The sequence below is a fragment of the Hibiscus syriacus genome, unplaced genomic scaffold, assembly GCF_006381635.1.
Source record: "Hibiscus syriacus cultivar Baekdansim isolate YM2019G1 unplaced genomic scaffold, ASM638163v2 tig00111504_pilon, whole genome shotgun sequence".
Classification (NCBI taxonomy): Eukaryota; Viridiplantae; Streptophyta; class Magnoliopsida; order Malvales; family Malvaceae; genus Hibiscus; species Hibiscus syriacus.
Window position 1 is genome coordinate 119,520 of NW_024063107.1, and position 56,714 is coordinate 176,233.

At 34.6% G+C, this 56,714-nt stretch overlaps 9 protein-coding genes and 1 pseudogene across 9 annotated transcripts; 6 read left to right on the forward strand and 4 right to left on the reverse strand.

Moving 5' to 3' along the window:
* The first annotated feature begins 943 nt into the window (after positions 1-943).
* On the forward strand, positions 944-2,747 carry LOC120163979 (probable pectinesterase/pectinesterase inhibitor 21). The gene is given in 3 exon segments (XM_039173761.1): positions 944-1,342; positions 1,344-1,932; positions 2,008-2,747. Coding segments are annotated over 3 exon segments (1,674 nt in total). The 5' UTR covers positions 944-958; the 3' UTR covers positions 2,709-2,747.
* Positions 2,748-8,733: 5,986 nt separating this feature from the next.
* On the forward strand, positions 8,734-12,128 carry LOC120163981 (condensin-2 complex subunit H2-like). The gene is made up of 11 exons (XM_039173762.1): positions 8,734-9,182; positions 9,291-9,390; positions 9,504-9,610; positions 9,697-9,839; positions 9,937-10,375; positions 10,466-10,635; positions 10,710-10,883; positions 10,974-11,069; positions 11,243-11,344; positions 11,458-11,616; positions 11,729-12,128. Exons 1-11 carry the CDS (start codon positions 8,972-8,974, stop codon positions 12,092-12,094), a joined length of 2,067 nt encoding a protein of 688 aa, XP_039029693.1. The 5' UTR covers positions 8,734-8,971; the 3' UTR covers positions 12,095-12,128.
* Positions 12,129-13,296: 1,168 nt separating this feature from the next.
* LOC120163980 lies at positions 13,297-15,634 on the reverse strand (annotated as a pseudogene).
* Positions 15,635-20,379: 4,745 nt separating this feature from the next.
* LOC120164028 (translationally-controlled tumor protein homolog) lies at positions 20,380-22,085 on the forward strand. Its single transcript, XM_039173797.1, has 5 exons — positions 20,380-20,505; positions 21,179-21,252; positions 21,342-21,470; positions 21,556-21,713; positions 21,799-22,085. Exons 1-5 carry the CDS (start codon positions 20,478-20,480, stop codon positions 21,914-21,916), a joined length of 507 nt encoding a protein of 168 aa, XP_039029728.1. The 5' UTR covers positions 20,380-20,477; the 3' UTR covers positions 21,917-22,085.
* A 3,243-nt stretch (positions 22,086-25,328) lies between these two features.
* Positions 25,329-25,997, reverse strand: LOC120163993. The gene has a single exon (XM_039173771.1). The coding sequence runs from the start codon at positions 25,995-25,997 to the stop codon at positions 25,329-25,331; it is 669 nt and encodes a 222-aa protein (XP_039029702.1).
* Positions 25,998-28,805: 2,808 nt separating this feature from the next.
* LOC120164060 (TOG array regulator of axonemal microtubules protein 1-like) lies at positions 28,806-30,262 on the forward strand. The gene is made up of 5 exons (XM_039173827.1): positions 28,806-29,177; positions 29,265-29,371; positions 29,448-29,586; positions 29,683-29,877; positions 29,944-30,262. The coding sequence occupies exons 1-5, from the start codon at positions 28,959-28,961 to the stop codon at positions 30,184-30,186; spliced, it is 903 nt and encodes a 300-aa protein (XP_039029758.1). The 5' UTR covers positions 28,806-28,958; the 3' UTR covers positions 30,187-30,262.
* Positions 30,263-35,784: 5,522 nt separating this feature from the next.
* Positions 35,785-39,396, forward strand: LOC120164061 (mitochondrial thiamine diphosphate carrier 2-like). Its single transcript, XM_039173828.1, has 7 exons — positions 35,785-36,190; positions 37,255-37,371; positions 37,581-37,692; positions 37,895-38,022; positions 38,299-38,451; positions 38,608-38,754; positions 38,928-39,396. Exons 1-7 carry the CDS (start codon positions 36,074-36,076, stop codon positions 39,144-39,146), a joined length of 993 nt encoding a protein of 330 aa, XP_039029759.1. The 5' UTR covers positions 35,785-36,073; the 3' UTR covers positions 39,147-39,396.
* Positions 39,397-39,574: 178 nt separating this feature from the next.
* Positions 39,575-41,635, reverse strand: LOC120163994 (the record flags this gene model as incomplete). Its single annotated transcript, XM_039173772.1, has 3 exons — positions 39,575-39,964; positions 41,325-41,449; positions 41,554-41,635. Coding segments are annotated over 3 exons (537 nt in total), but the record flags the coding sequence as incomplete, so codon positions are not given.
* A 4,070-nt stretch (positions 41,636-45,705) lies between these two features.
* On the forward strand, positions 45,706-46,663 carry LOC120164072 (cullin-like protein 3). Its single transcript, XM_039173837.1, has 2 exons — positions 45,706-45,912; positions 46,351-46,663. The coding sequence occupies exons 1-2, from the start codon at positions 45,862-45,864 to the stop codon at positions 46,558-46,560; spliced, it is 261 nt and encodes an 86-aa protein (XP_039029768.1). The 5' UTR covers positions 45,706-45,861; the 3' UTR covers positions 46,561-46,663.
* Positions 46,664-47,411: 748 nt separating this feature from the next.
* Positions 47,412-55,707, reverse strand: LOC120164024 (cysteine-tryptophan domain-containing zinc finger protein 7-like). Its single transcript, XM_039173793.1, has 11 exons — positions 55,503-55,707; positions 54,394-54,466; positions 54,171-54,298; positions 53,687-54,055; positions 52,304-53,607; positions 51,742-52,136; positions 49,949-51,648; positions 49,683-49,840; positions 49,384-49,544; positions 48,798-48,958; positions 47,412-48,075 (listed from the first exon to the last, which is right to left on the reverse strand). The coding sequence occupies exons 1-11, from the start codon at positions 55,593-55,595 to the stop codon at positions 47,875-47,877; spliced, it is 4,743 nt and encodes a 1,580-aa protein (XP_039029724.1). The 5' UTR covers positions 55,596-55,707; the 3' UTR covers positions 47,412-47,874.
* Positions 55,708-56,714: the final 1,007 nt, after the last annotated feature.

Sequence of the window (56,714 nt, forward strand, 5' to 3'; positions counted from 1 at the left end):
TGTTGTTAATCCAATCAAGGGATGTATTCCATGGATTGACTTCGGAATAATAGTTCACCAGAGATAAGAGTAAGTTACTAGGGATAGAACTTGTAGACTGTAACAGATAAATATCTAAGGTAAAATCTATTTCAGATCAAGACAAGATTGAGGCAAGGCAAAGATGGAGGCTATATTTCATTAATCATCTTTTCTACAATTTATTGTTATCACTTTAGTTATTTAATTTTAGTTTAATTGATTATTTCAAAAACCCCTTTCTTTTTAATTATTTGTTTTTACAGGTTTCTTGGTTAGAATCAAAATCAAATTAGAAACATATACTTCCAGAGTCCACGTGGATCGACCTTCTTTTCACTATTCTACCTGTATTATTTCTTGAGATTAAAGATACTTTATTTGACAGAAAAACGACGGTTGTCAAATTAACACCGTTTTCAGAGACTTTGACAATAGTTACTGATTAAATTTGTTTTTAATTTATGACCAGGTAGAACCCAAACAAATTAATAGATTTTGAACCTGAGATCAAAACACTAGTTAAGAAAATACGTGGACTAACACTTCGGGAAAAAGGAACTCTATATTCAACTAAATAAACCTGATAATTGATTATTTATTTATTTATTATATTAATATATTTAATTTTTTTTTCCTTTCTAAAAAATGCATGGTTAGGCTGTTAAGTAAATCTGAGGTTAGGCTGTTAAGTAAATCTGACCAATCAAAATCCAACATTTTAGATTCAAATCAACGTAAAGTTGAATGTTTTCAACCACAAATCACCATTTTTGTTTTGGTTTTTAATGGTTCATGTTCTCAATTTTCTTCTATAGAAGAAAGAGTTTCATCAATTGTTTCAAATACCCAATTCAAATAAAAAGAAAATCTTACATGCTTTCTCAATAAGGTCTTTGTTCTTCTGAAAGTATATTAGTGCGAAAGCAAAGAGAAAAAAATGGGAAAAGCACCGGCAATTATCGGTGTTTGTTCGGTCATACTGGTGGCCATGGTGGTGGCGGTGGCGGTTGGTGTTTCACGCAGCAAAACTGGAGGCGGAAGTGACGAGCCGATGACTTCCACGAAGGCGGTGCAATCCATTTGTCAGCCGACCGATTACAAACATGCATGCGAAAACAGCCTCGCGGGAGCCAACACAACCGACCCCAGGGCGCTCATTCAGGCGAGTTTCCACGCGGCAATCCGCGAGATAGAGAAGGTTCTCAACAACTCCGGCACCATTCAAGACGCGGTGAAAGACCCGATGTCTCGTCAAGCTCTCGACGACTGCAAAGAGCTGATGGGTTACTCCATCGACGACCTCAAAAACTCGTTCGACCAAACTCGGTGCATTCGACGTTAGCAAGCTAGACGAATACGTCGAGAACCTCAAGATTTGGATGAGCGGTTCCATCACGTATCAACAAACATGCTTGGACGGGTTCGTGAACGTATCGACCGAGGCCGGTGAGAAAATGAGAAAACTATTGAACACTTCACAGATGCTCACTAGCAACAGCTTAGCCATGGTTACTGAAATTCCTAAACTCGTAAGTGATCTTAACATTACGGGGTTCGCAATCGGCGGGGCTAAACGTCGGCTAATGGCTAAAGATGGGTTCCCTTCGTGGGTTAGTTTTAGGCAACGGATGTTATTGCAACGAAATCCGTCGCAGATTAGACCTAATGTCATCGTCGCTAAAGATGGTAGTGGCAAATATAATAGCATCAATCAAGCGTTGAAAGAAGTCCCTAAGAACAACGCTTCCCCATTTGTGATACACATTAAGGCTGGTGTTTACAATGAACAAGTTATTGTTGATAAGCATATGTCAAATGTCGTGTTCATCGGAGATGGACCGACTCGGACCACCATCACCGGTCGTTTGAACTTTGCCGATGGCACTTCCACGTTCAGGACTGCGACCGTTGGTTAGTATTTACAGTTAAATTCGAATATGATAGAACTCACACTTAAATTAGAATAACATGAAATAATATTTGCAGCTGTTATCGGTCCAAAATTCATGGCCAAGAACATTGGATTCGAGAACTCTGCGGGAGCCATCAAGCATCAAGCTGTGGCCATTAAGGTCCAAAGTGATCAATCCATTTTCCATAATTGTCAAATGGATGGATACCAAGACACCCTTTACTCCCACAGTCATCGTCAATACTACAGGGACTGCACTGTCTCCGGTACCATTGATTTCGTCTTCGGCAACGCGGCTTCAGTCTACCAGAACTGCAAACTCATCGTACGGAAGCCGCTCGACAATCAACAATGCATAGTCACCGCACAAGGACGGTCAGAGCGTCGCGAGGCCACGGGCTTCGTCCTCCAGAACTGCTCCTTCACTGGGGCCCCCAACTACCTTCCGGTGAAGGAGAGAAGCAAGACGTACCTCGGCCGACCATGGAAACAGTACTCGAGGACCATCATCATGCAATCTCAGCTAGACGACATCGTCACGGGCGACGGATGGATGCCGTGGATGGGCAACTTTGCCCTCGACACCCTATGGTACGCAGAGTTCAACAATCGAGGACCGGGCGCCGTCCAGACCAACAGAGTTAAATGGAAAGGTATCCAGAAGATCAACGCAGTTCAAGCCCAGCAATTCACCGCCGGTGTGTTCTTACGTGGTGCGGACTGGATCCAGAACTCCGGGATACCTTACATTGCTGGCATGATCCCCGGTCTATAGAGATTCCGAACATACTACATATGAAAACTATGAATAATTATGCATCTACGTACTTGCAACGTTTGTGGATATTAAGATCGAACGTTGATTAGAAGAATGAGAATAAAAGGAGGAGAGTAAGGTTATCGTGTATAGACTAGAAAATGGATCAAGCGTTAGGGTCTGGCTAAGTTCATAGGCTAAGAAGAATAAATGTGGAAGATAGACAAGAATTTTATGCGCCTTTGGTAATTTTCATTGATCCAAAGTGTCGGATTCTTAAAAAATTTACTGTTCTTTTCTATAAAAATTAAATTATGATTTTATTTGATATTTTCATAAATGAATACAAAATTTTAAAAAAAAATTGGGAGCTTGTGGAGAAAGTGGATTTGGTCGTGCATCTCTTCTGCACATGTGTCAGTACTAGTTAACAAGTCTCCTACGAAGGAGCCTCGGACGAGGAGAGGGCTCCGCCAAGGAGACCCGCTCTCCCTGTTTTTTATTCATCATCGTAACAGAGGCCCTTCATCTCTTATTCAACCAGGCAAAAATTCTGGGTGAAATTGAAGGAATTGGCAATATAATCCCTCATCAGTCCTTCACGACTTACAGTTCGCGGACGACATAGTAATTTTTATCAAGCCGAAAATGGAGTTCATTCCGAATGTTAAAAGGATTTTGAGGTGTTTTGAGGCTTGTTCTTGGTTAAGTATCAATTTTAGCAAATCCTGTATTAGGTAGAGGTGACAAACGGGTCATTCGAACCGGGTCTGGGTTAGGTTATTTTGAGTTGAGTAATTTCGGGTCTAGATTAAATTAGGTTTAATTTTGTTCGGATCGAATTGGATTTGGTTTGAATCTAGTTTCGGTGTACGGTGAATCGGATCAGGTCGGGTATCGGGTTGGGTAAATTTTGGGGTCACGTGATTATTGGATCGGTTGCTTTCCGACTCAGATCAATATCAGATCGGTTGAATTTTGGAGGGGGTTAATATCGGGTCAGGTCAATACCAGATTTGTTGATTTTTGGGTCGGATTAATACCAGATCGGTTAGATTTTGGGTCAGGTCAATATCGGATCGATTCATTTTCGATTTAGGTCAACCTTTAGATCAGGTCAATTCGAGTTGAATTGATTATGAGTCTAATCAAAATCAAGTATATATAAAGTAATTAATATATATTTGTAAAAATATGTTTTCTTATTTGTTAATTTTATTATTTAGGTTTAATTTCATTTCACAATCGTTCAATAATTTGAATTAAACCATCATTTAGAGACTATAAATCGATAATTTGACACAAATATGATCCTATAATAGGTGTTAGAATTTGTTATCAAAATTTTATATTGATATCGTATGAAAAATTTATAATGAGAACTATTAGGTAAAGAAATAAAAATTTTTTATTAAAATTTTTATTTCCAATTATAAATTTAATATTTTTATTAAATTTTAAAAAATAATACATAACTTTATTTGTTAAGTTTTAGTCGTAACACAAGTAAATTTTATATTATTTTTATTATAAATCTAATATTATTTCCTTTGTTTTAGTTGTTTTATACTATTTTTATTATAAATCTAATATTTTTATAACAAGTAAGATAAGTCAACTTTATTTATTCATGTTTTCAATCTTACAATTAGATTCTTACTTTTATATTCTTCTTAAACATTCTATTATTTTTATTATAAATCTAATATTTTTATAACAAGTAAGATAAGTAAACTTTATTTATTAATATTTTCAATCTTACAATTAGATTCTTACTTTTATATTCCTCTTAAACTTTTTATTATTTTATTATAAATCTAATATTTTTTAATAAATTATCAATTTTATTTAAATTAATTTATTATTGAAAATAACTTTTATCGTTTAATAACTTTTATCAATTTCAATCTGTTCGAGTTGGTTTCGGGTCGGGTTAAATTCAATTTGGGTTGCTTTCAGATTGGGTTAAAATTCGGTTTGGGTTTCTTTCAGTACGGGTTAATTTCGGTTTGGGTTGCTTTCGGTTCGGGTTGCTTTTGTTCGGGTAAATTTCAGTTTCAGTTTTGGTTGATATAGGTTTCACTAATTTTTGGATCAGGTCGGGTATCAGATCAAATTTGATTATCATGTTCGGGGTTAGTATCGGGTATTGGGTCAAGTAAATGGGTTCAAGTAATCGGGTTCGAGTCAAGTTTGCCAAGTCTAGTATTAGGGATGTAAAAATCAGGTAATCGTTTAGGTTTCAGTCAGATCCCGTCAGGTCAGGTACAATCGGATACAGGTCGTGTCAGCTCAATTTGATGTTCGACTCGGATCAGGTCGAGTTCACGTCAAATTAGTTTGGGTCATTTTTAAGTTGATTTGACATCAGATTCATTTCAAGTTCGGGTATGGTTAATTTCAGTTTAGATCGATGTCAGTTCAGGTAAAAAAGGATCAGGTCTGGAGCAGTTAAACACCATGTTAATTTAGGTTCGGATGGACTTCAGTCGGATCTCATTCAAATCGGGTCACTCCATTGACATATAAAATTCAGGTTTGATCTTTATCGAATACGGATTAACTTCAGGTCGTGTCATTTTTTATTTTTGGATTAATTATTTTTCGCCTTTCGTAAACGTTGAATTGCAATTTGTAATTGTATATGATTTAGAATATATTACTACAAATATAAATAATTATGGATCAATTTTGATAAAAATATAATTTTAAAGACTAAATTGAACAAACATGAAATTACAAATAAAAATTTAAATAAATTAAACAACATGCATTAATGAGGGACCAAATCAAAATAATTTTAAAATATGAGGTTGAAATTAATATAAAAAGGACTAATTTATACCCATTTAAAAAGTTATGGGTCAATTACAAAAATATGAATAAGTATGGGGTCAATTTCAGATGCAAATATAATTTTAAGGACTAAATTAAACAAATACAAAATTACAAATAAAAATTTAAATAAATTAAACAAAACAAATGGATCAAATTGAAATAATTGTAAAATATGAAGAAAACTTTGTAAAATAAACTAAATTGCATTCATTTCAAAAGTTGAGAAAAAATTAAAACAATTATAATATATTAATATATATATATATATATATATATATATATATATATATATATTATATACTATATATAAACTATATAATATGTAAACTATATACTATATAAACTATGTAATTTATATTTATGAACTATATATAAATTATATATGAACAATATATAAACTATATAAATAAATTATATAGTTTATATATATATACTATTTATGAATTATATATAGACTATATAGTTTATTAATAGAAACTATATAATTTTTATATTTATACTATATATATATATATATATATAAAAACTATACAATTTATTAATGAATTATATATAAATTATATATAAACTATTTATATATATATATATTACATAGTTTACATATATGAACTATATATATAAACTATATAAATAAATTCAAAGTATATACTATATACTTTAGTTTATGGTTTATACTATAGTTTATATTTATATAATATATACTATAGTTTATATATATATGTGTGTGTTTGTGTGTGTGTGTATATGAATACATTCATGTATATTAAATTCAAAGTATATACTATAGTTTATATTTATATATTATATATTATAGTTTATATTTATATAGTTTATACTATACGAATTCAAAGTATATACTATATGTATGAATATTATATAGTTGAATACATTCATGTATATATATACATATAATATTAATTGAAAGAATTGAAAAATATATAGGGATCAAATTGAAAAAATTTAAAATATAAAGCTTAAATTACGTTATACATTTTGACTAAATTGAACAATATAAAATATGGGGATGACACTACAATGCCAATTAAACTTCAGAAATACACGGCCAAGAGGCCCAGATTTAAACTAATATATAAACCCAATTTTTTCTAATTTCAGAAATAATTCTTTTTTTTTCTCATTTTATGATTTTCCTCTCTCTCTCTAAACTTCGATTTTCTCAAAATCCTCTGACTTATCTCTAGAATTCTGAGCTGTCAGATTGCATATTGATGGCGTTGAGATACCATGAGTTGGCAGATCAGCGCAAAGGCGGGAATTGATTGTGATATGTTCCTCATTGGGGCCGTTTTGAGTGTGCTTCAGTCTTTTGATCATAACTTTGGCCCTTTTTTCGACCTCAAATTATGTCGTTTCTCCCTCCAAATCACTAGATTTATATATTTTTTTATTATTTATGGTAATATTTCGATTGTCAATTAAAAAGTCATTTTAAATCCGATTTCGGCCGGATTTTTTACAGATTGCTTATTTTATTTTGAATTTCAATTTAGAGTGATTTTCGGGATTTTGCTATTTTTGATAAAATTCCGATAAACAAGATTTTTTGCTATAACAGTCCGACTTGTGGACTGATTTTGGATAGTTTTGATTTTATAATATTTTATTAAACCCTAGAGACTTTTTTCTCTGGTTTTTGGGCGAATTTTCTCTTGTGAATCATCTGTTGGAACTAGCCTACAGGATAATCGTTATTCTGTCTGACGTCAGTAGGGATCTCCTGAATAGAGAATGGGCGATGGTGGATGAATTAAAATTGGTGATTAAAGACTTGAAGATTGTTCATGGTAAGAGTGAGGATTTTATGGTTACAGGATAAAGATGAGGTTTAATCCGGTTGTCTGCCTCTTGGTCCCCTTCGAATGGTGAGGATAGTTTCTCTCTGAGTGGGTCTGATTGGTGTTTCACGGTGTCCAGCGTTTTCAAATAGGAGAAGGGAGGTTGTGGTGGTGTTCTTAGGACTCATTCGGGGGAGTTAAGGGCATTGTTCTCGGGGCCTTCCTCTTTGTGTAGTGATGGAGATTTAGACATGCTTGCCATTAACCTAGTCTTGGAGGTCCTTGTGGAAGCAGGTTTTACAAGGGTGAATAGGTTGATTGTAGTATCTGCTTCGAAAGTGGCTTTGTTTTGGCTCAATAATCCCTTGAGTCGCCCTTCCTCTCTATGGCCGCTATCGAGAGGAATCGGTGGTGTTCTTATGTTCGTGGTTGTAGGGGAATGCATTATCTGGCGCATAGTGATTAATTATTGGATGATTTTTTTAACAATTTTTTTTTAAAACATCGTGATTAATTATGCATTTAAAATGGTAACAAATAAAACGTTAAACACATACGAAAAACTAAAAATACTTTAAATACTTAATATGAACGAATGATATAATTTAAATATTTAATATGAACGAATGATATAATTCACATGGTTATTTCTGAGTTAACTTAATATGATATTATGAATTATAAATCAAATATTAAATTTGATTCAGTTGAATTCATGCTTCCTATATCTTGTCTTCAGGTTTCACCTTCATTTCTTTTATTTTTTATTTCTAATTAAGATTAAGATTAAATTGAAGAAAAATAAATTAAGCGATTAAAATAGAATGGATTGGTAATTTAGGGATCTTAAAAGTAGTTTATCTTTATTTCTATTGTTTTAAATATATTTTTTATGGGTTAAGATCCACTTACACCATGTAAAATTTATGCACTAATTTATAATCATTTGATTTAAATAAATTAATAGTTTAGATTTAATTAAAATCCATAACCTATAAATAAATATTTATTTAACCCATAGTAAAATAATGTTTTTTTTTCTTTTTAGGGTTAAGGTTTAAGATTTAAGCTTTAGAGTTTATGATTTGAGGTAATGATTTTAGGGTTTAAGATTTATGAGTTTTGGGTTTGAGATAAAACGATATTGTTTTATTGTAAAAGATATTTATTTATGAAATATAAATTTTAATTAAATCTAATTTCTATAAATTAATATAAAACTTATCAATTTTACGTAATTTAAGCGGATCTTACCCGTATATATATATATATATAATTAAATTTAAATAAAATTTGTAATATTAAGTTATAACCCAAATCGTCCGGTCCGCCATAGAAACACCGGCCCGACCCAATTCTTACCATCTCTCACGAAACAGCAAAAGCAAACTCCTCGACTAAGCGGGAAAAACAGCCCCTCGAAAGTTTTTGAAATCCCCCTCTCTCTCTCTCTCTCTCTCTGCCATATGCGCTGGTCTTTTGCTGTTCCAAAGTCCCAAACTTTCCCTTTGTTTCTCTCAAAACTTTCTCGGAAAACAAACAGGAAAAACCCCCTAATTTGCCCACCCCAAAACCCTGGGTTTTCTCCGCAAATGATTTCAACTCACGGTCAACGCCGAAACAAACTCTAACTACGGACGAAAGAAGATGACCGGCCAACAGAACAACCCCCAAGGAGGAACTTCCGGCGGTGGCGATTTTGGGAAGTTCCATGGAGTCCAGCCGGAGCGTGATTTGGAAGCTAATTGGGAAGTCGATCTTGCCAAAAAGCTTGAGGACTACCTCTTAAAGATTTGCTCCGGTGAAATTACTGGCTCCCAAGACGATGACGGTCATAGCTCAGTGAATTTCGCCGAAGGTTCTGCCTTAATTTTGGATTCACCCTAAAAATGAATCTTTTTTTTTAATTCTTGCTGGGTTTCTAATTAATATATATTTATGCATCTATTTTTTTTATTTTGTGTAGCTGCATTGCTGCTTCAGGGTTCAGTTCAAGTGTATAGCCGGAAAGTAGAGTATCTATACAACTTGGTTTTGCATGCTTTGGAGTTTCTCTCTCAAAAGAGGTTCCTTTAAGTTCCCAAATTCTTTGTTTTCCGATATTTTTACTTTCCATTTCAGTAAGGGTTACTCCTTAAATGAAGCATTTTTCCCTTTAAAATGCGCTATGTTTGAACAGGCAACAAGATCAACCTGATGGTGCATCCGATCAGGCCGAACAGAGCGCTGCACATGCTGCATCGGACGAGGACCGTGATAAATTTTGGGACTTAGATGACATCCCAGGTGACCTTTAAACCAATGACTTTTTTTCCGTTTTTGATTGAAATTGTACTGATAGTATCAGCTGAAATGAGTGCTTACATTTGCAGTGGAAGTGAAGACTAGCTTAGATAATTCGTCCAACAGAGACACTCTGGTTAACCAATTTGTGAAGCCCCCTGCGAATTTAGTTGTTCTTGAAGGTGATTGCTTAGACACATCTGGTGATGGCAGCGAGTTAGAGTCCTATCTGGTATTTATAGTTGATTGCTTCACTTGATAGTATGATGAAGTTTTACTAACCATGTTGCCTAACTCTTTGTTTGGTATGCACATATTTGTGGTTGTAGTTGTCAACAAATGATCTCTACCAGGATTTCATTCTATTAGATCCATATGATTCGGTGGCAGTCGATGATTATTTGAAGGGTAATGTCGCTGGTAAAGGTGAACATGGCACTAATAAGGGCAGTTCAAGGCGCAAGACCTGTCAGTCTCCCACAAGGCATTCAGGGGGGACTGCACGTAAATCATCTCACAGAAAGAATGCGGATACTAATGTTAATCAAACTCCTAGGGCTGATTGCGATTTTGGTGTTGATGAACGTAATATGGGGCATGATCCATCTGTCGCCGATGACTTTGGAAATGTAGATCATGGATTTGATATGGATGATAGGCATTCAGAACCTAGAGACTTAGATGATTCAGACGACGATAATAATGATCCATGGGAACCTCTGAATCCCCATGAACCCGGAAACTTGAAAGTGAGGCCTTTCAGAAAAGGTAGTAAATTTTGGTTTCTTGCATGCCTTTTTTCTACCTATATAATTTTGATCAGTACCTAATAGTCTTTTCTTTTTCCTTGGCAAGCAGTAAAAGCTTCCAGAAAGCATGCGGTAAATAAGAGTAGTCTCATAACTACTTTGTTTCCACTCGCTAGATTGCATGGGACCATTAGTCCCGAACTTACAGAAATGTGGGAGAAGCAGCAGAATGCCTTTGGAAAACAAAGGGAATCCAAGTCTCCTCCGTTATATGAAAAGGTATATTTACTAAAAGTTTTACTTAGGTGAAGGTGAGGGACAGTTGATTTGTAAAACAAGTTTGCTTGTTTCAGCTTCGTCAATCACTAATTGGGCGAGGAACTGGAGCTGCTAATGCTTTTCCTAGTTTCGAAGAAGATAACGAGGACTATGGATATAATGATGAGAATGTTGATTTTGGTGGACCCGATTTCAGCATGCCAGAGAACATGCCTATGGATGAAGATTTACCTTTCACGAACGAAAAGGTTAGCATATCAGTGATTTGATTCGTTGTTATATTTAGCCACTAGAAAGTGTGAGATTTTCTGTTGCTCATTTATTGATCTTTTTCATAGCATTGGGGTGATGCTGAGTTTGGAAAGAATGAAATGTTTAACAATGGAGATCCGTGTTCTCAAGCAAGCCTGGAAGATCTCTGCCGCTCTCACCTGGTAAGCATACTCTGTCTTATATCCAAGTGCTATTAGGGAAAGTGGTGATCGGCAATTGCTGCCTGTTAGCTCGGGTTTGGCACTATTAAATATGCATTGAACTATGGTTTGATGTCGAATTGTTGCGTGGATATTAATTGCTTGAATAAGTTTGGTGTATTTTTTTCCTGCAGGATGCATTGCTTGCGAGCATAGCTGAAAACGAGAAGCAAACTGAACTGGCTGCTCGAGTTTCATCGTGGAAACAGAATATCGAGCACAACCTGGAAGAGCAGGTAAATAAAGTTAGCTTTCATTCCATTTCTTGATTTTGGTTTTACATCATTATAATCGCTTTGTTCTTTTCTCCTGGCGATTAAGACTAAGGATGCTGTTTTGTTTTTAATAGGATTCACGTCCTCCATTTGATATTCATGAGTATGGTGAACGGATTCTTGACAAATTCTCGCTTGATTCCGGAAAAGGAGATGTCGTGTCGTACGGTGATCTTGTTGAGGGTCAAGAAAAGCATGATGTTGCTCGATCCTTTTCCGCACTTCTCCAATTGGTAATTCTTCATCATTTCTAAGCAGATCTTTGTAGTCATTTCTTTCTAGATAGAAGTTTGTTAGTAAATTGTTGTAGTAACACTTTCACATGAAATTTCTCTCGTCATACAGGTGAACAATGGAGATGTTGATTTAGATCGAAGCGGACTTGACGGAGAGTCTGTTTGTTATACGAACGTAAACCCTTTCCATGTTCGACTCCTCAAGCATGACAAGAGAAGGGTGGAACTTCGAATGCCCAAAAAGAGAGTCAAAATGCCCTTGAGTAGAAAACGTAGAAAAGGCGATAGAAACACATCTTCACCCGAGAAATGTCTACTGGCCAACTCGGATTCAGATTACGGTTCAGCAAAGTTGTCGTCACAGCAGAATCACAAAGCTTCTGCAAAGCTTGGCAGTGTAAGTTGCACTCCAGAAAGCAAGAGGAGACGAAGGTCTCGATTGGTCGAACCTGTGGACTTGCAATCGGCATTGTGACATAAAACATGGTATAGTTGTTGCAACAATTCAACAGTTGAGCTGAATAGCTGTGAAGATTTCTGACCATAGATTTTATAGATTATGTGACAATGTCAGGTATGAGTTTTTGTATTATTGGTGTAACTCAGTCTTAGGATGTTTGTCCCAATGACTTGTATTAACAATACTACTACTATTACAACCTGTTTTCTTTGTAGATTTTGCATTCATTTTATGTAATAATAGTGTCAAATTGTTTACTTTCTATCACTATCATGAAAATTAACGGTTGAATTTTATGTTATATTTATGTAATTAATATATTAAGTAATTTAAAACTTCTAATAAACATATTACGAATTAAGTCACTTTAGTAATAAAGGAATTGTTATCTTTTAAATTTTTGGGTTCATGCACCAAGAATTTTAATGGTGTGAGTCTTCGATGTTAAAACGTTGAGAGTTATCTTTGAACAAATAATATTTTATAATGAGGTCATATTAATTAGAAAATTATAATAATAATCTGATAAATATATGTTAATAAAAAATATTATTTTAGGCAGATTTGATAGAGAGATTAAATTGATTTGAAAATCTATATATATAATAAATACAATGATCTTTTTTAATCTTGAATAAGTACAAGACAATACTTGTTCAAAGATAACTCTTAATTATTTAACATTTAACGTTTATTCCCCTAGCATTCCTGAAACTCAAATTTGAAACCTCAATAGATAACGACATTTCATTTACCACTGAAATCACTCGATTTGTGCAATAATGGTATTAAATTCAAATATCATATTATTAAAATTATCATAAAAAAATTATAAAAGTGTGAAAAAATCGTTAAATTCTATACTAATATAAGTAGATCATTTCCTTAAATATAATGTATCACTGAACTAAAAGTTAAATCCTTTAATCAATTAAGCCTTTGAATTTAAAAAAATTAATCAATCTTTATCGTTAAATCTCAATATTTTTTTCTAAAATATTACTGTCACTTGACTTTATATGAAATTTATAAATTTTAAAAAATAAAATAATTTTGAAAATTCTAAATTTTATTTAAAGATTAATAAACTTTTAAATATCACTTAAAAAACCGTATTATTATGTATTATGACATAATACAGACTGATCCAAAATATGTCGAAACGAAACAACCGTACGGCTCCCTTTGGTCGAATGCACGGTGGCCGAAGTCGCCGAAGTGCCTTAGCAACACCGTACCCCTCCAAAGGGACCCTTGCGAGTAATACTGATACGCCATTGTCACTATCTTAGTAACAAGAAAACTACGGCCGGAAATTATTAAAAGAGCGACACCGAAGATACCGTCAACAGACTGTAATTGGTATCTATGGTTCAAATTCGTGTTCAGGTGTAATGAAATATACAAGTTAGGCACAAGAATTTTAGGATAGAGGATTGACAAACAGACAAACAAACAAGCATGCTTTGGCTTAAAACATACCGTTTCTAACCACAGCTGGGACACTTAAAGCCTCTTGATCTCAAGATCACCGTGATCACCACTCTTCATCATTATAACAAACACGAATACACGATCAACCGGATTTGAAGAGCAAAACCGCTTTCTGATCTAAATAAAAATAGACAAAGTGGTTGTCTCATGAGTTACGTACGAACCTGCATCAAAATAAAAGAAACAAATATTAATGCAACATGGTTTTGCAGCATGGACGGAATTATCATTCTAATTTGTTTTCACCTAAACACGAGATCAAAAACTCTAAGGAGATATTCATCACATAAAGAAACATGAAAGAAAATGTTCTAATCTATGCATATAGTACAATAACTGCAACTCGATTCACCTTATGGATGTAGATACCTAGAACTACTTTATACATACGGTAGCACTATAACTAAGAACTGAGGAAGTGTACCAATATCAGTCCAAGTTTATAAATACGGGTATTTTACATTGGTTGTATACCATGAAACAGCACACGTCAATGATTATAACGTCTAGCATACAATCCATTAATCTGGATGGAACACCAACGAGTATGATTAGGGTAAACTACCAATGCGTTCCCAAAATTATAGCAGATAAAAATCTGTGGTACGTCGGAAAAACTAGAACTGCCTCTTTAAAAACATAGAATTGTTACATGCACCATATTTGGGTAATATACATCTCACTTATATTGGTTACCTATCTTTGTAATGTAGTTAATGAACATCTAACCTAGTAGCGCTCTTCCATCCCATGAATCCCCCAACCCTGGCCCTTCCTCTCCTCTCCTTCCTCGAATCTGAGTTGTGTTTGGGACATTTAAGCCGAAAGTTCCATGTTCCAACCACTTTCTTATTCAACAGAAAAAGATGTCACATATCACATTAATTCCATCAACTAAATGGAAATAGCATAGCAACAAGGCTGTTGGAGGTATCAAATAGATTATTAAGCACATTGATGAACTATTATTAGACCGAGCTTTCCAACTCGTGTCTCGGGCTATATAGAGGTCTTAGCACTTAGAGTGTGCCTTGCGCCCTTGACAACATTGGGAGTAAATCCACACACGGCCAACAGCCATACTCGCACCCCTAATGGAACCAGGCTCTATGAAATCCAGTATAAACTAAAAATAGTGAAATAAAACAACAAGAGATATATCGGGATTGGACGCAGACGGATTAGGCCATACTCTCGAACGAACGCAAAAGTTACTTAATCATTCATTGAAGAACCAGATAAAGTTTGAGACCAATAATCGGAGTATTCCCTTACATCGAAAGGGATAAATCTACTAAATTACTTGTTGATCCTAACCCAGAAATTCCATAGCAACGAAGAAACAATTACAATACAACTCCAGAAACAGATAAAGTAAATGGAATTCTAAATCTCTTTTAAGCCTAGACCTGCTGTGATTTCATCTAAAATAGCAGCATTACTTGAACGAAACCAATTTGCCTAAAATTCAAACTTGTGTATATCCATGTAAATAAAATAAATCTAAATGGGAATTTTGGTTACCAAAATTTCGACCACGATGCAATGCCAAATGGGTCCGTGTTTCTTATCGAATTCCTTCTTTATGTGCTCCGCCACATCTTTCTCTACGTTGTTCTTCTCAAATGCCTAATCAAAAACCCAGAAGAAGAAAAAACAGTCAAGAGTTATCAAATTTATAAAAAGTTAATAATAAACCAAGATCAAATGAACAAAACCCAGAAACCAAATCGAATAAAGAACAACTAAAATCGAGTAGAAAAATGAAAGTTCGAGAGAGGGAGCTAACGGAGATGGCAATATTAACAGCTTCTTTTTGCATGTCGTCTTTCATGTCGGCGCTTTTGATGACGATTTTTCTGGCTGGTGAAGTAGTGGATTCCGCAGTAAGTGCCGGAGAATGTTTCCGTTCATCGGTTGTCGGTTTCACCGTCAGAGCTCCGGTGATGCTTCTCTTTGATTCTTCACTGCTCATTTTCGGAGTTTTTTTTTTTCAAAAAAAATCTCAGAGCCAATATACGACAGGAAAGAGCAGAGAGGATGGGGATTCAATTTCTCTCTATTCTTTTAATATGTTTTGTTTGCAATCGTGAGCGGTATGTCGCTATGTAATTGTACACTGAGCTGATTTTTTTGGGTAAACCTATTCTGCAGCCCCCAAAACTTATAATTTATATCTAATTGGTACCTTTTCTTTTACCTAATTAGTACTTGAAGTACCAATTTCGTCATTAAATTTGTTTATTAATTATTATTATTATAAAATATATATTACTGATGGTGTAGCAATCTAAAATATATAACCCAAAATAGAATGTTGTTCTCCTTTAAAGACATGTGTTCGAATAGTTACGTCTATAGGATTTGTGCATTGTTAATGACAAAAAAAAATCTAAACAAATATTATCTAAATCATCCTATATTATTTTAAAAATAGGGTAAATATGCATTTAGTACCTAACATGTTAAATTTTAGTACTCTACAGTTAAAAACTTAACGAATGGACTCGTCGATCATCATATCCGTCGGCTGATGAAGCTCAAACTTTCCAGCATGCACCTTTTCAACCCCATGAACGTGAAACGCCTCAAACTCCCCAAATAAAAAATGGACTTTATGATTTCATCATCATACAGTCTCCATGGTCCACGGTATGATGCCTTAGAATTGGACTATATCGGTCGACTCGTCATTCTCTCGTGATCCACCTTTCAGATTGGTCGTCCATCTACCAAAATTATGTCATGTCAACCCGTCTGTTAAGTTTTTAACGGCATGGTACTAAAATGAAATAAAAATCTAAATGTTGGGTATGGTTTTTGAAAAATGAAAGTTTAAGTACTGAAATTAAATAAATTGATAATTTAAGTACTAAACATATAGTTTACCCTAATAAATAAATGTATCAATTTAAATTTTAGCTTTAATAAATAAAATTATTTATTTGTTAAATATGTAAACCTCAAATGGTGCGCCATTGAAATAGTTTTAGTAATTTGTAAATATCGAGTTAAATTAATTTATATGTATAAATTATATAAATTTAAAATTCATATATTTTTGAATTAACCGTTGGTATCTGATCTATTAGCCGACTAATCCAGATAATGTACTGCAGAGGCAAGAATGACTCTCACAACCCAGTTTGGTTTAAAATTCATATATTATATTCCACATTTTTATTAAAATCTAATTAAAATTATAGGCACCCATTTTTGTCCGGATCTTAAAAAAAACATTATTAATTATTATTAATAATAATAATAATATTATTTATTTTTATTAATATTACATTTTATATTCAGGTTGTAATTTTCACCATTACGACAACGTGTAAACGATTTAATTACCAATTTTGGGCACTGTGAGATGTTAACCCTTCCCCACACGTAACTAACTCTCGAATCCATTTAAATAAATCTTTGGTAACACAGACTGAATTTTATCTTAAAAACGATTTTTCTTAAAATATTATTTTTAAAAGACGTTTTTAGGTGTTCGACCTACCTATCCCAAATGTCAATGGTGACTCGTATCCAATTTATTCAAATCAACTCAAAATCACCAATTTTTTAAAATAAAAGTCATAATTATTTTTTAAAAATAATACATAATTGTTTTTACGAAAAAATAGTTACGACAAAAATATATAAAAGTAATTAAATGTTATAATAGTTTTTTTATAAAAAATTATGATTGAAATATATATAAAAAAAATTCGAACTTCGCTTTGAAGGTATGTTTGCTGGGTAGTCCCTGTAAAGGAGGCAGCTCAAATTCTTGTTTATATGTTAATTTCATGATTCACTAATTATGGGAAATGCTATAAATATTGAGTTTTAGATGTCGGTTTGATAATATATATATAAGATTGATTTTTTTATCAAAGAAAAAGATTGATTTATATAGTTTTAGCTTTATACCTCTTTTAAGAACGTTTTATGAATAAAAATAAACGACAAAGATTAATAGTAAAAAATACATCGTGTATGTCCGAATATAAAAAAGGGATCCATTGGGGCACATGGAAGTCTCTGTGTACTTTAAAAGATAATGGTGGTTTGAGATTTAGAGATTTCACAAAAGTTAACATTGTAGTCGTGGGATCGAGTCCTACGGTGGGTAATTCATAATTCTGTCTACCGAAGGTCTTCCACGGAAGCTGCTCTCAACCTGTTTAGAGGCAGCCTACTATCCTATCTCCCCTCACCCCATTACATATGGGAATAGAATCAGCTAATTTTACGGAAGTTAACATTGCTCTATTAGCAAAGCAAGGCTAGAAATTGATGACGGATGTGGGTTCACTGATGAGTCGTTTAGTTCGTGCGAAGTATTATCCAAATACCGATTTCATGCACGCTCGGTTGGGTGCACGTCGTTCCCATATCTGGAGAAGCATTTGGAGTGCTTGAAATGGGGGTTTGTTAGGGGGTTCACTCGAGCACCATCATATCGATTTGAAATGACTATTGGCTACCAATATTTCCACCTATCCGAATCGAAAGTCCCAAGGTTGAAACATTGAACTGGGTTGCCGATTTAATTAATCTGGGTTCCAATACATGGAATGTGAATCTGATTCATGATGTTTTCTCCCCAATAGAAGAAAGCAAAATTCTTTCTGTTCCCCTTCCTCTTGTGGCGATGGAAGACTGTAGGGTGTGGGGAGGTTAAAAAACAGGGCTTTACACGGTGCGTAGTGGTTATCGATTGTTGATGGAAGAAGACACTGATCCCAACCTAAGGAACAATTTTTGCAAGAGACTTTGGGCAAGCAACTGTCAAAGAAAAATCAAGCTTCAAGGCTGGAAATTCATTCACAATTTTGTTCCAACTAGACAAAATCTTCACTATAGGAGAATTTCTTCAATTTCCAGCTGCTTTAAGTGCCCAGACATAGTGGAATCAATTGAACATGTGCTATGGGATTATGGACAGATCAGAGAGATTTGGGCACACTTCAATTTTCGATGGCCCTCTCAAGACTCCATACGAACTATTAAAGAATGGTTGAGTTGGGTTTTTGATAACTATCCTAATCGTAATCATGGTCATTGTCTTACTATAATGTGGGCTATTTGGTACGCTCGCAATCAACATTATCACACCGGAAAAAGCACAACAATTCCTGAATTTACCTCCTTTATCAAGAATCACTGCCAAGAGTATAATAATCTGCAGACAATAGTCAATGCTCCCATTCCTTCGCTGATAGTACGATGGAAGCCCGCTCCAGCCCCTTGGGTGAAGGCCAACTTCAATGCATGTTTCAAGCAAATAAATAATAGTGGATGGCCAGGGGTAATAGTGCGAGATGAAGAGAGGCAAATTCTGGGAGCTTGTCAAAGAAAACTGGAAGGGGTTACCTCTGCTTTTGGTACCGAAACTCAGGCGGCTGTGCATGCAATCCAATTCGTTCTCGATTTGGGTTTCACACATGTCTGTTTCGAAGCTGATTCTTGGGCGGTGATTCTGCGATTATCGTCAAATGTACCTGATTTTTCAGAAATTGGAGTATGGATACTAGATGGGAAAAGACTAACCTCTACTCTTCAAGCTGCTTGATTCCACCATGTTCCACGATCAGCTAATCATGCAGCCCACTCCTTGACGACCCTTCCGATGGCAGCTGCGGAAGATGTGCTCTGGGTAGAAGATGGGGTTTCCTCCCAAGCAGCGGAAGATCGGCGATGGCTAGATCACCGTAGAAGAAGACTTTGGTTGCCTTGAGATGACTGGTGTCAGGATCAATTTCACTTTTGCTTTTTCAGCTTTCCCTGCCTGTTCGTTCGTGGTTTTATTTGCTTTAACAAGGGACGGAAAGGTCGGTTTCACAGAGAGCTTTCCTATTTTATTATGGTTTTTATATGAGTTTTGTTTTTTTAGAAGTCTTTATTGTTTTCTTCTTTCAATGTTTTTTAAGTGCCCCACTTGGCATTAAAGATAAACATGGGTTAGGTTGAGTCAGATTTTGGGTTCACTTGATTTGGTTCGAGAACAAGAAATTATCCACCCGATTTTTGACTTGATTCGATTAAAATAAAATTTCACCTATTTCGAATTTAACATGATATATAACTTAAAAATCTGATTTGATTCGACCTGACTTAAAATAATAAAAATATTATTTTTATTTAATAAAAGTAGTGACTTAATCGAAAAAAATATATAGAGTGATATTATTAGAATTATTCATAAAATATATAAATTAAAATTATTTTTTTAAATCGAATCGGGTATTTTTCACCTTAAACCCGAACCTAATCTGAACATCACATTGAAAAAACCTGATCCAACCCGAGCTTGAATTTTTTTTAAAAAAAACTCAATCCAATCGAATCAGATCGAATCGGATCGAAACCCGTCGAGTTCGGATCTCATGCGCATCCCTACTTGAATTTTTTTTATAAAAAATTTAACTTAATCGAATCAGATCGAAACCCGTCAAGTTCAGATCTAATGTGTATCCCTACTTAACACATTGTTTTATAATTCAATAATAGCTCTCTGCCGACGTTTCATTAAAAAAACAATTACCGATACTTTTATCTAAAAATTAAATGAAAAACTAAATATTATAAAATGAAAAATAATAAAAGAAAACTCGATTTCATAAAAACAAAATATAAACAACTATTCCAATCCTGTTAATAAGAACACACTCATCCCTATTCCCAAACAAAGTAGAAAGCAGGTATTCCCCTTAGCTTAAACTTTAAGCTTTAGCCCAAACCTAAAAAACCCAAATCCTCAGCCGACACCCTCGACTATAAATAGCTATCGCCTCCTCTTTTCAAACCCTCTCTAGCTCTCTTTAGCCAACTTCGCCTCCTGCGTCTCTCTCCATAGTTGTACCTAAGTTTCTCTAGCTTCAATTCCTCGAAGAGAGAGGCAGCAATCATGTTGGTCTATCAAGATCTTATCTCTGGTAATTTTTGGTCGTTTTGTTTTTTCCTTCGATCTCGATTTGCTTTCTATTGATTTGTATATTCTTTTTTGGTTTGGTTTTGTGACTTTTGGGGTTTTATTATATCTTTGTTTAATTCATGTTTTTATTTTATTAGTTTTGTTTCGGTGTAAGATTTAATCCGTCAAAAATTAGAAATCCTATTAAAATTTTAGATTTTAGCTATTGGGTCTGGAAATACTAGCAATCATGATGGTTTAAAGCTAAAAGTTTCACATCTTTAAATTATTTTACTCAGAAATATGTTGTGCAGTCTTGTCAATTAAAATGTGTTGAAGTGTTTTTTAGCTGACGGATCTTTAAGTTTCTTCTTTTTTAAAATCTAAAAAAGATTAATATTTTACTACTATGGTTAGTGTTATTTATTCAGTGTTGTTTTGTTTATGTAAGTGTATTGACTTGATGGATCTTTGACTATTACGCTTAGGGTTATTTAATTTAATGAGATTTCATAGGTGCATGTGTGTTGAACTAACTATCGATGGCTTAGGTAATGAAATTCAAAATCAATAAGTTTAGCTGTTTGGTTTAAAATTTCTAGGAGTCTTGATGCTTGTTAATTCGAAATATACTGATCCTTTCGTTATCATGCTTATAGATATGTTTCAAAATTGTTTATGTTGATTTATTTCAGGTGACGAGCTTCTTTCTGACTCCTTCCCCTACAAGGAACTCGAGAATGGGATGCTTTGGGAAGTTGAGGGAAAGGTTCGCATTTCGGTTTAATTGTTAAGTTCAAAAGTTTTGTATTCTGTAAAATGGAATTTAACTTTGATTTTGATTTTGCTACTTTTTAGTGGGTTGTGCAAGGAGCTGTTAATTTTGACATTGGTGCCAATCCTTCTGCTGAAGGTGCAGATGAGGATGAGGGTGTTGATGATCAAGCTGTGAAGGTTGTCGACATTGTCGACACTTTCAGGCTTCAGGTTAGTCTGTTTTGCTCTGAATTCTATTGTCTTGTATTTGAACCTTTTGAGTTGGAAGCTGAAGATTGTAGTTCGACTCTCGCAGGAGCAACCTCCCTTTGACAAGAAGACGTTTGTCGCAAACATGAAGAAGTTTATCAAGAATTTGACACCCAAATTGGATGAGGAGAAGCAAGAAATCTTTAAGAAGAACATTGAGGGAGCAATCAAGCATTTGCTTCCGAAACTGAAGGACCTTCAATTGTGAGTTATATCTTACCATTCCCATATCGTATTTTACTGAATTATTCTTGGTTTTTAGTAATCAAAACTGGGAAACCTTTTGCAGTTTCGTCGGAGAGAGCATGCACGATGACGGATGTTTGGTGTTTGCTTACTACAAGGACGGTGCTACTGACCCAACATTTTTGTACTTTGCTTATGCATTGAAGGAGGTCAAGTGCTGAGGCTTTGAAGCACCAAGCTTGTTAAAGCTTCATACTTTATCATTGTTTTTTACTCTTATTTTCTATCTTCTGTACTGTTAAGACTATGATTTATGGCTTTTATGTTGTGTTTTTGATTGTTTATGGATGGATTAATAATAACTTGAACCCATGTTTTGTTAGTCTTTAACATAATTGGTATGGTTTTTTGGTCTTCTTTTCTTGGGACAAATTGTCTCATGTTAAAGTTAACTTACAATGACTTTGTTATTAGGGTACTGCGAATTGGATAATTTTAGATATTTAATCTTTTATGGATTGAAATATTACAAATTTATAAAACTCGAATTTAAATTTAAATTTCTCTTAATTCCAAAATTTAAATTTAAGTTTCTCTGAATTTCAAAAACCAAAATTTAAGCAGTTGTATTTGTAAAATATATCTTAACCTATAAAAATTCAAAAGGTTTGAGCAACTGTGTCTAGGATGTGTCTTAACCTACAGAAGTTCAAGTTGTGAGCCCATGTGTCTATTAAGGAGAGTAAGATTCGACTCGATTTTTTTTTCAATTTTGAGTTATTCGAGTCAACTCATATTATAAATTCGTTTTTGAGTTCAAATCGAGTTGAAATTTTAAAATTTTGAGTTACTCCAAAAAGCGAAAATTTGAATAAGTATTTTGATTTATGATTTAGTCCTTGATTACCTTATTCTTTCAATTCCTTTTCATTTTAGGTTCATTTCTTTACAAATTTGAACTACATACTCTTGATCTAGAATATATATGTACTTTCAATTTTTTTGATAATATTCTTTTTATTTTTCAATTTAGTGCCCCAATTTTTCATATTTTCCTTATTTTTTCAATTCATCCATTATTTTAAGTTTTTTTTACCAAATTTGAACCACGTGCTCAAATACAACAATATAATACCTATGTAACTTCAATTCTTATTTTTTTTTACTAAAAGTGTACTCTGTTTTTTATTTAGTCTTTTAACTTTGCATTTTACTCAATTTGATCTTTTGACTACAATTGTTTGTAAATTCTTTCTTCTCATCAATTCCATGACTCCTTTATATTCTCATCAATATTTTACCCTCATAATAATTTCATTAAAATATAATATTATGAATATATTTCATAATTTTAAATTGTATTTGATATATTAAATAACATTATAATGTGAAAAGAATATAATATATATATATATATATCCTATATGGTTCGAGAAAGTAAAAAAATGGAATAAATATTTGCCATAATACTATAAATAATTATAAAAATTAGTATAGAAATTCGAATAACTCAAGTCAAATTTCTTAAATTTGACTTGAAAATTTTTCAAGTTAAGTTCGAGTTATAAAATACGACTCGTCAACTTGAATAACTCGAAATCTTTTACTCGGCTCGATCAAATGCTCACCCCTAGTGTCTATAGGGTGTACGTGTTAACTTATAGAAGTTTAGGATATGAGTATTTGTATGTACATGATGTGTACGCTATTAATAGGCTAAGAAAGTTTTGAATGTATATTACACTTTTATAATCTTTATAATTTCTTTGACTATTAAAACAAAATCACATTATTCTCTTTAGTATATGCAAAATGTCAAACATGTTCCATTTAAGTTATTTCAAAAAAATTGAAACTTTAAGGTAATGTTTCTAAACTTTAGTCAAGTTTCAAAATTGTAGGGGAGATTTCAAAACATTTAGGGTGCGCGTTTGGATGGGGAAAAGAAGATTATTAATGGAAAAGTTTTTTCTAGAATGTGATACCCATGTTTGGATTGCAAAGATTCCCAATAAGGGGTAATAAGTCATTCCTAACAGTGGTATTTTGGGGGCTTTTTACCGGAAATGTCATTCCCCCCAATCCCTTAGGTATTAATCTTTTCCCACGACTTTGGACTAAAATGCCCTTAAAACTATTTTTTTTCAAAAATATCCTTCTCCTAACCGTTGAATAAAAAAAATTCTAGGAAGGGCAAATTGTAAATTTATCCTTAAACTATTTTAGAATTTATCCTTAAATTCTAGGTTATATATAATATAGTATTTAATGAAATTTACTCAGTGATATATTTATATTTTTCTGAAATTCAATAACCTGTTTATAATTCTAATAATAATGAAATTCAATAACCTTTAAAATTTAAATATTGTATCAATTTAATTTTAATATGAAATAATTCGGTAAATCTTTAATATTTAAAATTTTTATCAATTTTTTTCTTATTTTAATTTGAATAATTTAAAAAAATAACCTTAAGTGGTGATACATGTTTTTTTTTTGATAAAATATATATTTTATATCCAAAAGCAAAGAATATTACAATCTCAGGAGTACCTAATCAAACAAGATACTCGTCAACAAAAGAACAAAACAAATGAACTAATCTATACTCATCAAGTTGCCCCTTCCACTTTTCTTAGATCCTAGCTTTTATAACCTCCCTAATAGAATGAACAATAGTACCACCAGATTCATACACATTTCTAAAGCATCTCCTATTCCTTTCCATCCAAACAAAATAAATGAATGCATTCCAAGCAAGGCGAAAAATAGTAGCAGTAATGGATTTACCTCGCGCATGAGAGCAAGCCCAAGCAACCTCCCCATCCCAACGAGAAACACCACTTAACATTTTTCCAAATTTCAACCGAAAAGGGACAACCAAAGAGAAAATGGGAGCGAGTTTCCGTCACATTAGAGCAGAGGGGACAGTGACTAGGATCTTCTTGCATTTCGAATGATACCGAAAAATACCACTTTCTGCAGCCAAATCCAAGAACCTAGACATCACATTCAAGACCAAAACAAAAAGGTATGGAGAGAGGGGGTCCGCCTGTCTCTCACCCCCTAGCGCCCTCAAAAAAATCTAACCAAGGTGCCATTAAAACCCACCGAGAACCGAGGAGAAGTAGGACAGACTGGGATCCACTCAACAAACCTATCAGGCAACTTTATGGCCTTCAAAACAGCAAGCACAAAACCCAAATCAACGCTATCAAATGCCTTTTACAAGTCGACCTTAATAGCACAACGTGGAGACGACTTCCGAGTGTAACCATTCACCAACTCCTGAGCTAGCAAGGTGTTGCCAACATTATTTCTTCCCTTAACAGACGTCGACTGGTTAGGCGCAATCATAGTAGGGAAGAACTCAGATAGCCTATTCACCATAATTCTCGTGATGGTGTGGTACAACACATTGTAACAAGATATCGGCCTAAAATCCTTCATTCGACTCGCATTTATAATTTTAAGGACAAGGACGATAGCTATAGTATTAAAAGCACGCAAGAGCAAGGAAGAGTCGAAAAAAGATCGCACTGCTGCCATAAAATCAATCCGAATAATCCCCCAAACCTTTTTGAAAAAGCAAGGGAAATAACCATCAGGCCCGGGCGCTTTATCGTCGTCCTACTGGAAGATCGCGAGACGAATCTCTTCATTAGAGACCTCCTTAGTTAGCAGTAATGCCACATCCGCCAGCAAAGAGTAATTCATAATATCTCTAAGCAACACCATATCACAATCCATCACAGCCGAGTCTGTCCTCCCAATCATACTTATAAAGAATTCTACTGCCTCCGAAGATATTTCCTCAAAAGATTCAAGCTTACGCCCTGCTTCATCATGGAGAACCCGAATGGTTTCACGCTTCTTCTTCATTGCAACCAATGAGTGAAAGAAATGCGTACCCATATCACCCTCCTGCAGCCAACGTATCTTAGTTCTCTGCCTATAAAAGTTCACTATCTTCTCAAGCTCACCAAGCTCTCGACTAAAAGCCCTCTCTTTAGCAGCATCCTCATCATTTCCCTTCCCCGAAAAGTTAAGGACTTGTTGCTCTTCAAGAAGCTTTTTCTCCTTTGCAACACGCGAAGAAATATCATCATAACACTGTCTGTTCAACCTTTTCAGAACCCTTTCAAGTCTTTTTAATTTCCTGAAAAGAATTAGCATCAGATCACCAACCACGGGCATATCCCAAGACTCCCGAACCAGTTTCAAGAATTCTGGGTGCGCAGTCCAAAAGTTAAAGAACTTGAACGCCTTTGGTTTATTTGCAGGAACAGACCTCTCCATCCACACAAAAGCCGATCAATGGTCAGAAACACTAGGAGCTTGAAACTTCACAAACGATGTCAGAAAAGCATCAACGCAGGATTTACTAGAACTCGATCAAGCTTCCTCGCAATAAAACTAGAATCCTGCTGATTGGACCATGAGAACAAGGGATCGGTAAAGGGGAGGTCCGTCAACTCGAGCTCCTATATGCACTCACTAAACTCATTCATCTCCATCGAAGGCCTCTCAATAAGCCTCGAGCTCTCTGAAAGATGCAACGACACATTGAAATCTCCCCCAATAAATCAAGGGGCAGAACCAACCAACGCCTTCATCTCCTTTAACTAATTCTAGAGAGCTCTCGAAGAAGCCCCCTCATTTGTACCACAAACCGCAGTGAGATAAAATCTCATACCCCGTAAAACACCCTCAAAAGAAATTGACTGATCTCCAACTAAACGAACATTTAAAGAAATTTCACGCCTCCACAAGACCCAAATTCTACCATTATTAGCACACCTATAATTTTCAACAAACATCCAATCATAAAAAATGCTAGAGACAATAGCCAAGGCCTTGTCCTCTTTCACCCTCGTCACCATAAAACATAAAACATCAGCTCGAATACAATTCAATCTGCTTAAGATCGAGCGCCGCTTTACAGGAGCATTAAAGCCCCGCACATTCCAAAAGCAAACTAACATTGGGTATTAATAGATGAGGAACCACCCCCACCCTCAGTATAACGCTTACCCCTCTCAACTTTATCATTCTTGTTTGATTTTAGCTCATTCAACAAATGTGTAACGCCCATAGCAGCAACTCTGGACCTACGTTCAGGAGAAGCTAAATCATTCCCAATAGACATAAAAGGTTCGAACCTATTCTTAGCTTCCACAACATCCCCAACCCCCACGACATAATCAACATTTGAACTAGAGGGCTCCTCCCCCTCACAACTTGAATGTTATCGACCACTTTAGTAGCCTCCTTAACAATCAAACTCCTCACTTCCTCATCCTACTTAGGTAGAACAATACTGAAATTTTCAATTAAAGCCTCAACCAATCCCTTCACAACACAATCATCCTTCGAAAGAGTAATAATATGTTCAACAGCTCCCACATCACCTTTCCACTACTTCCAGACCAATTCATGCTTATTAGAACAATTCTTCACCTCATAAGAAAAGGTTTTACAAGTGCTACAACAATCCGAAAACCAAGGAACATGAACTCTAATAGGAACCACCGGACCGTCACTGAGAGCAACATCAATAAACTTTGGACATTGAAAACTAAAATCAATTTCCACACATACCTTAGCATAGGAAATCCTCTGACGAGCCGCCGTAATACCATCCATATACAAAGGACTGTCGAGCGCATTTGCTAGATAGCTCAAGCCTTTTTACCTAAAGAGCTCCTACAGCATGTTGGATAGTTGAACCCAGACAGGAATTTGCTCCAAATTGAATTCCATCTATAGCAGATTTGGCTCCCATCTTTGGAGCAGCATCGGGACATTATGGACATGCCAAGGTCCATTCTCTAGCACCCAGCCACATGCTGTGTCATTGGCAAACTGAAAAATGAAGAGATTGCTTCCTGCGACCATCACCTCCACCGCTCCCATTTTCTCTCACAAAGATTTCACAGCTTGTTGCAGAACTCCAAAATTAGATGGACGCCCAAGAAATTGAGAAACAAGGGAGTGTTTCCGGGAGGAAATGCCCTCATTTAACTCTTCCGTCGACCGCCTCACTGTCACAGAACCCTCACGAACCTTCTGTTGAAAAAACCTTAGGGAGTGCTCCTGAGAAGCTTAAAAAAAAGCCTTCACCAATCCATCAAAACAGAAACCACACAGAGAACAAAAGCAAGCAAAGAATAATAAGCAAGAAAAGCTCAGTCAACACCCAGAAAAATCACTACTGCCATAGCCAAATATCGTGCGTCGAGAGAATTCTTATCGTGCACCGATGCATGTTCTATTTGTCACCTTATTGAATAAAAGAAACGAAAATATAAAAAAGAGATTTACATGTTCTTATTTGTCGCTAAAATAATTTAAATACTTAAAGTAAAAATATATAATTTAAGAATTTTATTTTTACTTTAAGTCTTAATTAATATGGTAAAGTACACAGATAGTTCTTTAATTATGGGGTGTTATTTTATTGAGTATCTTGATTATTAAAATGTATAATATGATCTCCAGACTATAGGATGTTGCTCTATTAAGACCCTCAACTATTAAAATTTATAAAATGATCATCTGACTATTCATTGTTTTCCAAACTCATCTTTTTTTTGTTGAAATAAATAATGATGATTTGAGTTAGACGCTCACATATTGACTAAGATATAGTAGTTGTTTGAAATTATATGATCATATTATATTATATCTCATTCAACGGGTTAACGTCTAACTCAAACCGTCATCAATTTTTTAACAGAAAATGATGAGTTTAGAACAAAGTGAACAGTCAAGTGACTATTTTGTAACTTTAAATAGTTGGGGAACTCAACAAATCAATGCTCTATAATCAGATACCATTTCGTATCTTTGAATAGTGGATGGACTCAATAAAGTATCACCCTATAGTTGAGGGAACCTTTTTGTACTTTACCCTAATTAACAATATAAACATAAATACATTAATATTTAAAATAAAAAAATATTAATTTAATACTATATTGTTTGAAAAATCCATGCTGCTAATCTGCAGAGACTAACGCTTTAAAGATTCGACCGTTAGTACATAAAGTCCAACGTCCCCCTTTCCCTACTTTCTTCAAAATTTTGAATTTTCGAAACGTTCTTTAACCCTTTCCCCCCTTCTCTCCGAATCAGAAATCAAATTCAATTTCTCCAACCCTTTTTAAAATTCAAATTCTGCCTTAAATTCCTTTCTCATAGCTTTGAATCAATCTGTTTCCAGATGATAGATTTCCTCTCGTTTTCTTCTCAAAAGTAATGGCTTTGCGACCCATAGATAACGCACTGCCCATCTCTCCAGACAATCCCAGGCTCAAGAAACATGCCAAAGTGTCTATTCAAACCCAGAAAAGAGCTCCAGAGGTTGGCCTAAATGACGAGAACAAAGCTCCTTTGCCGCAACCGGTTGATGCTTCTGTCGATTACATGGCTTCCGAGAATCTCGAACCCTTTGAAGACCCAGAATCAAACATCCAAGTAATCCCATTTTTAATTAAAAAAGTAAGCCCTTTTCAAGGTTTCATGATTCTGATCGTTTTTGTTTATTTATTTTGAAATTTTCAGAGCTTGGTTGAAGGGTTAGATTCAAAGGATTGGGTAACGGTTTGCGGGTCATTGAATTTTGTTAGGCGTTTCGCTATATATCACTCCGGTTTACTGCTTCCGGTCCTGTAAGATTCCCTTTATTTTAGTGTATAAAATCCATGTCTGGATATTAAGTCGATAAAGTGTTTGTGAAAATGCCAGAGAGAAGGTGATGCTTGTAATTGTAAAGGCAATGAAGAACCCAAGAAGTGCTCTTTGCAAGACTTCGATTATGGCTGCCTCGGATATCTTCGATGCCTTGGGTGAAAAGCTGCTTGATTCTAGTGCATTCGATCAGTTGGTGGGTAAACCAAATTGACCCCTGATTATCATTTCCCGTCAGGTTTTCGTTTTCATATGTTGGAAATGATTTTAATATTTCGGTGTGGATTTACAGTTATTGCAGTTGTTATTGAAAGCTTCTCAAGACAAGAAGTTCGTGTGCGAAGAAGCCAATAAGTCGCTGACGGCGCTTGTTAACTCCATTGCTCCTTTACCTCTTCTTAATCAGCTTCACGGATTTGTTAACCATGGCAACCTTAGAGTCCGAGCCAAAGCTGCAGTTTCCATTTCCAATTCCGTTTCAAAGATGGTAAAGCTAATGTTGTTTTGCATTTATAAAATGTTTGAACATCGTCTAACTCATCGGATATCGCAGGGGTCCGAAGAAATCGGAGAGTTCGGGTTGGTTTCGTTGCTTCAAATGGCTTCGGACCTGCTGAATGACAGATTACCAGAGGCCAGAGAAGCAGCGAGAAGCATTGTGTTTTCTGTACACAATGCATTCACGGAGAACGAGAAATCGAATCCGAGGGCGGCTTGGCAAAGCTTTTGCGAGACGAATTTGTCAACCATTCAAGCTCAGTCCATGCTCAAAGTTCTTTCTTCTTCTTCCCAGTAGAATAATGCTATGAGATTTGAAATTATGTCATGTAAATGCTGTTGCTTACATGATTTCTGTGTAGGAATGCCGATGTTCTGGTCTGATTTGGCCATATACTCTTGTTTCCTCCACTTTGTTCATATTTTAGTGATGGAATAATACATTTTCAGCTAATTTTACATGTGCAAGAAGAAGCATGCGAGCATTTTAGACGCAGGATCTACATCAGGGATGCACGTATAAATGTCACGTCATGAGCATAGATTGACTGTTAGTTAATTACTACTAATATTTTATATCCAATCAAGATTATTATAAGGGTAAATTACTTGTGTGGTACGTAAACTATTAATTTTGGTATGTTTTATTACCTAAACTTTCAATATTTTTAAAATCATACATAAAGTTTAGTTTTTGTTTTATTTTAGTACTTCTGTTCAAAATTTAATGTTAATTTTCTAAAAATCGAAAGTTAAGGTATTAAAACGGACCTAAGTTGATAGTTTAGGTATTAGATGCGGTAAGTAGGGATGGCAACTCAACCCGAATCCGACGGGTTCCGACCCGATCTGACCCGATCGGGTCGGATTTTTTTTTAAAAATTTCGGGTTCGGGTCGGGTCGGTTTTTTTTAAATGTACTGTTCGGGTCGGATCGGGTCGGGTTTAGGGTGAAAAAAATCCGACCCGACCCGACCTGAAAAATATATATAATTTTATCCTATATATTTAGGGATAATTACAATAATATCCCTCCATATATAATTTTTTCAATTAAGTCACTGTTTTCATTGAATAAAATTTTTTTTTATTATTATTTTGGGTCGGGTCGGGTCGGGTTTCTAAGTCATATATTCGGGTCGGGTCGGGTCGGGTGAAACCTTAATTTCGTCGGGTCGGGTCGGGTCACGGGTGAAAAACCCTTTCTTCTCGGGTCGGGTCGGGTGGCCCAAAAACCCGACCCGACTCGACCCATTGCCATCCCTAGCGGTAAGTTTTTATCGGTGTGGCACTAAAAAGAATAAAAAACTAAACATTAGATATGATTTTGAAAAAAAATTAAAGTTTAAGTACTAAATCGAACCAAAACTGATAGTTTAGGTACTAAATACATAATTTACTCTTATTTTAACTAAAAATTGAAACGTTGAAAATTAAAATACTATTTTAAAGAAAGAATATAAATCAAAGTAACTATTTAGACAAATATTATGGGACTAATTAAGTCGGGTGCAAGTTTTTATTCTCAAAATTAGGTTTTAAGTTAGATAAAACTTCTTTCAGGATATTTGAGTTGGGTTTAGGTTAGTCAATTCTCAACTTGATCTAACCTAATTTATGTCTATCCTGATCGGGGAAGTCTCATGTGCGGCAGCCTAATATACAACTAAGAAAAGGCGCTACCGGAAATGTTATTATTTTTTTAACATTTCCAGTAAAAAATTACCTAAAATATTATTATTTCTACCGGAAATGTTAATAATGAAAAAAAGAAAACAACGACAAATGATTTGATGATGATGTTAATCAAAGAAAAATCGACAATCGATTTGATGATGATGTTAATCGAAGAAAGATTTAAGGATTAAGAATTGTTGATATAGACATATAATGATTTAAAGTTTTTTTTGTTTAAAAATTTTAGAAGTTAAGAGTTTAAAATTATTCACCTAAATGAAACTGTATAATTTAAATATTTATTTTATAATTAAAACTATTTTTTAAATCTAAATGATTATATTAGGTAAAAATATATTAGAGGTCTTTTTATTTATTTAAAAAATAATTTAGTCATTTTATTATTTTTCTCTTAATGTGACTTTCCAATACATAAATAAATCTAGTATGACATTTTGACCAATGTTTTCTTGTCATTGATTATTATAGTGTTAATGTGGCAGTTAACGATGCTGATGTGGTACTCTATGGTGCTGAAATGGTAATATGGGGTGACAAATTAACATGAGAAATGATATGGCATACTGATTAAATTGATACCCAAACATGACAGATGAATTATTACGTCAACATCGTGAACCGTCATATTAGCATCGTGGACTGCAACGTCAACACCGTGAACTAGTATGTCGGTACTGTAATGGTCAATGACGAAAAATGTTGGTTAAATGACCATATTAAATTTATTTTTTAAGTTAGACAACCACATTAAAACAAAATTTAAAAGAAAAATAGTAAGGGGATGAGATTGATTTTTTTAAATATACAAGAACATTGATGCCTTTTTGTCTTTTTTTTAAATAACCAGAATACTTCATTTATCAAAAATCGTATCAATAAACGTATTGTTAGTTACAGACTGAACAAATACAGTTGTGACTATCATAAACAAAATATAATAATAATTACTTAGTGATAGCATGATAAACAAAAACATTAACAAGTGAAACAACGACGTACATAAACTGATCATATCAATGGCTCCAAGCATCAAACATGGAGGATAGAAACTTGAAGAAGAACCAAAATGACTAACAGAAAAAGCGATATCCCCTTAACTGCAATCTCATTCGACATATATATGTGATAACCAACGAATCATCTTGTACGAATGAACCAAACATCGGAATCGCAACCAACCATGGATTCATGTAAAATAGTAGACTGAAAAGAAAATAAAATTAAAAAAACCTACACTGAAAGTCCACAAACACCTAAAGTCGTAATACCCTTTATCAAGAAGGCCCAAGAGAAACATTATTATTAAACTTAGAGGTGGGTATACGGGCTACCCGCCCGTTTAGCCCGCGGGTTTTGACGGTGCGGGCTTAAACGGTGCGGGCTAAAAAGCCCGCATTCATAAACGGTTTTGAATTTTAAGGCCCGCGACCCGTCCATTTAACCCGCGGGCTAAACGGGCTTACCCACGGCCCGTTTAATAAAAATAATTTTAAATACTTTAAATACAATAAAAAATAATGTTTTAACTTACTACACCTTTAAAAATGATCGAACAACTTGAAAATGAAGGTAGCACTGTCAAAATAATAAATAATATTTAAATTTTATTTTAAATAGCCGGAAATGATTATAAAATAATATTTTTTTTAATTTTTTAATCATTAATATATATATATAATGATATAATTACTTAAACTCAAATTAAAAAAAAAACAATATTCACTTATATCACCAAATTGAAAAACAAATAAAACAATAACCACATTATACTTTTATAAAACACGATTATTCAAGGCTATAATATGAATACACAGAAGTGTCTGAAAGTAGAAATTCAAACATAAAAATTTAACAAAATCAAACATTATACAAATCTAACAAGAAAGTTGTCAAGTGTTTCTAATAATTGTATTTTATGGATACTTTAGAGAAATACTAAAACATAATATGAAAATATAAAATAAAATACTTACAGTATAAGAGCAAATTTGAAAGATACAATTATACTAAAATTGATAAAATATAAGTCATTAATTTGTTAAAATATATTTATTTTGTAAAAGTCTTTAAAAGTTGAAAAAGTATATTTTCAATTTTTTATTTTACTTTTCTTTCTTATTTTTAATCCAAATATTACGTGTCATGTGATATATTATTAGAATATCACGTGACTTTTTATAATTAAATAACAAAATTGATAACATACTTCATGAAAAAAAATAAATGTCAAAATTAAATAAAAAAAACTTTAAATACCAAAATGATAATGATGTATATTTAAATGAAAAAAAAATATCAAGCAACGGTAAAATTATGACAAACACCCTAATAAATTTAAGAACTACAATAGTTTATTGATCAATATCAAGCAATAGTAGCTTAAATTTATGACAATCATATTTATAAGTAATTTATTTTCTGTTTCTATAAAATTCTTTAAGTTTATTTTCTCTAAAATTTTATAAATTTTAAATTAAGCGGGCTTTAGCGGGTTTAACGGGTAGCCCGCGGTTATACCCATTAAACCCGCGGGTTTAACGGGTAGCCCGTGCTTATACCCATTAAACCCGCGGGTTTAACGGTCCGAGCTAAAAAGCCCGCAATTTAAACGGTCTTCAATTTTTAAGGCCCGAAGTCCGTACGGGTCACGGGTTAAACGGGTAGCCCGCAGACCTTAACCTATATACCCAGCTCTAATTAAACTAAGATAAAACTAACAATGAAAAACTAATAAAATAAAGAACGAACGTGAAAAGGAAGGAGAAGGACAAAGAGGTGGAGTGGTCGTGAACGGCCACCACCACTGCCCTAAAATAAGATTTTGAAAAATCACTGCTATAAAAAATTAACCGCGGCAGAGAAAACTTTGGGTAGGAAGTGGGAGTTAAAAATGATGATTTTTTTATGATTAATCTATTTTAAAACGGAATCTAATAGAAATATATATTCTCAAACTTGGAGTCAGGGTTTAAAATAGCAGTCCACAACTACGATAGCACCCGTAAAATAACTATAGTGTTGTCTTTTGATATATCCACTATACCCGCAATAATACATTCTATGGCCGCAATCGCAATAGACGCGACATAATCGAAAACACGACCACGACGTTTGAATCCCCGCTTGGAGTATATGTGACTTTTAGGTGACGTTTGATTCGCTGTAATGTTTTTGAGGAAATTTGAATATGTGAAGGAATTGAAATCTGAAGGAATTGGAATTGGAATATGAAGGAATTGGAATCTGAATCTGAAACCTGTTTAATTGGCAGGAAATTGAATTAGAATCCAATTCCATATTTTGTTTGGTTCGCAGACATGTCAGATGAATTTAATTTCAGTAATATAAAATGACAGAGTTGCCCTTCTTGTTCTTTTGCTTAATTTTAGTTTGTTTTATAACTTACATGTAGCAATATATTATAAAAATTTAAAAAATATTAAATTTTCATTTTTTTGATTGATTATTCATTTCAATAAATTATAAAAATCATATTAATAAACATCTTAAGTTAAAATCATCCCAATTAAGGATAGCCATGGGTTGGGTCGAGTTTTTGGTCCACCCGACCCGAGAACAAGGGAACCTCCACCCGAGACCCAACCCGACCAAAATAAAATTTCACCCGATCCGACCCGAATATATGAATTAGAAACCCGACCCGACCCGAAATAATAAAAGAATTATTTTATTCAATAAAAACAGTGACTTAATTAAAAAAAATTATATACAGAGGGGTATTATTGTAATTATTCTTAAATATATAAAGTAAAATTATATATATTTTTCGGGTCGGGTAGAGTGTTTTTCACCCTAAACCCGAACCCGACCCAAATATCACACTTAAAAAAATCCAATCTAACCCGACCCGAATACCATACTTAAAAAAACCCGACCCGACCCAATCCCGATTTTTTTTTAAAAAAAAAATCCGACCCGAATACCAAAAGATTGATGAGAATAGTATGATCAAATTTCACATTCCCTCCTCCAAAGGATTTGAATTACATAATGTTATAGCCCTTATAAAATTGTATTTCAATTCTACCTTTAAAAACTTGAATCAAACGTAAGAAAATTGTAAAATTAGATTCTAATTTCCCCTGATTAGAACGATTCCTGCCAACCGAACATCCCTCCAGTTTTCCTGATGTGTTCTCAGTTTTCACATGGAATCGCCGCTCCCACAATTCAGTAAGGCGGCAAAAAGAGATAACTCATTCCTTTATCTGTTTTCTTCTCTTTAATTTCCCTTCAAAAAGTAGTTCTAATACGACGGTAACCTTTCACGCGCTCTGCCCATTCTCAATTTCCAGCTACCTTTACGTTTCTTCTTCTTCTTCACCTGCATTCTCTCATTAACCCCATCTTTCCAATTCTTTTCCCCCTTCTGAAATTTGGGTTTTCAATTTGGTAGCCTAATTCCACCAAAAAAAGAAAGAGTTTTCCTTTTTTTTCTTTTTTGATAAAGAAAGCAAAGCTCTGACAATGGAAGAACCAGGGCAGTTAAATAGGGCATTACTCGATGCCACCGCAGGTGCCGTTTCGGGTGGTATTTCCCGGACAGTTACTTCTCCTCTTGATGTTATTAAGATAAGATTCCAGGTGAACGGTTTTTTTGGTTTATTTATTCATTATTATTTACATTGTTGTTGTTTATTTTAACATGATGAACATTGGGATTACTGTATATGTTGTTATATTTATGATATTCTTTCTGGGTTTTTGATTTTGTATGAATTAAACTGTTTTTAGGCTTTGCTTGCTGGGATTTTGATAGAAAGAGGTAAAAGATCAATAACTCGTTAATCTATTGGTTCGGATTCATATTATATGTTTACTTTGTAGCTTTACAAGTTTTCCCCATCCTTGCTGCCTAGCAAAATCTTAGAGAACTAGTTGCTGGGATGTTTGGTGACTTCAATTGAGTTTAGTTTGCAATGTTGCAATTCGAAACATATGCTTCACTTGATTGATGAGTATTAAGTAATAGTTGTGGGAATAAACACAGTGGTAGTACGTATAAATAAAGATAATTTCTTCATAGACCTTTGAAATTTGTCATTGGACGAATATTTATAGTGTGAAATCACCCTTGAAATACCGACTGTATGATTTTCATATTTGGCCTAACTTCTGCTAAAAGAAGGTACTGACGAAGTGACGGACCCCATAGAGATGGTAGCGTTGGCTCTCTTGCTGTAGTAATTGCGCACATCTCTCCTTTTTCTCCTAGCGTGCATGGTTTGCTTGTATGCTGCCTTAGACACGTCTTTCTTTCTGAGTTTCACACTGGCCTAATGAATGAATGAAAGTGAGTCTTTTAGTAAGCGGATATAAGCATTCGGGACATTGGGTATCAGATGCATAAAAAATCAGTTTTTTTTCTTGTATGATTTCGGACCATGTTCTATGTTGTTGTCCTCTTCAAAGTTTGCTACTCATTCTTGTTTTTTCACCAGAGCTATTTTTTTGTCTCCTTTTTCCATGTTTAATTATCTTAAACATGTTTCATAGTTTTATCCTCATTGTATGATGATGACACGCAACGTCCATCTTGTCTCATATGCTTCCATTTATGAGAGTTTTCATTTTAGCTTCGGGCATATGTCAGGATATATTAATGCTTTGTTGCAAGCATTAAGAAGTATTTTTTCCTATGCTGATAGGTTCAATTGGAGCCTACATCTTCATGGGCTTTGATCCGGAAAGATCTTTCTGGATCATCAAAATATACTGGAATGTTTCAAGCAACAAAGGAGATATTCAGAGAAGAGGGTTTACCGGTATGAAGGCCATTTTCTTGTAGACTTGTATGTTTATTTCCTCTTTTATTTAACTGGTTATGTTTGTGAATGGTTTATATAGAGACCTTATTAATTTCCGTAGCTAACCACATTGTTAGTTAGCCTTTTCTTTTTCTGCTTGCTGATTTTCCTGAATTCTGGTAAATTTGTTGCTTTGTTCTCTAATTCACTATGCTTGTTTATGGCAGGGATTTTGGCGAGGTAATGTCCCAGCCTTACTTATGGTTATGCCATATACTGCTATACAATTTGCGGTGTTACACAAATTGAAAACTTTTGCTTCTGGTTCTTCCAATTCAGGTACTTTACATTGCCCAATGCCTTTTCTTATGCTCTGATCAAAAGTAACAAGTTTCGGTTATGATGTGTATTGACATCAGCTAGTTACAAACTATTTGTCCTTGATATCCACCATTATATGTAGTATTTTGATATCTAGCTTTTACTATTTCAGATGATAGCCTTGCGTTGTTTCTTACGTCTTGATTTTGTGACGGTGCAGCGGATCACCTTAATATAAGCCCCTACCTGTCTTATGTCAGTGGAGGATTAGCAGGCTGTGCAGCTACTGTTGGATCTTACCCTTTTGATCTTCTACGGACTTTATTAGCTTCACAAGGTGAACCTAAGGTATTAAATTGTATAATTCTGTGATGTCATTTTCTGTTTTGACAACATTTCATTCATTTGTGGGAAATATAGTTTTGAATCCCTATACAATTACATATTCATAATTTATTTGGATTTTTTTTATAAATTTATCCTTGAAATCATAAAGCGTGATGTGCGAAAACTTCTTGTGCATGCAAGCGCCCATTGTGTCCTTTGTCCTTGTACTTCTTACCTGCAAAGGCTTTAAGTTCTTCAATGAAGCTCATTTATTCGACACTTCCCAATTACATGTAGGTATATCCTAACATGAGATCAGCACTATTTGATATACTTAAAACTCGTGGCTTCAGTGGATTGTATGCTGGGTTGTCACCGACACTGGTGGAGATCATTCCTTATGCTGGCTTGCAATTTGGCACCTATGATACATTTAAACGTTCGATCATGGTGAGGTTTTTGTTATTTTACTCGTCACAATAAAATGAAATTTCTTGAATATATTGAAAATTTGATTTGCTCTCGAGACGTGCTTAGTTGTGGTTCGAAATGTTGAATATATATTTCTTCTGACATATGGTTTTGGTGTTTATGTCATCATCTTAGGCTTGGAACCGGTTAAAATCATCAAATACAAGCTCGACTACAGATGATAGCCTTTCAAGTTTCCAACTTCTCATTTGTGGACTAGCAGCTGGTACTTGTGCGAAACTAGTCTGTCATCCGCTTGATGTAGTCAAGAAAAGGTTTCAGGTACATCTCGGTACTTCTTGAAACTCGCATTGCACCATCACCCGGTCGCTGAATGTTAGATAATTATTTATTTTCTGTTAGATCTCGTGTTGAAGGTGTTAGATCTCTTTCCTTGTTTAATTTTAAATAATAGTAATGAATTAATTAACTTTAGTGTTATTGTTTGGTTGCAGATTGAAGGATTGCAGCGGCACCCGAAGTATGGTGCCCGAGTAGAACATCGTGCCTACAGGAACATGTTTGATGCCTTACATCGGATTCTGAAGTCAGAGGGTTGGCATGGTCTTTATAAGGGGATTGTTCCGTCAACAATCAAAGCTGCGCCGGCTGGTGCCGTAACATTTGTCGTTTACGAGTTCACGTCAGATTGGTTAGAGTCCATTTTGACTTGAGGCTGATCCGGATTTTCAATCTTGTTTTCCTTCTCATCTATTACACCATTCATTATTTTTCCCTGGATTTTGTAGAGGCCCTCATAAGAAAATGGGGGGAAGGGTTTATCATAGTATCATTCAATTGTCATTACAGGAAGTTGATATTGTTTATAGAATTCAGTGGTGAAATAAAGATGTAGAGCAACTTCTTATGCCTCTGAAACTCAAGGAAATGCTATTTCTTTTTCCTAGATAGTTGCATGATCTATGAAAAGCTTTGAATGTTGAATCAACGCACTAGATCGATACCAGAACCAAAATGTAAGAATCGGATGAGCATCATCGCCATCTTTCTATTATATTTTCATAAATTCATAATATAGTGTATGTATCAGAGGGAACATCAAAAAACATTCTAAAGCGTTCCTCTGCATGCAGATGAATATATAAACTAATGTCAATTGATAAACTTCAAAATTTCTTCTGAAATGAACCAGCACCCTTATTCAAACACAAAATCCAACTTGAGAAAAAATGGAAGTCAGTGTTCTTTGTTTAGGTTTTTTGGGTTTAGTGTTGTCCTCCGGTGGCAGCGATATGAATTGCAAGATCGTTTGGACCTTTGCAACATCCAGTCTAAACTTCTCTGCAATCCGGTCAACATCCAAGGGACCACCGTGATCATCGGCCTTGCCCTGATGTAAAAGCATGATGTGGTGTAGCTGTTTCACATTCAAGGTTCCTGGAGGCGCAGTCCTTTCCTCATACCTTGTGGACTCGGGTGTTGTATTCCGCAATTTCGGTAAGGGTCTGCTAGGATTTTCAGTCACAAATGCCTGCAGTAGGAGGAAGTTGATGATAACCAACATTAAAGAACACTATCTCGTGTCACAAACATTCCCCTCCACCATTAGAAGATACAATCATTGTATCGGGGTGTATCACAAACCAAAACTGTAACATTAAAGAAGGGAAACAAAATAAACCGAAATCAACCCCGTTAAGGCCAAATGAAATCTTTCTAGTAAATTATTTACTCTAGTCACTCATCCCTCTATCCCAATGGATATCATAGACTATTTCAATTCAGTGAAAAGCAGACAAAGCTCACATGGAGGTCTAAAGACACTAGAATTTGAATCAATGCAAAGGCAGAGAGTTTAAACGGTATAAGAGGGGTAGAAAAACCTTTTTTTGTGTGAAAAAAGGGGTAGAAAAACTAGAGGAAATAGCATAGGGGCTTCAGAGTCACTTTCTTAAATTGAAAAAACAAGGTCCATAGCTATCTGAATCAAGCTCAAGAGAGAGGCCATAAGTGAATGTTGCTTAAGATTGGTGCTAAACCGACCACTCTTTTGACATGAACTTGCATTCTGGTCCATCTCATTTCAAAAGAACAGCAGATGTATTATTCTGGCTGTTTGTACTCCTATGTTCCAGTCATTGGTGAAAGATATTGCTGCCTTAGTGGAGAGTAGAGGTGTAATTGTTTGGCATATTTTGAGAGCTGCTAATTGGGAAGCGGATAAATTAGCTAAAGTAGGAATAGGATGAATATTAGGGTATTGCCTAGGTTGTACGGCTATTGAGTTTGTTATTTATGTTCTTTGTTTGGTTTTTAAGTCTTATGTTGTAACAGAAACTTCTTAGGATATGGCTATGTATTATTCTGGTACTAATGAATTATTAGGCACTCTTTTCCTCCTTCCTATGCCCTTCATGTTATTGTTGAAACATGGAGGTTAAGAAGGGGGGGGGGGTTTAACGAGGCCTATCCTATTTCTATCAACAACAAAAAAAGAAAAGCAGATCCCACTACACAACAAAAATTTTCATTAAAAAAATGAAAATACTAGAAATACACAGGAGTGAGCAAAATCATCCTAAAAAGAGTATTCCATGTTTTTGGATAATATACGGCATAGCCAGTCCATGAGTCAAACTTCTGAGAATTTGTACTTCAAATATGTTTAGTGGTTTAGTTCTTTGTATGGTTTCCTAGCCTCTACATTCCATTTCCTTCAAGTGGAAACCTTTGTGTCTGGTGGGTTTGGGGGGGGGGGGGATCCTATCTAAAGCATTGTTTTGATTCTATCGAACACCATTATAGCTATAAATTTCCTTTTTGAATTCACTGTTATTCACTAAAGTAAAAGCAAATCAAAGAAAAAAGAAAGAGAACTTCAATGAACTGACCTCACCCATCTCAAGTTTACCACCAGGCTTAGCTGAAATCCTACCCACCATTTGACTAAGCATTGCATCATACTTGGGTTCTCTTTCTTCCAGTACATTCTCGGGATTGCTTCTCGTAACTCTACCTTCAAACCCCAAAGATTCAAATTCAATCACCCACCCAAAAAAACATAAGAACTCAAAATAAAAATTTCAACTTTCATTTTGATTTAACAGAGAAATGAATTACCATGATCGAGATCTTCATGCTGGGAAGCTCTGGGTATCTTCTGTTCATCGGTACCCAAAGGTCTTCTTGTTCTTGCGGGTTGTTATTGGCCCACCGATCGGAGCCCACCAGTCTCTCGACGAAATGCCTGGTCCATTTTCTCCCTTATTTCTCCGCCCTTTTAGTTAAAACCTTCAACTTTCCGGGATAAAGGAAAATACCCAGATTGCTAATTTGATTCTATATCATTGTTCGCAAACTGGACGGTCGTTTAAAACCCTAATAAGGAGCTTTCTGGGTTTTATGCTCTTGGATTTGTTCTGATAGAAAGAGAGTGAAGAAGGAAAAAGAGGGTAAATCATGTGTGGAGACCACGCGCTGTATGACAGTTGATTCTTGTTTGCCACGCGGTGACTTATATGAACACAACGTGAACGTTAGTTTGCCTTACTTTAATTTAGCTTATATACAAAATAGGTCCCTCTAATTATACCTAAAAATCAAATGAGCACCTTAATTAAATCATGGATCAAATGAATTTTAATATAAAATAATATTATTAAAATCATGAAACATTATGATTATGTAAATATGGGATTTATGGATTTCAAAGAAAACATTCTAAAAAATTATTAAAATTCTAAAAGTTAATAGTTTTTAAAAATACCACTCGATAATATTGTATCATAATATATGAAGTTATTTTATCTAAAAATAATATTATATTTAATGATCAATATTAATCAAAAGATAAATTGATGAAATTTTACAATATAAAATTTAATCCGATTTTAAATAATTAGATGTTTCATTGTTTTTTTTTTGTCAAAATTCTAAGGATCTTTGAGACCCTTAAGTCTTAAAAAGAATCATATACAATCAAATAAGTATTTAAAAAGTTATGAAGGACATTTTCATTTAAATCAATTCTAATGGTAAGGTTTTAAATAAGGTTTATATAACAACATTGTTTTGAAAATCGGACCGGATCGGTCGATTCAACCGGTTTAATCGGGAACCGTTGCCTAGTCTGGTTCAATCTAGACCGATTGAATCGCTACTAGTGAACCGACCGGAACCACTGAACCGTTCAAACTGGACCGGCTGAAAATAAAAAAAACGGGGAAAATCAGAAAAACCGCCAATTTTGTTTTTTTTTAAATTAAACCAAACGACGTCGTTTGTTAAACGAGCCAAGTCGAACTTGAGTATTACTGAGCTCGACTCGAACTTGAAAATTTTAAAAGTAAGCTTAACTCGATTCAAACTCACGAGCTAAAAATTATGAAGTTTAACTCGAACTTGAAAAGGCTTGAACTCAAAAAAAATTTAGAAGCTCGATTGAAGCCTAAAATTCGAGCTTGATTGAAGTGAAAGAATAGTTCACTCAATGCTTATCAAAAGACTCCATGATTTTGAATGTCAAATTACCTTTATTATTTATAGAAGTTAGTTGGGATGATCTTCTATGTTTCTTAGCCATGTGGGATTGTTTTTAAAAAAAAATTAAACCAAACAATATCATTTTGTTATGATTTTTTTAGCCCCAAATTTATTTTTTAATTATAATTATGTAATTATATTTATTATTTAATATGTTTTACCTTAAATATTATGTTGTAGTTAATTTGAATCATTTTGTTTCACTTGATTTTATGGTTTTTAACTTATATATGTTATGACTTGCTTTGAATATGAATTGTGATATAAAAAATTATTTTTTATTAAATATTTTTGATATTTTTATTTAATTTTTTAAATAATTATAACGTCGTCCGGTTGAACCAGTGAACCGGTAGCATGGCCGGTTCGCTAACCGGTCCGGTTCTGAAAACCATGTATAACAAATAAATATATAAAGTATATTACTTTTTTTTATTTAAGTATTTGAAGAATTTTTTGATAAAAAAATAAGTATTTAAAGTTATTATTTTGGTCAAATATGTATTTAATATATATATATTTTAGATTAAAATCAACAATTATAGACATATATTTATAATATATGTTGTTACCATAAAATATAACTTAAATTAAGTGATCAATTATGTTATAAGGTCATAAGATATTAAAAATGTCATGAAAATAAAAGTGTAGACATTATTAAAGTTGTATTTATAATTTGATAGAGAAATAGATAAGTACAAACAATAACTGATTTTTAAAGTAACTATATAAAGGAGTTATGAATCATCTTGTATTTTTATTTCGTTAAATAATTTACACTCAAAAGAATTTTATCTTCCTAAAAGATTACAACCAAATATTTGAGGATATATTTTTAGAACGCTTATATTTTGATCACCTAACTTTTGAAACTTATAATACGATCATCAAATTTTTAATTAGTTTTCACTAAAATTCCTACTGTTACCTTCCATCACTTTTTGCTAACGTGAAGAAATGTAATGATATTTTTCGAAGTCTCTTGAGTCAACCCTCGTTATATAATCCATTCCACACCACCTTCCATCTCATTTCCTTGAAAACCATGGCAGAATATCTACAGCACATGATGACGGAGGTTGAAGAAGGATGGGCAGTGATTCAACAAGGAATCGACAAACTGATTCTGATCATATAAGGCGACAAGACTGGAGTTTTTCATCCAAAGATTACATGAACATCTACACGTATCCTTTTTTATTCGATTTCAAGGTCGATATTCGATCGAGCCTTAGCTCAGTTGATATATGTGTATCGTAAAAATGGTGGGTTTTCTTGACTGGTTGCTAGAATTGTGTACAATATGTGTGAGCCTAACCCTTTTGATCAATAGTAGATCGAGTCTTAGCTCACTTGATAGATTCGGGTTATAAAAAAATGGTGGGATTTCTTAATAGATTGCTAGAAGCCTAGATTTGTGTTCAATATGTGTAAGCCTAACCCTTCTGATCAATAGTCGATCGAGTCTAGCTCAGTTGATAGATTTGGATTGTAAAAAAATGGTTATTTTTTAATAGATTGCTAGAACTGTCTACAATATGTGCAAGTCTAACCCTTCTGATCAAGTTGATCGAGTCTTAGCTCGGTTGATATATTCGGATTGTAAAAAATGGTGGATTTTTTAATAGATTGCTAGACTGTCTACAATATGTGTAAGCCTAACCCTTCTGATCAATAGTCGATCGAGTCTTAGCTCAGTTGATAGATTCAGATAATAAAAAATGGTGGGTTTTCTTAATAGATTGCTAGAATTGTGTAGAATATGTGTAAGCCTAACTCTTCTGATCAATAGTCGATCGAGTCTTAGCTCAGTTGATAGATTCGTATTATAAAAAATGGTGGGTTTTCTTAATAGATTGCTAGAACTAATGTAGAACATGTGTAAGCCTAACCTTCTGATCAATAGTCAATCGAGTCTTAGCTCAGTTGATAGATTCAGATCGTAAAAATGCTGGGGTTTCTTAATAGATTGCTAGATTTGTGTACAATATGTGTAAGCCTAACCCTTCTGATCAATAGTCAATCGAGTCTTAGCTCAGTTGATAGATTCGGATTATAAAAAATGGTGGGTTTTCTTAATAGATTACTAGAATTGTGTAGAACATGTGTAAGCCTAACTCTTCTGATCAATAGTCGATCGAGTCTTAGCTCAGTTGATAGATTTGGGTCGTAAAAATGGTGGTTTTTTTAATATATTGCTAGAAATAATGTACAACATGTGTAAGCCTAACCCTTCTGATCAATAGTCAATCGAGTCTTAGCTCAGTTGATAGATTCGGATCGTAAAAAATGGTGGGGTTTCTTAATAGATTGCTAGAATTGTGTACAATATGTGTAAACCTAACCCTTATGATCAATAGTCGATTGAGTCTTAGCTCAGTTGATAGATTCGGATCGTAAAAAATGGTGTGTTTTTTGTAATAGATAGCTAGAACTGTGTACAATATGTGTAAGCCTAACCATACCGGTCAATAATCGATTGAGTCTTAATTAATTGATACGTTCGAATTGTAAAAATGGTGGGTTTCTTTTACTGATTGCTAGAACTGTGCACAGTAAGCCTAACCCTACTGGTTAATAATCGATTGAGTCTTAATTCAATTGATACGTTCGAATTGTAAAAATGGAGAGTTTCCTTAACTGATTGCTAGAAATGTGTACATGTGTGAGCCTAACCCTACAGGTGGAATGTGTGAGGTATTATATGAGAAGCATAATGATGTTTTCAAAGACTACATCAACAGCCAGGTTTTGCCATCACTGCAAGGGAAAGAAGATGAAGCTTTGTTGGAAGAGACAGAGAAAAGATGGTCAAATCACAAAGTTATGACCAGATAGCTCGCTAGATTCTTTCACTATTTGGATAGATACTTTGTTCCTAAAATGAAGCTTCCTAATCTCCAAGAATCTGCTCTTTTAACTTTCTATAATCTGGTCAGTCCTAAATTCTTTTGTGTATACTATTCGATATTGTATCACTGTGACTCGATCATATGAAGAGTCGTGAGAGGTTTACATAGGCGTGCAATGTGAGCATTTGTATGTAGGAAGATTCGAGTCATACGTAAGGTTATGAGATCGAATCTTCCCAAACACAAATGCTTGTATTTGACGACTGTGACTCTCCTCTCATTCATACGAACACGAAATGTTTCAACAATATTCAATGCCAAATCTAAAGTTCTAGTTATATGCATATATGTTGCTTTGTCAAGGTATTTGGAGAATTCAATAATCAAATCAGAGGTGCTGTATTGTCCCTGGTATGAACAAGCTTCTGCATGCATTTCTTCTATACTTAAATTTCGCGTTTTCGATCTTGCTGCATTTACGGCTACTTAAATGCCGTAAAGTATCCTATTTTTAATTTAGATTGATCGGGAGCGGGAAGGAGAAGGCATTGATCAAGACTTGGTGAAGTACATTGTGAGTATCTATGTAGATGTTGGGCAAGGCTCGATGAAATACTATGAACGAGGCTTTGAAGAAGCCATGTTTGAAGCTACTGCTGCATTTTATTCCACCAAGGCCCCTAGCTGGATCAAAAATGAATCTTACAACGATTACATGCTTAAGGTGTAGTCGCGGACATGATTTCGGACGAATTTAAAATTTTAAATCCCTGTTTCCCATCCAGAACTGATCAATCTTCTGCATTTTTATGTTGAAAATTTAGCTTGAAAGTTGCTTGAAACATGAAAGGGATACTGTTTCTTGTTATCTGCAGAATACAGACCAAAAGAAGTTACTTGAGGTTCTTCTCTGGTTTCTTTTCTTTACTTGGAAGTCCTCGTGCCGGACACGTCCGACACTCGCACTCATGTTGGAGTACCATAGGTCTCTGTTTATGACTTCATTTTCTCATTTTCTCATTTTCAAATGGCTACAGATTGCTGAATTTGAATTGATATCTGTTTATGAAACTGAAATGAAAGAGAAGAAACAGGCTGATGAATCTCTTGGAGGATGAGAAGGAACGTGATCCATGTTGAAGAGAACAGACTTTCCCGTTAATATTTACTTCAATGCTAAATTTAATTTTCTGCTTAGTTGCCGATAAAAGGTTGCGTGTGTCTCAAGTCAAAAATTTATTGCCTAAAGTTATATTTTTAAGGGATATTTTTTGGCAAATTATGGCAGTTAGGGTTTTGACCATCAGGGTATTTTGTAGGTTTGTTAGTTAAGGGTATTAAAACGAAGGTATAATACACAAACCCGAATCTGAATAACATAGTTAATTACGTAATCCAAATCCGAATGTTAACGTATCCGACACTCGAATCCAAGTAACATAGCTATCCTGCAGTTCTATCAAGAGATGAAAACAAGCCAGAACAAGGGAGAAACAAGCACCACAAAAATCTCTGTTGGAAACTTGCACTGTTATCTAAATCAAACTCAAGCTTGACAACAAACACACAACAATCTTCCAAAAGAATATAATTTTCAATTCCAATAGATTTTCGAGATAACTGTTAGCGGATAAACTGATTATTTCTCAACACTACATCAGTATTCAACCTCTCGATAATGATTGCCTAATGAATTCCAAACTCTCTATATATATTATTTTCCTCGGCCCGAAACAATGGAGCAAAAAAAAAAGGTAACCGTACGGAACCAATATCTTACATAGAACTCCGAATCTCTAGCTGAGCAAGCTAGCTTATCGATGAGAAGAAGGTGAACAAAAATATACATTGCAAATTTGCAAATCAATCTCACTTTATACACATGTACACTGAGGCAATATAGGTTGTTGGTGAACGGTGTATTTGTTTGTCTCCGAATGCAGGTCTAAGTAGGCATCTTTTTCATCTTTTTTCTCCAATGCACATCGGGGGTTATAAACCAAACAACACTATTATATACAGCGTGTCTAATCTCTAGCACTACCTAGCCAGAACGACTTATGGCCTGCATAGCCTGCTGAACCAAAGATATAAATTCATCTAAATCTTGAAAGCTGAAATCAATAACCTTTTTAACAGAAGCAATCCACTCTATGTTTTGTGCTTCTTCCAGAGATGAAGTAGCAGCTACAAAACATGTTTGGGATTTTCTCGAGGCCCCCATTGCAAAACTCACATCCTGTGTCTGCAGAACATTAACATATTTAACCTAATTAAACCGCCTAATCAGCTAGCATAGACATTGAGAGACGGAACTCTAATCAAGTTCATATGAGATTATACCAGATAGTTATATATGACCAGTACGGAATGATTTTGTAGCTTTATTTAAAATAAAGATCATTGCACAGACTTCAGATCTTATTTATCATTTTTTTTCAAACTCCAGTACAGGCAAACTCCCAAATTAAGAAGGAAAACAGCATAAACCTGACACTAAAATCTACATGAAGCTTGGCCAGGCTGTGTTAACACCAATCTACTAGACATAGAGAAAAACAAGTGTATCGACTTCCTGTCTTAATCGTATAGCATAGCTATCAAAGGATCCTTCAAACAATAAAAATAGTAGTTCTACTGCCAGAAAGTTAAGAAAGGCCTACACGAACAAAGAACCCTGATCAGAAGATGCAAATCTATACTGCATGGCAGTGCTAGCCTGCTAGGTATCCTCATTAGTCATTATCCTGTTCAACAATTCGTCGTTCAGATTATCACCTTATTTCCACCAAATTAACATATATCTATCTTCAACCACCTCATAACTACTTTACAAGTCCATATAATGGTCTTCAACTACGAAGGAACATTCAAGTAGTAAAGAATAATTAATTACTGCATAATAAAGCGAGAAAGAGAGAGCAGGGTGATGGGGAATATCGGTACTTTCAAACAGAAAAAACTTACAAAGTCAAGCAGCCGGCCGAAACTCGGGTAGTTTATAGCAACAACGGCATGGGTTCCAGCAACATGTGAAACATTACCCTTGGCTAATTGAGCCTTGCCCACAATTGCTTGATTATTTAAGTTATTATTGACATCTGATACAGAAGATGATGGAGATTCACCTGAAAGAGGCCATTTGAAAAGATGTTGGGAGGTATTCAATCTGAGCATTGCAACATGAAAGTGAGATAACTAATTAATATGGAAGAAACAAAATTTTCAGTGGATACTCTATGTTAGACACCTTAAAGCATGATATGCAATTACAATTGGGGCACTAGCCCAATGAGGGCTCCGTAGGAAGGGAAAACCAAATATGAAATATCTACATGACGTCAAATGGATCCTAAAAATACCACGTGCACTACTGACTGTCATATAAACAAATCACAGTTGCAGAGCTCCTGCCCTAAAGATGGCACAACTTATATTGCACATAATTCACATTTTAAAATGAAACATCACAAAATAGAAGGTTCATACCATCTAAAGGAATTGGCAATAAATCACGGGAAAAAATCCATGTATTCCTCCAATGACTTCTTACCTTGGGGGACCATCTGTAGAGTTGCTTGTAACTCTTTCAGGTCTCTGCAGCTAGAAGAATGTTTGCAGGAAACAATCCTCATGCACGCTACCCACAAACATTTATAGGCCAAAGTAGCAGCAGCCATTTCCTGGCATTTTTCATATTCTTGGGCACACATTCTGTCAAATTGAGAATTTCAAGATAGGGCAAAATAAAGGGATATATCAACCCTCATACTGTTAAATTTAAACCAAAAAAAAAATCTATTCAAGCTCAAGAAACAATAGTTTCTCTTCACTTCAGAAACATTCACTTACTCGCAAAGTTTAGTGGCAGTGATGTACACTTGCATTTGGTTCATGTCTCCATGTCTACCGCTCTCACTATTACTGGCCTCTAGAAGGGCAGCAACACCAAGAAACTTAAGAGCAGCTTGGAAGTAAATCTCATTGCTTTCAAAAACAAAACCAGAACTCTGAAATGGGCAATGAAATGGTAGTAACAGTTAGAATAACAAAACCATTTCTGTTATATAACTTTTATGGAAGAAGTGTATCAATATAAGGACAATCTGAAAAGAAACCTTAAGACGATCAGCATAAATTCTAAGTCCTTTAGCATCATTCAGTGCATTTGTTACTGTCAGGCTGAAGGAATTTTCTCTCACAGGACTGCCAGCATTCTTGCTGCTAGCTTTTCCAGGCTGTTTTAGAGCCTTTGACACATCAACACTGGAAGTGTCACTAACTGGAACCTCATCAGAGACAACTCCCTGTTCTGCTTCTGGGACCGTTCGATGACCTTTTTTCTCTTGCCAACTTTCAGTTTCAGAATGCAAGGATGATTTTGGCATTCCTCTTCTTACCTCTACTCGCATTACTTTAGTTTGACTGCTAAAATCCTGGATCACATTTTGCTCAGGGCCATTGTTCCCCATTTTGCTGCATGGAGCAGCAGATTTTACATCGAATTCATCATGCTTTTTATTCGATTGGGTCCCCATTCTACTATCACTTGATGGTTGTCCTGAAGGATTCCTCCTACCAGAATAGTTCTTCTCATTCTCGCTACATTTCATCTTATCTGCAGCATAACTTTTATTGTCTTTTGTCTGTAAAGTAGAAACCTTCTTATATTTATGAGAAAATAATGCATTGCCACCACACTCCTTGTTCAATATATCCTCACTATGGGAACATTCTATAGTATGCTGCGCATTTTCAGCAGAATGAGAATCACCATTGAGCACATGGCTATTCCCCAACCTAGAAGAAGGTTTACTCCTAATGATGATTTTGCAAAGAGAGTCTTTATCCCCATAATCCAAGGTAGAAGATTTACGGGATCCAGGGTTAAAACCAACTAACACTTTCTCTTTCATTTCTATACCAGATTGAGCAAGCTCAAAAGTGCCTTCTCCATTCCTACATCTTCCAAGATTGCCACTTGAAGAAATGCCACTATTTTCAGCATCCTTCCCTGAACCAGCAGTTGATGCAAGCTTTTCTGGATATGAAGTCCTCATTGGAGATGAAGACACTGATTCAACTATTGAATCCCTTGCTTTTTCAAAATTTCCTCTGGTTTTACGAGAACATGAAACCTTTGAAGAACTAGAAGTTGCTGGTATCAAAATTCGTCCAGTTCTAGAATCCCTTCTCGAAGAATCAAGGCCATCCAATTCATTTTGAGATGAAGACTTTTTCTTGTGCTTGCTTAATTTCAGGTTCCCATCAATACATTGGATGTCCACAATGCCACCAATCAAATGATCCATAATTTTCCTGTTTGGTGTACTGTCACCATCATTTCTATTGAACTGCTTCCCCTCAATCTTATAAAATTGTAACTTCTTTTCATTCCTAGAACAACTCTCACTACTTTCTTCCTTCATGCACAACTCGTTCCCATTTTGACTGTCCTGCCAGCCATCCAATTTCCTTTTCTTCAATGGAGCCCTTTTATCACATATTCTCATGTTCAATGACCCACCATCTGGTGACACCAGAGTTCGATCCACAAGTTTCTTCACAGAATCTACTGATTTTTCAAAAATACCATGCTTTACATCCCCAGAATTCGAGCCCCCATTACAATTCTGCATGCTTCTTCCATCTGCTTGAGTTGGAAAGCTAGTGCTTAAACTAAGGCCCACCCTTCCATGATCTATGTTAGAACTGTAATGTTTATCGGTAGTGTATCCTACTTCTGTTTTGCTTTTCTTTGAACCTGCATAAGGACCGGATTCCCTCTTGTTTTTCATCTTTGTTTTCCTGGTCTCACCTACACTCAAACAATGCTCAAAATGAATAACAATAACCTCAATATAAAAGTCTGACTGCTAGTGAATTTCATGCTGTAATATCAACTAAATACCTCCAACTAGAAGCCTTTCTTTCTCTTCAAAGGTGGATTTCTTCATGAAAAATGGTTCAACAGGGGCCTGAGTCATGTCATGTAGGCTCTTACTTTTCAAAGATTCTCGCTGTTGTTGTTTTTTAGAGTTTGACATCTGATTCAGGCAACTGCTACCCGCTTTCTGCACTTCCTTAAGACCATTGTTCTTCTTTACTTGAATAGATAAAGGCTGAGAATTGTAACTAGAGCTGTTCTGATCAAGATGCTGAGACTGAGCTGAAGTAACAAATGACATACTTCCATTTACATGATTTTGTGGGTTATTTTGATTCCCAGCAACTGGAGCCTGGTACAATGCATTGAGAGCTTTTGTTGTCTCATCCTCACTAATGCCACACTGATTCATTCCTGGCCTATACAATGATTTCAATAACAGAAACCAGCAAAAGAAAAATATAAATGCATTTGTTCACACACATCGACAATACATATATACATATATCTATTATTGTAAGCACTCAAACAAAGAGACAGATATATTCAACAAAAAAATTATTAGATACTAATCTAAATAACTTACAGCCAGTTAAGCATCCTACACAACCACTTCTCAGGGAGTTGTTCTGGTCTAGTATCAAAAGGCAAAAGTCGCCACTTTTGACAACGATCACACTGAACCCAATTTTCTTCTATGACTATAGGAGCATTTGCAGCTGGTGCAGCCGTCTGAGAGGGAAACCTCTTATCATAGAGCTGAGGAACCACATCTGGAGCAGCCACTCCAGACAGGTGGTTATCAACCGTTCTACCACTAACGTTTACCTTCGACTTATCCAAATAGCCATTATGCTCCATCTTAAAATCTTTCGGCCTATTCTGAAAATGTCTAATTGTTGACCCCATTTGGCCCCATTTCTGTTTGGATTCTGTTTCCAGTGCATCTCTATCATTATCTTGGACCTGATTAATATCCTCCTGCATCTTCAATTTCCGAATCTTATCTTTATCTGAAGAAAAACCTTGACTAGAACTAGTGGTATCTTTAAGGGTCAAACCCACATCAGGTCTCAAGCTTTCTTTCATCGAATCAGCAACTTCTCCAGTATTTTTGCTACCTTTTGACTTCTTGCCCTCAAACATCTTTTCCTTCTTGGAGGGAATGCTTATTTTATTTTGTACATGAAATGTGGCTATCTGACCAACCATTGTTTTTGAATCATCCTCAACTTTTAAAGGAGCAGACTTTTGGTAGCATTTGCTTCCAACATTGTCCCCAAGGTCGAGTGAAGCATTTTTATTGGAATTATCTACACTTTGTTCCCAACCCTTTTTATCTAAACTACTCCCCTTATCCCACTTCTTTTTTTTGCCACTCGGTCTGCTCCTTCCAGATATTGACTCCAAAGAATCCTCCTTTCCAGAGTCAGAGGAAATCAATCTACTCCTCAATGCATTCTGATTAGTTTCTGCAGAGACATCAGAGACCCTAGCAGTTGCTTCCAGAGAAATATTCACAGAACTAGATGGAGCTGTGTGTTTCAAGTCATTGGGCAATGACTCCTCTCCTGCAATCTTAGTCTCATGCTTCTTTTTTATGAACAATGTCTTCCCATTCTCAACATTCATGTGATTTCCATGCTTTGATTCCACCAGCTCTTCACTTTTCCCGATTAAAAATTTTGGTTTCTTCTCATGTAATTGTTTTCTATTACCCAAAACAAACTCATCTATTAACATTGAAGAATGTTCTTGGCATGCCTTAAGCAACGGTATAGATTTATTTTCTCTAGAAGGTCTTTCCTTTTCCTTTCTTAATAACCATAGCACACTGTCATGAAGAGGAGATATGAGCATACCACCAGGGACATGATTGGAAGTGATAATCTGTTTAAAGGCAAAAAAAATCAACCCATACTTCTTTAGCTCATAAGAAGACCTGAAAACAACCAAAAGAAACCTCTACCTGAAGAATTCTAGTGGGTGATTTGCTATTGGTTTCTTGAGATACCATTAATGTTCCTCCACTTTCATCAGGACTGTTCCCCAATGACGAAGATGGAGAAAAATCAAGCCCGAGACCGCTATAGATTGCAGCAAGTTTTTGTGCTTTCTTTTCAGACCCCATTTTAATTCGAACCTTTAATGTCTTCTGATCACTTGGAATCCCTGCTTTGTTAAAACTCTCATCCTTAAAGGCAGACTTCTCGACAACTTGAGCAGAAGTCAAATGTGAATCCTGATTAGCTGCAATATTGCCACTTGGGCAGGAAATGTTCCCTGCTCTCCCAGTTGGGAGTGCATTTGGAGGAGCTTTCAAATTCTGAGATGCACCCTGTATGGTAATACAATCCACATCACTCAAGTAAACTATAATTTCTGCCAAGGCAACAGTTATGGCCATATTCCGAAGAAATTAATAAACCATAGCAAGGATATCGTCCATATACCTCCATAGAGAAATTGTTGGTTGACCCTGATATGCTGGTGTTTTTTTGTGGTGTCTTTGGACATGATAATCTTGGAGGAGAACGTTCATAGGTAGGTAAAAATGAGCCATATCCACCAAATTTTGCCCCTGAAAAAAATTAAGTCCAAATCATCATCTTCAATGGAAAACATTAAGCTTGTGATATAACTAAAAATTTGTTAAAACAGTGATCAACCACTTACCCAAATTTTCTGCAGAAACTCCACCTTCAAAATCTTTTTGAAAATGGCCCAAAACATTTTTAATCTTCTCATCCTTTAAGAAATAAAACCCATATTACTATCATAATAACAAGGAGAATTTTGAAAGTTAATGTAAATTAAAACTGACATATAGACCAGATTGAAGTACATCTAAAACAGACACAACAAGCCAACTGTTATAAGCATCTTGAAGTTCATTCTTTTCAGGAGCTTAACAATAGCATATGAACTAATTGTAGCATAATATTTCAAATAAAAATTAGATCAAATAAATTAAGAAATTTCGGCAAACAGTATCAACATTAAAAATTCCAAAATGTTGAAGAAATTTTGGAGACCATAAAGGCAAATTTCTGCCGAGAGACAAGACAAGTGTTTTACGAAGTTCAGCTTATCATTTACTTTCTTTTCTATGCCTCATCTTTCTCAAACAATATGTCAAAAAAATATTAGTAGTGAAGTAACACGACCACAAACTTTTAACAAATTAGAAAATAATATGACACTGGTGCATCTAATTTACCATTATCAATACTGTCACATTGCATAACTAGCTATAAAACCTGCACGAAGACATTAAAAATCTACTCTTTTATTTGTTTTTTAACATTCCTACTGACGAAAAATTAACCTAGATAACCAACAAGTATGCAGAGGAAGTTAAAAATATCATCTCATTTATCAACATTCGCTGTCATCACTCTTCATCATTTCTCAACCAATAAATTGTATTAGTGAATCAATGTTCACATACCACAAATAAACTCAAAGCTAAAGCCTCATAAAACTCTAATGCATGTAAAGAGCCACAACTTATTCTGATAAGTACCTTGCCTATTATGCTTAATCAAACCCAAAACTAACCATTATTTCAAAGTAACCATTCCCTGCAAGTTGCAACAAAGCTTAATAAAATTGCATTGCCTACATATCATAAATGCATATTGAAACTCTGAATTCAGCCTAATTCCTACCCAAAACTCAAATGCCATTAACTGGAGAACAATTCCAAATTTCAGAAAGAGAAATAGATGTAGAAATAATTGGATTTTTCTTCAAAAAAGACTTAAAAAAAATTAGAGCCTTACAATGTATGAGAAGGCGGTATAAGGGTTAATATTGTCGTCTTCATCTTCGTGCAAACAAGCTTCTCCTTCTTCAAGCTCGGAATTTTCATCCATCTCCAAACCCACCACTCCTCCAAAAACCCTAACCCTGACTTACAAAAACCTTAACCCCTCAAATTCCGCACCTCTCCGAAAATCCAACGTATCAAGATTTTAAAAAATAGAAAAAAAAAATAAAAATGGAACAAAATACTAGAAAGAAAAAACAACAAAACCCACAAAGAAAATGTCTCGAAATCGACTCGAATCCTATCAAATTAAAAGACAAAAAATATTACATAAGCAATCTTTTTTAATATCAATCGAGTTGACAAAATTCGTTAATTATTTTTCTCTTTTTTTCTTGCTTTTCTTCCCTTCTTTTAACTCACAGCCAGAGAGATGTTGGTGGTCAGACGACGAAGATTGTAGTGATCGACGAGTGGCGCCGACTCAGGATCCCGCGACGCGGTGCCGAGTTCGTTTTGTGGTCCCTTTCTTTGTTTCCAGAAAATTTGTTCAAACCTTCGTCTGAAGAAATTAAAAAATAAAATATTTATTAAAAAAATAAAACAGCATCAACAGTTAAAAATATATGAATAATAAATTGAATTTAAAAATTAAATCTTTAAATATTAATATTAAAAAATATTTTTTACTAAACTAAAATGATTATAAAATATTATATATTCTAAAAATTTCTCTATCATTTTATTGTAATTACTACGTTTAAGAACAATAAAAATTGATTTATACTTACATTAGAAAGTCAACTAGTGGAGATGATTATAATGAATTTTATTATATTTTATTTAAATTAATTGATTAATAAATAGATATAAAAAATGCATTCTTTTTAATAATATTAAATGGGCTTCGCTTTTTTGTTTTCCTTTTCACAGGTGCAAATAAAATTCCGTTGATGGCGCGTTGGCGGCAGGAGCGTAGAAAAGTTGGGACAGTTTGTAACCGGTACAAAACGACAACGTTTATGGGTTTTTATGGGTAAACCACAAGGGAGACCACTAAACTATTAAAAAAAATCAATTTGATTACAAAAGTTTCAATTGAATCAATCAGACCACCCAACTATTTAAATATTTCAATCAAACCACCGGCCGTTATTTTTTAACTGACTTGTTCATTAAAATATTTTTGGTATAATTCACAATTAATCCCTATAACTTATATATT

Coding starts and splice junctions, on each gene's coding strand:
- LOC120163981 (XM_039173762.1), top strand. CDS start 8,972: ATGACCGGCCAACAGAACAACCCCCAAGGAGGAACTTCCGGCGGTGGC. Junction 10,636..10,709: donor CTCCTCCGTTATATGAAAAG/GTATATTTACTA, acceptor TGCTTGTTTCAG/CTTCGTCAATCACTAATTGG. Junction 11,617..11,728: donor TTTCCGCACTTCTCCAATTG/GTAATTCTTCAT, acceptor CTCGTCATACAG/GTGAACAATGGAGATGTTGA.
- LOC120164028 (XM_039173797.1), top strand. CDS start 20,478: ATGTTGGTCTATCAAGATCTTATCTCTG. Junction 21,471..21,555: donor TCGACACTTTCAGGCTTCAG/GTTAGTCTGTTT, acceptor CGACTCTCGCAG/GAGCAACCTCCCTTTGACAA. Junction 21,714..21,798: donor AAACTGAAGGACCTTCAATT/GTGAGTTATATC, acceptor AACCTTTTGCAG/TTTCGTCGGAGAGAGCATGC.
- LOC120163993 (XM_039173771.1), bottom strand. CDS start 25,997: ATGGAGAGGTCTGTTCCTGCAAATAAACCAAAGGCGTTCAAGTTCTTT.
- LOC120164060 (XM_039173827.1), top strand. CDS start 28,959: ATGGCTTTGCGACCCATAGATAACGCACTGCCCATCTCTCCAGACAAT. Junction 29,178..29,264: donor ACCCAGAATCAAACATCCAA/GTAATCCCATTT, acceptor TGAAATTTTCAG/AGCTTGGTTGAAGGGTTAGA. Junction 29,878..29,943: donor CCAATTCCGTTTCAAAGATG/GTAAAGCTAATG, acceptor CGGATATCGCAG/GGGTCCGAAGAAATCGGAGA.
- LOC120164061 (XM_039173828.1), top strand. CDS start 36,074: ATGGAAGAACCAGGGCAGTTAAATAGGGCATTACTCGATGCCACCGCA. Junction 38,023..38,298: donor CTTCACAAGGTGAACCTAAG/GTATTAAATTGT, acceptor AATTACATGTAG/GTATATCCTAACATGAGATC. Junction 38,755..38,927: donor TAGTCAAGAAAAGGTTTCAG/GTACATCTCGGT, acceptor GTTTGGTTGCAG/ATTGAAGGATTGCAGCGGCA.
- LOC120164072 (XM_039173837.1), top strand. CDS start 45,862: ATGAAGCTTCCTAATCTCCAAGAATCTGCTCTTTTAACTTTCTATAAT. Junction 45,913..46,350: donor TTTTAACTTTCTATAATCTG/GTCAGTCCTAAA, acceptor TTTTTAATTTAG/ATTGATCGGGAGCGGGAAGG.
- LOC120164024 (XM_039173793.1), bottom strand. CDS start 55,595: ATGGATGAAAATTCCGAGCTTGAAGAAGGAGAAGCTTGTTTGCACGAA. Junction 52,137..52,303: donor TGTAGGATGCTTAACTGGCT/GTAAGTTATTTA, acceptor ATCATTGTATAG/GCCAGGAATGAATCAGTGTG. Junction 49,841..49,948: donor TTTATGCTGATCGTCTTAAG/GTTTCTTTTCAG, acceptor TGCCCATTTCAG/AGTTCTGGTTTTGTTTTTGA.